The sequence below is a fragment of the Loxodonta africana genome, chromosome 12 (assembly GCF_030014295.1).
Source record: "Loxodonta africana isolate mLoxAfr1 chromosome 12, mLoxAfr1.hap2, whole genome shotgun sequence".
In the NCBI taxonomy this organism is placed as follows: domain Eukaryota; kingdom Metazoa; phylum Chordata; class Mammalia; order Proboscidea; family Elephantidae; genus Loxodonta; species Loxodonta africana.
In genome coordinates, this window is record NC_087353.1 from 106,008,006 (window position 1) to 106,068,953 (window position 60,948).

At 56.2% G+C, this 60,948-nt stretch overlaps 5 protein-coding genes and 1 non-coding gene across 9 annotated transcripts; 3 read left to right on the forward strand and 3 right to left on the reverse strand.

Annotated features, from left to right (window-relative positions):
• The first annotated feature begins 3,888 nt into the window (after window positions 1-3,888).
• On the forward strand, window positions 3,889-7,057 carry ABHD11 (abhydrolase domain containing 11). The gene is made up of 6 exons (XM_003416650.4): window positions 3,889-4,034; window positions 4,173-4,308; window positions 5,323-5,496; window positions 5,669-5,839; window positions 5,945-6,126; window positions 6,356-7,057. Exons 1-6 carry the CDS (start codon window positions 3,913-3,915, stop codon window positions 6,486-6,488), a joined length of 918 nt encoding a protein of 305 aa, XP_003416698.1. The 5' UTR covers window positions 3,889-3,912; the 3' UTR covers window positions 6,489-7,057.
• Window positions 7,058-20,238: 13,181 nt separating this feature from the next.
• On the forward strand, window positions 20,239-41,599 carry STX1A (syntaxin 1A). 4 transcript variants are annotated; one of them, XR_010323733.1, is made up of 11 exons: window positions 20,239-20,309; window positions 28,115-28,192; window positions 28,520-28,619; window positions 31,221-31,295; window positions 32,024-32,097; window positions 32,180-32,288; window positions 32,760-32,833; window positions 33,655-33,792; window positions 35,337-35,509; window positions 35,869-36,129; window positions 41,292-41,599. XR_010323733.1 is itself a non-coding variant. In XM_064296121.1 (10 exons), exons 1-10 carry the CDS (start codon window positions 20,280-20,282, stop codon window positions 35,944-35,946), a joined length of 867 nt encoding a protein of 288 aa, XP_064152191.1. In that variant the 5' UTR covers window positions 20,239-20,279; the 3' UTR covers window positions 35,947-38,008. The 4 variants fall into 4 exon arrangements, 2 of the variants coding, with proteins under 2 accessions (XP_064152191.1, XP_064152190.1); XR_010323732.1 differs by lacking the exon at window positions 41,292-41,599 and having other exon boundaries at window positions 35,869-38,008; XM_064296121.1 differs by lacking the exon at window positions 41,292-41,599 and having other exon boundaries at window positions 35,399-35,509; window positions 35,869-38,008.
• BUD23 (BUD23 rRNA methyltransferase and ribosome maturation factor) lies at window positions 38,029-49,657 on the reverse strand. The gene is made up of 12 exons (XM_003416553.4): window positions 49,561-49,657; window positions 49,432-49,469; window positions 47,503-47,598; window positions 47,334-47,416; window positions 47,140-47,236; window positions 44,346-44,442; window positions 43,476-43,526; window positions 42,783-42,868; window positions 42,553-42,598; window positions 42,174-42,232; window positions 38,450-38,539; window positions 38,029-38,307 (listed from the first exon to the last, which is right to left on the reverse strand). The coding sequence occupies exons 1-12, from the start codon at window positions 49,606-49,608 to the stop codon at window positions 38,253-38,255; spliced, it is 846 nt and encodes a 281-aa protein (XP_003416601.1). The 5' UTR covers window positions 49,609-49,657; the 3' UTR covers window positions 38,029-38,252.
• On the reverse strand, window positions 38,976-39,106 carry LOC111752457 (small Cajal body-specific RNA 20). The gene has a single exon (XR_002787386.1). It is a non-coding gene; the product is annotated as a small Cajal body-specific RNA 20 (non-coding RNA).
• Window positions 49,658-49,708: 51 nt separating the features above from the next.
• DNAJC30 (DnaJ heat shock protein family (Hsp40) member C30) lies at window positions 49,709-51,837 on the forward strand. Its single transcript, XM_003416652.4, has one exon. It carries the CDS (start codon window positions 49,807-49,809, stop codon window positions 50,473-50,475), a length of 669 nt encoding a protein of 222 aa, XP_003416700.1. The 5' UTR covers window positions 49,709-49,806; the 3' UTR covers window positions 50,476-51,837.
• Window positions 51,838-56,591: 4,754 nt separating this feature from the next.
• On the reverse strand, window positions 56,592-59,771 carry VPS37D (VPS37D subunit of ESCRT-I). Its single transcript, XM_064296122.1, has 4 exons — window positions 59,634-59,771; window positions 58,148-58,319; window positions 57,628-57,710; window positions 56,592-57,113 (listed from the first exon to the last, which is right to left on the reverse strand). Exons 1-4 carry the CDS (start codon window positions 59,769-59,771, stop codon window positions 56,751-56,753), a joined length of 756 nt encoding a protein of 251 aa, XP_064152192.1. The 3' UTR covers window positions 56,592-56,750.
• Between the last annotated feature and the right edge of the window lie 1,177 nt (window positions 59,772-60,948).

The following is a 60,948-nucleotide window of genomic DNA, read 5'->3' on the forward strand; positions in this document are numbered from 1 at the left end:
TCATTTGCTTGCTGCTGTGTTCACGGCTGTGTCTAGAAAGGTGCCTGGCACATATTAGAGACTCCAATAAAGTGTTGACTGTTGAATGAAGGGAGGAAGGAACCAATGTTCTCAAGGAGCTGGGTGAGTCATGAGGGGAGGGGACGCACCAGTTAACAGGCCCCTGGGGATTACCATTCCCACGTGGGAACAGTTGCTGTGCAGATTAAACAAGATAATGTATATTAAAGTCCTGGCACATGGAAGCAGCTTAATAAACTCAGGTTCAAAATTTACAGAACCCAGGCAAAACGGGAGGACGCTAGGCAGGAAGTCAGGTAGGGGCCTCCTAGGGACAGCCCCACGGGAAACCTTGAGGGATCTTCCAGGAGCCCCCACCCGGCCCCCTGCACAGCTGACACCCTGTCCCACCCTCCCAGAGGGCAGGAATTTGCCCCGTGACCTTCCTAGGCGCACTCCTGTCGCCATGGCGACCAGCCTTTGAACAAGCAGCCTGATTGTCCCTGCTCAGCGGGGCAGGTGAAACCTGGCCACGTGACCGATACTGGGCCAGGTGCAATTACAGGACACCCGCTGCCTCCCCGCCTTAACCCATTCAACCCTGCCGCTGCCACCAGTGCGAAGAGTCCCTGCTGCCACAGCCCTTTGGCCCTCAGTCGCCCTCTGGAAGGGCTGTGAGGAAAAACTGGAGCACTCAGCAGGAGTCTCGCCACTGGAAGGAGTCCAGGCTGGGCCATGCAAGGGCTGAGAGATAGGAGCAGGTTACTTCAGGTCCCTATTTGGTCACCCATAAAATCAGGGTAACACCTCCCACTTCACAGAAAGGTTGTGGCTGTGTGAAAAAGGTGCAGGAGTGTAGGTGACCTCCTCGTGGAGGCAGGGCCTTCCCCTGTTCTGCACTCCAGGACTCCCCCTACATCCATCTCAGCAGGTCAGGGGCTCCACAGGTCTCCCCTCCAGTGGTTTGACAACCCAGGAGGGAGCTCCTCAACTGCTAACAGCAAGTAGACTGGCCCACTCCTAGGGGAAGGGGTAGGCGGCCCCCAGCTGGCCCTCCCCCACACACTATGGCCAGGCCTCCCCACGCAACAGAACTACCCCCCACCCCTCCTCTTGAGTGCTCAAGTGGAAACCTCGAGCAGACTGGTTTTTCTGCTTGCCAGGCTCTCCCCAGCCACATGAGACAGCTGGGGTCCAAACATCTCTGGGCTGTTTCTGCCCCCAGATCCAGGGCTCTCTGGCTCCCGGGCAGATGGTCAAGGGTCTTGGGCCAGGCTCCCATTACCCAGCTAAACACTAGGCTGGTGGGAAGGGGGAGCTCTTTGAACCCACCACCAAGACTGTGTCAACCCCCTTCACCCTCCTCCACCAATGCTAGAAAAACACCCTGCTTGGTTGTCTCCTCCGAGGACCCCTCCCACATCCTGGACCATTCCCATGCAGGGCTCAGATGTTCTCCTCACTCCCCTAAGAACTATGCTGGCAGCTAACATTCACAACACCTGCTACGTTTCGAGTCCCCAGTGACCTCAAAGCCCTCCTCAGATTGGAACAAAGCACCCGGTGAGTCCCCATGCTGACTCAAGATTCAGACCATTTTCTTAGGCAATGAGATGGAGTCTTGAAGTGAGGACATACCCTACCGGTCCCCCTCACACCATCAGGCCAGCCAGAAGGAGGTGGGGGAGGGGCAGGTAGCACCCTAGCTGGACCAGGTGTCATCTCCTGGAGGGGGCATGTCTTAGTTATCAAGGGCTGCTACAATAGAAATAGATGGCTTTAACAAACAGGAATTTATTCTCACAGTCTAGTAGGCTAGAAGTCCGAATTCAGGGCACCAGCTCCAGGGGAAGGCTTTCTCTCTGTGTCAGCTCTGGGGGAAGGTCCCTGTCATCAATCTTCCCGTGGACTAGGAGCTTCTCAGTGCAGGGACCCCATGTCCAAATGATGTGCTCTGCTCCCAGCTCTACTTTCTTGGTGGTAGGAGGTCCCTTTCCTCTCTGCTGGCTTCTCCCTTTTGTATCTCAAAAGATCCCAAAAACCCACTGCCGTCGAGTCGATTCCGACTCATAGCGACCCTAGAGGACAGAACAGAACTGCCCCATAGAGTTTCCAAGTAGCGCCTGGCAGATTTAAACTGCCGACCTTTTGGTTAGCAGCCGTAGCACTTAACCACTACGCCACCAGGGTTTCCATCTCAAAAGATATTGACTCAAAATACTACCTAATTTTGAAGATTCAGTCCTGCCTCATTAACATAATTGCCTCTAATCCTGCCTCAAAACATCACAGAGATAGGATTTACAACAAAAAAAATCACACCAGCTGACAAAATGATGGGCAATCACACAATACTGGGAAACATGGCCTAGCCAAGTTGACACACATTTTTGGGGACACAATTCAATCCATAACAGGGCACCTGGCCCAGCCCCCAGATAAACCTTCACCTAAGCCTCAGCTAGTGCCCTGACCTTCTCCATGATCGTTCGATAAAATTACTATTGCCTTTTCTACCAGAATGATCCAAACCTCCAAGCCCAGGCCTCCAGGAGCCCCCAGCCTGTGGTGGGCACAGACGAGGCCAGCTCTGTAACACGACAAGCAGACTCCTATAATGCCTGGAGACCATGGAGTGGAAGAGGCTGATTTCGGTGGGGAAATCTGGGAAGGCTTGAGGAGGAGGTGGCACCTACACTGGACCTTAAAAGCTGTGTAGGACTGGGGCAACTGGATACCATCTGGAAGGCAGCGCAGCACCCCAACAGGTGGAGCGGAGATTAAGATGTCAAGGAGCCCGGGGTGCCTGGCTGGGCAGTAAAATAATGGCGATTAGGGGTGAAAAGGTAGATTGGATAAGACTGCAGAGGGGGGGCTTGGAAAGCTCAGAGGAAGTTTCAACTCTCAACTTTAGGGATGGGGCATCCTTGAAGGTTTTTGAGCAGAGAAATGCTAGAATTATGTTGGCTGTAAGAAGGGATGGACTTCAGGGGAAGCCAGCTAAGACCTGAGACAATGCCACTACGGCCACCACGACCCCAAAGCGGGGAAGGAGATGGCAGCGGGTGAGGATTCAAGGAAGGCCATTTTCGCGCAAGATGCGCTGTGTTTTGGGGGTGCAAGCTCATTTGGGGCTCACTTCTCTGCTGGTGAATCCGAGCTATTTCAGGTCAGTCCAGTAAACGCTTCCGCCCTACAAACACCTGGCCGGGGTTTCACCTGGCCTCCCACCTTGACCAGCCGGACCCGAGCTGTGGCTTCAGCTCTGCCCCTTGGGCGAGTCACTGGCCCTCCCTGCACCTCAGCTCCCCCGCCCGCAGAGGGGAACCTAGAAACGCTGCCTAGTCTCCCCTAGGTCCCTCTACAGGCAACAGCTTCAGGCCTGGAAAGGGGAGCCTGGCCCGTCTGCGGACCACGGCGCCCCCGAGCTGGCGCCCGGGCGAGAGCCGCTCCGGCACCCCGCGCCCACCCCGCGCCCCGGAGCATGGCGCCCTCCCACGGCGGCGCGTGAAGCAACCCGGCAGCGCGCCCGCGGGCCCAGCGCCGACCAAGGCAGGGCCCCGCGGCTGCCCAGAGCTCGCGCCCCGAGCCGAGGAGTCACGGCGGCGGGAAGCGGGCTCCCGGGCTCCGGCGCCGACTCCCGCCCGGGCTCTGCGCGGGGAAAGCCGGGGCCAGAAGCCGACGCGGACCCCCCACGGGGCGTGGCCAGGGGCGGTGCTCCGGGCGGTGGGCGGGACCCCGAGGGGATTACGTAATGGCGAAGACGGCGCTCGGCGAGTACGTAAAACGTGGCCGACGGCGGAACGACGCGGGGGCGGGGAGTGGGCGGACCCGCGGCTGGGCGGAGCGCCAGGGAGGCGGGGCGTAGGTAGGACGCCGGCCGGGAGCCGCAACGTGTACTGGCAGCCGGGCATGCTCCGCTGGGCCCGAGCCTGGGGGCTCCCCCTTGGGGGCCGCGGGCCCTCCCGCCCCAGCTTCTCAAGGGTCCCCGTCGCAACCAGCAGCGGCGGCGGCGGAGGCGGGGCCGAACCGAGGTCAGTGGCGGCGGCCGGTGGGAGGCCGTCTCCGGTCCGGCTCCTCCCCGTCCCACCTGCCCGGATGCCCCGGTTCCCTCCCTGGGTGCCGTTCTGCTGCCGACGCGGACCCTCCCTCCATCCCCGTCCCTCCGCCAGGCCGCTGCCGCTTTCCTACACGCTCCTGGACGGGGAGGCCGGCAGCCCCGCCCTCGTCTTTCTGCACGGGCTCTGCGGCTGCAGGAACAACTTCAGCTCCATCGCCAAGGCCGTGGCCCAGCAGACGGGCAGGAAGGTGAGCTTCCGGGCGGGGCCGGGGCGGGGCCGGCCTCTCAGCCCACAGTGCCGGGGGCGGGGCCGGGGGCGGGGCCGGCCTCAGTCCTCACTGCTGGGGCGGGGCCGGGGGCGGGGCCGGCCTCTCAGCACACGGGGCCGGGGGTGGGGCCGGCCTCAGTCCTCACTGCTGGGGCGGGGCCGAGGGCGGGGCCGGCCTCTCAGCACACAGTACCAGGGGCGGGGCCGGGGGCGGGGCCGGCCTCAGCCCTCACTGTGGGGGCGGGGCCGGCCTCAGCCGCATTGCTGGGGGTGGGGCCGGGGGCAGGGGCGGCCTCAGTCCTCACTGCCGGGGCGGGGCATGGGGCGGGGCCAGCCACAGCCCTCACTGCTGGGGGCGGGGCCGGACCCTCAGCCCTCACTGCTGGGGGTGGGGCCGGGGCCGGGGGCGGGGCCGGCCTCAACACTCAAGGAACGTAACCCGCAGTAGAGTGAAAGGAGCTGCCCTTCCAGGGATGGAGGTTAAACCCACGTTCTTTCTCGCGTCCTCCGGTCCATCCAGACCTGCATCAAACAAACTCGCCCTAGATCTGCGTCTGCGTGCGCCGCACTGAGCTAGGCTGAGCTGTCCTGTGCCTAGGCTCCGTCACCCCCTCCGCAAAGGGGGCAGACCCTGCCTGTTCACCGGGCAGGACAGGGAGCCCCTGACCTCTCACGGCAGCCCGCCTTTTGTGCTCCGAATATTGGAAATCCTTGGAGCGTCTTTCCAGCCTTCTCTGGGGTTGTCACCTAGCCAGGCCAGACCTTCAGAGATGCTGTTACACCCCTTGGGTCTTCTCTGGCAGAGTAGCCCCAGGATTCTCACCTGGACCTCCTGCATCTGGGAACTGGGTCGTCTATCACCATCCCTTCCCCCCGGTCAGGATCTGTCCCCAGGTTCCACACCATGTGACCTGCAATTCCTGCCAGGCCTTTGACGTCTAGGCCCCGGAGGTGGATGCCAGCTGTGCCCCCGCCCCCCCCCCCCACTCCTCAGGTGCTGACAGTGGATGCCCGGAACCATGGTGACAGCCCCCACAGCCCAGACATGAGCTACGAGGCCATGAGCCAGGACCTTCAGGACCTCCTGCCCCAGCTGGGCCTGGTGCCCTGTGTCCTCGTTGGCCACAGCATGGGAGGCAAGACAGCCATGCTGCTGGCACTGCAGAGGGTGAGCTGTAGCCCTGGGCTCTCCTCCCACCCGTATAGGCCCTGAGTGCCCAAGAGGCAGTCTGGGACCAAGTGAGCCTTGGATGGCTGAGGTGGAGAAGTTCCGGCCCCAGGAGCTGTGTGACGCCCTCGTGCCATCTGAGGCTGCTCCGCAGTCTGGTTTTCTCCCACAGCCAGACCTGGTGGACCGCCTGATTGCTGTGGACATCAGCCCAGCAAGGACCACGTCCATCTCAGACTTCCCGTCCTACTTGGCTGCCATGAGGTCCTTAGACATCCCAGATGAGCTACCCCGCTCCCGTGCCCGCAAACTGGCTGATGAGCAGCTCAGCCCTGTCATCCAGGTGATGCCCCCGTGTCACTAGATGGTGCGGAGGGCTGGGACCTGTCAAGAAAGGAGTGGTGACCCCAGGCCTCACAGTGACCCCTAGGCTACTGGACCTCCACAGGACATAGTCACACGGCAGTTCCTGCTCACAAACCTGGTGGAGGTGGATGGGCGCTTTGTGTGGAGGGTGAACTTGGATGCTTTGGCCCAACATATGCAGGAGATTTTGGCCTTCCCACCTCGACAGGAATCTTACCCCGGGCCAACCCTCTTCCTCCTTGGTGGCAACTCCCAATACGTGCAGTAAGCCAGGCTGCCAGGGCGGGGGACATGCCTTACTTACCCAGCCCCCAACCTGGTATCCTTCCTGGGGCAGTCCTGTAAGGGCCTGGAAACAGCCCTGGGCTCACCGGCTCATGAGGCTCCCCATCTCTTCTCACCATCCCCTCTTCCCGCTTTGCCTCCACTTCTGTTTCTCTTTCCCTGTCTTTCTACTTTCATCTCTCCTCGGTGGTCTTCTCTGTGTTGATAGCCCCAGTCACCATCCTGAGATTAGGAGACTCTTTCCTCGGGCCCAGATGCAGACGGTGCTGAACGCTGGCCACTGGGTTCACGCTGACCGCCCGCAGGACTTCATAGCTGCCATCCGAGGCTTCCTGGCCTGAGAGCTCTGCAGTGCTCGCAGGAGGAGGTGTGAACCCCCAGGCTTCAAGGCCCTACAGCCTCCCCATGTTTGTGCACAGAGGGGTTCAGGCAGGCACTGAAAGGGCACAGGTGTACAGAGGAGGTCAGGCCTGAAGTTTTAATAAAGATGCTGCTGCCAAGGCACTGGGCTGAGCTTTGTCATCACCAACGCCCCCACCGACCCAGGGGGGATCGGGCCCAGGACACCCCTGCAGTTCCAGGGTCCACGTGGCCTCCCAGAGAGCCCCTGGACTCTCTCTGCAGCTGACTCTGGACCCGTTGCCTCACCAGCTGTCGCATGTCCTCCTGTGGGTGGGAGAGCAGGTTCAGGGGCCAACCTGGGCCCTCGCCCTCCCCTCCCGGGCCTGGCCAGCAGTCCCGCTCTACCTCCCAGGCTTCCACCTCCTGCCTCAGTCGCAGCTTCTCTTCCAGGAGTTCTAGCAGCTGGGCTTCCACAGCTCGCAGCTTGGCTCGGCACGTGTCCAGCTCAGCCTCCACGGCCTGCTTCCTGTGGGGGTAGGGAGGGTGGCCTGGGCCTCAGGCCCGCAGATCTGGTGGCTTTTTTTCCAGAAATGCCCAACTGCCCCCTCCTTGCTGTAGCAGGACAGGGCCCTCAGGTGAAATACCCTTGCCCACCAGCCCCTGCAGCAGCTGCTCCTCACTTGGCAATGGCTTCATCCCGCTCCTGAAGGACTTGGTCCAGTGAGGGCTCTCTCTGGGTGCCCCCCAGTGCTCCAGCCACTTGGGATTCTGGGCTCTGTTCAGGGTTGCAGAGGAGGAAGCAGTGACCTGGACCTTGCTTGAGTGAAGTGCCCCACTCTGGGCCCTTCCACCCTGACTTGGCCCAGATGCTGGGAGGGGAGGGCTCTCCTGGTTCTGGAAGTAGAGTAGGGGCGTTGGATCATGCCAAGGGGGTGATAGGTGTGGCCCCTGCCTGGCCTAAGGGCAGGCAGACTGGATGGGGTGTTTGGATCCCAGAGGAGGAAAGGACTTGACACCTACCCCCAGGGCATGGGACGAGGTGGGTTCAGAAGAACACTTACCCCTCAAGGGTCCCAGACAGAGAGGTGGCCTGGTGACTGGGACTCTTGTCAGCTGGGTAGGGCAGCAGGACTGAGCCCTTTGCCTTCTCTTCCGGGGGAAGGCACTCCCTGTCAAGCTCCACCCCGGCAGGCCTGCCCAGGGCAAGGAGGAGGCCCGTGCCTCTGCTTCCCTCCTGGATCCTGGAGCCCTCTCCAGGCCCAGAGCTTTCTCAGCTCCTCTGTGGCTGTCACATGCAGGCCCTTACCCCAAGGGGGTACTCTGCCCACATCTGGAGGTGAGAAAGGGGAAGAACCAGGGCTTGGCCCCAAGACTGCTTTATTGCTGAGAAACCTAAGGTACCCAAGCTCACCCTGAAGGGTTGGCATCTTGGCACCTTGAATGACATCATCCACATGTATACCTAACTCAACGGCAGGTCCGTACCTCAGCTGGAAACATGAGAAAGAAAGCTTAGATATTTCTTTCAAACTTTCCCTAACATCTCAAATACTTATCCTCCCTAGTGCTATCTTTGGCTCACTGTTGTTAGGTGCTGTCGAGTAGCTTTCGATTCAGTGATCCTGTGTAAAACAACAAAACACTGCCCAGTCCTGCAGCAGCCTCACAATTGTCGTTATGTTTCACCCTTTTGTTGCCGCCATTGTGTCAATCCACTTTGTTGAAGGTCTGTTTTGCTGACCCTCTACCAAGCGTGATGTCCTTCTCAAGGGACTGGTTTCTCTTGATAACAAGTCCAAAATAAGTAAGATGAACTCTCCTCATCCTTGCTTCTAAGGAGCATTCTGGCTGCACTTTTTCCAGGATAGATTTATTTATTCTTCTGGCAGTCTGTGGTATATTCATTATTCTTCCCCAACACCATCATTCAAAGGCATCAATTCTTTGGCCCTCCTTATTCATCGTCTAGCTTTTGCGTGCATGTGAGGCAATTGAAACTACCATGGCTTGGGTCAGGCACGCCTTAGTCCTCAAAGTGACATCTTTGCTTTTTAACATACTTTAAAGAGGTCTTTTGCAGCAGATTTGCCAAATGAAATGATTCGTTTGATTTCTTGACTCCTGCTTCTCTGGGCGTTGAATGTGGATCCAAGTAAAATGAAATTCTTGACAACTTCAATCTTTTCTCCGTTTGTCATGATGTTGCTTGTTGGTCCAGTTGTGAAGATTTTTGTTTACGTTGGGGTGTAGTCATACTGAAGGCTGTGGTCTTTGATCTTTGTCAGTAAGTGCTTCAAGTCCTCTTCACTCTCAGCAAGCAAGGTTGTGTCACCTGCATATCGCAGGCTCACTAAAAAAAAAAAAAAAAAAGAAAACCAAACCCATTGCCATCAAGTCAATTCTGACTCATAGTGACCCTATAGAATAGAGTAGAACTGCCCTGTTGGGTTTGTAAGGAGGCTGGTGGATTCAAACTGCTGACCTTTTGGTTAGCAGTGGAGCGCTTAACCACTGCACCACCAGTGCTCCGCAGGCTCACTGTTCCTCCTGTTTTTCCAACTTTCTACACTGAGCAAGGGTGGGTCAGCTGTGCCTTCAGGGGTCTCAGCCGCCACATGTCTCAATGTGAGCACCACATTCCACACCACATTGAGCGTGCACGTATGTAAAACGTGTAAAAGGGAATTTTCCCTGTGCAGAGGCCTTCTCAGCAAAGTTACATCTTGGGGATTACGTCCTTAACTCAGCCCTAAACAGTAAATGCCTCCTTCAGGACCCCAGGGCGCCCCCTGCTGGGTCGTCTCAGTCAGGTGCTCCCCCACAGCTGATGCAAAAACTTCTTTAACTGAGTCCAGGTGAAAAGGTAGGCATCAGCTGTGTCATGGATTGAATTGTGTTCCCCCAAAATGTCTGTTAACTTGGCCAGGTCCTGATTCCCAGTATTGTATGGTTGGCCACCATTTTATGTGGTTTTCCTGTATGTTGTGAATCCTGTCACTATGATCCTGTCACTATGATGAAATGAGATGGATTAGTAGCAGTTACACTGATGAGGTCTACAAAATTAGGCTGTGTCTTAAGCCAATCTTTTTTGAAATATAAAAGAAAGAAATGAGCAGAGAGACGTAGGAACCTCATACCACCAAGAAGGCAGCGCCAGGAGCAGAGCGTGTCTTTTGGACCTGAGGTGCTCCCTGACTAAGGGAGGATTGATGACAAGGACCTTACTCCAGAGCCAACAGAGAGAAAGCCCTTCCCTGGAGCTGGCGCCCTGAATTCAGGCATCTAGCCTACTGGACCATGAAAGAACAAGCTTCTCTTTGTTAAAGCCATCCACGCGTGGTACTTCTGTTATAGCAGCACTAGATGACCAAGACAAGCTGTACCGCAAATACAGCCCTTTGGTCAGGGAGAGCCGTTCATCATGTTTTCAGAGCCTGCTCTGTGCCACATCCCAGACAGAACCAGGCTGTCATAGAAGGCAGCAGAGGCTCAGGGGGCAGAGAGAGCACAGAGGAGGCCCCTGTCATACCAGGCTTGTCTTTGAAACTATATCAGACATGTTACTCTTCAATCTTGCTCTTCAGTGTCCAAAAAATATCCTTTTAAAAAAAAAAACCCTATGGTATCAAATATTGTACCCAGTTGTCATAACTCTTTCATCTCTCAATTTAGGGCAATTCACAGCCTTTCCTTGAGCTTCATGACCCTGACATTTTTTAAGATTACCCAAACCCACTGCCGTCGAGTCCATTCTGACTCACAGGTTGAACTGCCCCATAAGGTTTCCAAGGCTGTCAATCTTTACAGAAGCAGACTGCCACATCTCTCCCACAGAGCAATTGGTGGGTTCGAAACACCAAGCTTTCTTTTAGCAGCCAAACGCTTTAACCGTTGTACCACCAGGGCTCTTCTTTAAGATTATGGGGAAGTTATTTCCAAGACTGCCCTTTAATATGGATGTATCCAATTCTTCCTCATGATTAAATCACCATTATGCATTGGGGGCTACAAAAATGATGCTGTGTTTTTCTCATATCCAGTGTTAATGGAACCATGCTCACTTGATTAACACGATGTTGCAAAGGCAAAGTTACTTTCTTTCCCTTTGTAATAAATATTGGGGGAGAAGAAATACTTTGAGACCATGAAAAATCCTTTTCATCTCACTTTCACTCCTGGGTTTTAGCACCTATTGATGGTTCATGCCCTAAATAATTATTACTGCAAAGGTTGTCAAATGGTGATTTTCTAGTTTCATCATTCTGTATACATTTATTATTGGCATTCTATTGAAAAAAGAATTTTCTGTTTCCTCTCCCACATTTATTTATTCATTTAGCTATTTATATCAGGTGGACTCATGGTTTCCTATTTTATTCAATGGACTGTAATCCACTACTGTCATTATTTATTTGATGTTCAGATCGTCCCAGACTTGGTCAGTGGATGCCCCTTACTGCCTTCTTGTTGTTTTGACATATCTCATCATTCTTTAAACACTTCCTTTTTTTCCAGCTCAACAAGACATACCAAGTTCATCTTACATTGCTCTGCACCAGCCTTGGAATTAGCCATTTCTCCCAAGATCCCCCATTCATTTTAGTGAGGAGTGGTATTTAGAAACCAAGATCAGGGTGTTATGTGTGCTTATTACAGTTAGAGTGATCCATCTCCCAGGCCCACTCTGTGGACACACATTTATACACAAACATATATACTTATATCTATGTTTATTTCTGTTTCTGTCTACATCTCTTGAAAACCACAAGTTTACATTTGTTGTTGTTGTGTGCTGTTGAGTCAGTTCCAACTTAGTGACCTTAAGCACAACAGAGTGAAACACTGCCTGGTCCTGCGCCATCCCTACGATTGTTGCTATGCTTGAACCCACTGTTGTAGCCACTGTGTCAATTCATCTCCTTGAGGGTCTTCCTCTTTTTCACTGACCCTCTACTTTACCAAACAAGATGTCCTTCTCCTGACTGATCCCTCCTGATAACAAGTCCAAAGTATGTGAGACACAGTTTCACTATCCTTGCTTCCAAGGAACGTTCTGGTAGTACTTCTTCCAAGACAGATTTGTTCCTTCTTTTGACAACCCATGGTATATTCAATATTCTTCACCAACACTACAATTCAAAGACATCAGTACTTCTTCGGTCTTCCTTATTCATTCTCCAGCTTTTGCATACATATGAGATGATCGAAAACACCGTGGCATGGGTCAGGCGCACCTTAGTCCTCAAGGAACATCTTTACTTTTTAACACTTAAAGGGATCTCTTGCAGCCGATTTGCCCATGCAATGCATCTTTTGATTTCTTGACTGCTGCTTCCTTGAACGTTGACTGTGGATCCAAGTAAAATGAAATCCTTGACAACTTCAATCTTTTCTCCGTTTATCACGATGTTGCTCATTGATCCAGTTGTGAGGATTTTTGTTTTCTTTATGTTGAGGAGTAATCCATACTGAAGGCTGTGGTCTTCGATCTTCATTAGTAAGTGCTTCAAGTGCTCTTCACTTTCAGCAAGCAGGGTTGTGTCATCTGCATAACACAGGTTGTTAATGAGTCTTCCTCCAGTCCTGATGCCTCATTCTTCTTCATACAGTCCAGCTTCTCAGATTATTTGCTCAGCATACAGATCGCATAAGTATGGTGAAAGGATACAACCATGATGCACATCTTTCCTGACTTTAAACCATGCAGTATCCCCTTGTTCTGTTCTAAGGACTGCCTCTTGATCCATGTACAGATTCCTCATGAGCACAATGAAGTGTTCCGGAATTCCCATTCTTCACAATGTTATCCATAATTTGTTATGGTCCACACAGTCGAATGCCTTTGCATAGTCAATAAAACAAAGGTAAACATCCTCCTGGTATTCTCTGCTTTCAGCCAGGATCCATCCAACATCAGCAATGCTGTCCCTGGTTCCACGTCCTCTTCTGAAACCGGCCTGAATTTCTGGCAGTTCCCTGTCAATATACTGCTGCAGCTGCTTTTGAATGATCTTCAGCAAAATTTTGCTTGCGTGTGATATTAATGATATTGTTCTATAATTTCCACATTCGGTTGGATCACCTTTCTTGAGAGTTGGATCACCTTTCTTAGGAATAGGCATAAATACGGATCTCTTCCAGTCGGTTGACCAGGTAGCTGTCTTCCAAATTTCTTGGCATAGACGAGTGAGCACCCCCAGCGCTGCATCCGTTTGTTGAAACATCTCAATTCCTGGAGCCTTGCTTTTTTGCCAGTGCCTTCAGTGGAGCTTGGATTTCTTCCTTCAGTACCATCGGTTCCCGATCGTATGTTACCTCCTGAAATGGCTGAATGTTGGCGAATTCTTTTTGGTATAGTGTCTTTGTGTATTCCTTCTGTCTTCTTCTCGTTCTTCCTGCATCATTTAATATTTTTCCCATACAGTCCTTCAGTATTGCAACTTGAGGCTTGAATTTCTTCTTCAGTTCTTTCAACTTGAGAAATGCTGAGTGTGTTCTTCCCTTTCAGTTTTCTATCTCCAGGTCTTTGTGCACGTCATCCTAATACTTTACTTTGTCTTCTCAAGCTACCCTTTGAAATCCTGTGTTCAGCTTTTTTCCTTCATCGATTTTTCCTTTTTCTTTAGCTACTCGACGTTCAAGAGCAAGTTTCAGAGTCTCTTCTGACATCCATTTAGGTTTTTTCTTTCTCTCCTATCTTTTTAATGACCTCTTGCTTTCTTCATGTATGATGTCCTCCCACAGTTTGTCTGCTCATTTGTATTCAACACATCAAATCTGTTCTTGAGATGGTCTCTAAATTCAGGTGGGATAAACTCAAGGTTGTACTTTGGCCCTTATCAACTTGTTCTAATTTTCTTCAGTTTACATTTAGACCTTGAATTCTAATCCAATGACACAGGTTTCATTCTAACCTTCCTTCTTTCCATATTTTTACCCATGTGGCAAATGATTAATCGCTGGGCTACTAACCAGAAGATTCAAACCCACCCAGAGGCACTTGGGAAGAAGGGCCTAGCGATCTGCTTCTAAAAGGTCAAAACCAAAACCAAACCGTCGCCTTTGAGTAGATTCTGACTCATGGCAGCCCCATGTGTTACAGAGTAAAATTACTCTACGAAGTTTTCTTGGCTGTAATCTTTATGGAAGCAGATAGGTTTAGTAGTTAGTAGTCAAGTGCAAACCCTTTGTGCCACCCACAAACCTTTCCAAAAGGTCACAGCCATGGAAAAAAACCTATGGAGCACAGTTCTACTGTGAAATACATGAGGCTGCCATGAGTCGAAATCTACTTGATGGCAACTGGTTTGGGTTATTTTTGGTTGTTACTAGTTTTCCCCAATGTGCGGGCTTGGCTCCTGTGGGGCTGCCTTCCCACCCCACTCTGATGGCCTCCTCCTTGTGCATGGCTCTGGCTGCCACTGTGCTATCAAACATATTTCCACAAATATTTACTGAGCACCTACTATGTTCCAGGCAAGTTAGCAAGGCAGACAGAATTCCATGATCTCATGGAGTGCGTATTCTAGGGGAGGAATGGACAATAGACAAACGAACAAGTAGGTAAGATGGTAAGAAGTGCTGTGGAGAAAAATTTTAAGCAGGGAAGTGGAATGAGAAAAAAAAAAAGATAGCTATTTTGTGTAATTTTGTGGTGACCCTAAGGAGATTGCATATACCATTTAGGTGGAAAACAACCATCTAATACATTCTCGTGACTTGATATAATACGGGCAGCATCATTCATGGATTCAGAAAGTGCTGTATTTCAGAGCAAAAGTGAAGATGACACAGTTCAAGAAAACTGTGTCCAGGACCTCGAAGGAGGTGCCGGGCGTGACGGTGACGCCTGGTGATGACAACGAGAGGCCGGAGTGCTAGCGAAACATCTCAATAAACCGTTTCACAAAACATGAGAGTGGGAAAACAATGTTAATAAACTGCTCCAATGAGTATGTGGTTTTAAATATGCATGTGACACCATCTAAATAAACTAGAGAGTTGATTATTTCATCTGTATCCCTAAAAGTTTAAGTTAGAATATTTGACCGATTTTTTTCTTTTAATCTTTTCATTGGGAAAAGGAAGAAATAACCTTACGTTCAGGCATATAGCAAATTTCGCCCCAAAGCCCCACCCCAGAGCTCACACACTAAGTACAGCAGTGGGACCTGGGACCTGACTGCCCACGTCTCCCCCTCCTGAGCCCCCAAGATGGCTGAGCCCTGAGCATCAGGGCTGAGCTGGAAGGATAGAAAGGGGAGGGAGAGCTGTCAGCTGGAGAGGGGCCTGGGCTTTGTGGCTAAATTATCTAGGATTTGGAGGACTGGGCAGCTTATAAACTGTCACCCAATCTTTACGACCTTGTTCATGTTCACTTCTGTGACCCACCCCCACCCCATTTCCTCATCTGTGGAGTGGAAATAACAGAGGGCCCCTCTGGGTCACTAAGGATAAAGAAGGCACCTTGCACAATGGCCTGAGCTCTGTAAGGAGCTGAGACCAGACCTCCCAGGAGAGGGAAACCAGGGAATTACCTGCCTGATCGAAGAAGGCAACAATGGGAGAAACACACGCACACACACAGGCCCTGGGGCCTGGGTCAGCTGTCCCTCTCATTGTCCACCCCCTGGCCCTACTCCCTGCAGTTTTGCTCCATGGGCAGTTTTGTTCCTGAGTCTGGCACAACCCTCCTCCTCCTCTTCCTCTTTCCCTGCAGCCCCTGCACTCCCCCATCAGTACTCTGTCTCGTCACTGTCAATGTGTCTTTCCCATCAGCCCGAGGGCTTCTGGAGTTCAGATGGTGACCATCATCACCCCAACCTGGGTACCCGGTGCTCAACCACTAGAGCGTCTGTGGGGCAATGCCAGCTTTGCCCAGTAGGTGGCAGAAGTTCCCAACATCAGGGATCCTGCAGGCAATAGGTCCCCGCCTAGCCTTCCACCCACTGTCCACCCTCTGGGATGGAAAATCCAAACGCTGCCTAGGGGCTTTGGGAGCTCCCACCTTCCCATCCTTCCCTCAGAGCTCCTTTATGGATACACTGCTCATCCAAGTACCCAAGTGTTCCACACTCCCTAACTCCACAACACACTTTCTGTGTCAGCCTTGAGGAATGGACAAGGGATGTCCTCAGTCCAGCGAGGGCACAGACGCCTGCACAGACCCTATTCACAAGGATGATAAGTACTATAAACGTAAGTCCTTGTGGAGCCACATTGAAGGAGCTCAAAGTTCATTCATCGGTGATGAGGGGCAATTTTCTGGAGGGACTAGCTGGCAGGTCAGGTACAGAGGAACCCGTTGCCGTCAAGTCGATTCTGACTTATCGCGACCCTATAGGACAGAGTAGAACTGCCCCACACAGTTTCCAAGGAGTACCTGGTGGATCTGAACTGCCAACCTTTTGGTTAGCAGCCATAGCTCTTAACCACTAGGCCACCAGGGTTTCTCAAGGGAGAAGGAAGGAAACAGGGAGGAGAGTGCTCCAGATTGGGGAAGGGTGTGTACAAAGACCCGAGAGGATGGTGTGCAGTGGCCAGGACAGGGTGGAAGGGAAGGGGGCCTCCAAGAGGTCAGGCGAGGCCAGATCTCAAAGAAGAGCTGTGGGAAGTCATATTGAGCCATCTGGATTTTCTCCCCAGGGCAACGGGACACCTGAGTGCCCTGAACGAGCATGGCAGGGAGGGGCAGGGGGCAGAATGCCTGTATTGGGCTTAGAGATGCCACTTTGCCTGGAGGGAAGATAAGGATTGCAGAGCATTTGTTCAGACTGGGGTGCATCAACTGTCCACACTGAAGAATGGGGGTGTCATAGGGACTTCTTCGTTCCCACTGGGAAGAAACCCTCCTCTCACCCATATTCCTACTTCATTCCCACTCTGCCTAGAATGCCTTTCCCTCCCTTCTCCACCTGCCCACCTCCTACTCCATCTTTTAAGCCCCAGTTGAAATATCTCACCTCTGTAAAGTAGTCCATGACGCCAGAGAGTTACCCGTTCGGGGGAGCAGGTGGTTTCTGTCTTAGCCTGCTCCGTGTCCTTAGACTCCTTCATGTCTGGCCACCCTCCTCAGGAGCATCCGGCTTCCATTTCCAGCCTTTGTTTCTGCTCCTACGTACACACATGCTCTCTGGAGTGTGGTCCATAACTTCCATCACCACCCCAACCCGGGCTATTCCTGAGTCTCCTGCCGCAACTCTGCACCACCTCTGGGCGTCTCTCCTGGATGTTGGGCAGGCCTAGAATGTTACCTGTCCCAGTCTGAACTCATCCCTGCCCCCATAACTCCTTCTCCTCCACAGCTCCAAGCCAGGAGCTCAGGCTCCCAACCCCACGAGGCCAGTCACCAGGGCCCGTTGCTTCTCATTCCTATCATCTGTCTATTGCTTCAATGTTTTACAACAAACTAGTATTCTTTCTTGAAATAAGGTATAGCAATATTGAATAAATCTCTTCAATGCCTTTGGCCCTACCGACCCTACCAGCCCTGCTTTTGTTCTCCCTTCTGGGCCACCAAATCCTTTCAGCAGTCCTCCATGCTGCCAGAGAGAGGGCCCATCACGTGCTTTAAAACCCATCTATCCTGAGGTGGCTTCCAGCCTGGACCTCTCCCTTGAATTCCAGACTCATATGGACAATGGCCGACTTGCCCCCCCGCCCCCCCACATTGGACAGCTCAAACTTAACAGGACCAAAATTCCAATACTGACTTACCTCCACCACCAATCTGCTCCTCCTCCAGTCTTCCTCCATCTTCACAAATGGCAACACCTTCTCTCCCTTTGCTCAAGCCACAAACCTCAACTCCAGCCATCTTTACTCTTCTATTTCTTTCATCAGTCCCCTGCCCCATCCATTCCATCAGCAAGTCCTGTTCTGCCTTTCAAATACATCCAGAATGTGGCCACGTCTCACCACCCCATGGCTGTCACCCGTGTCCCAGCCATCGTCTCTCACCTGGATGACTGCAACAATCTGCTAAGTGTGCTCCTGCTTCCATCCTCTGCCTCCTTCAGTCTGCTCTGAACCCAGCAACCAGAGCAATGCTGTTAAAGCCTCGGTGGACCAGGTCCCTCCTCTGCTCCAGGCCTCTCATGGCTCCCACCCCCACAGAGTAAGCCAGAGGCCATACGACTGCTCACCAGGCTTCAGGTGGTCTGCTTCCCCGGACCTCTCTGACTTCACCCCCTTCTGCTCTCCGCCACCCACTGCACTCCAGGCATCGTTATCTCCTTGCCGTTTCTCAGACATGTTGGGCCTGGGCTGTCCTTACAGGATTTGCACCTGGTGATTCTTCTGCTTGGAATATCCTCCTCCCCATACCTTCATGGCTCCACTCTGTATAGGGTTTTCAAGGCTGTGACCTTTCAGAAACAGATCACCAGGCCTGTCTTCTGAGGTTCAAACCTCCAACCTTTTGGCTAACAGTTGAGGGCTTCATGGTTTATAACACCCAGGGACTCCTAGTCAACACACACTGCTCAATAAATACCTTTGAACAAAGGAGTGGAAGTCTCACCCTCTGTTGCCTCTCACTTGTCTGCACAATGAAGCTCAACTGTCAAGACCTCCTTCCCTGGCCTCATCCCCACCTCCACTTGCTCTCAGCCCCGAGTGCAGACCACAGGCTCCAGAGAGTCTCCAGACAGCTCCGTGCTCTCTGCCAAAGTCTGTGGGCTCACACTTTCTCCGTCCAGGATGCCTGCAGCACTGCCTGTTGTAACCCCACTTCTCTAGGACCCCACTTGAATTCCACCACCTCTGGGAAGCTGCCCTCGCTCCTCACAGCTCTCATCACACTCTACTAAAGACATGTTTTTCATTCCACTACACTGGGGGCACCAGAGTGGCCCCCAAGAATTGTTTCCCAGGTAATGTTTGATCAATGAATGAATAAATTTTTGGATGAGGGTAAGACATATCAGACAAGCAGGGTTCAAGGTGAAGGGCACACATTTATTTTTTTATGCATTTTTCATGCTACCATTTACTGAGACTGGAGGAGATGGTGCAGTGGTTAAGAGCTTGGCTGCTAACCAAAAGGTTGAGAGTTCGAATTCACCAGCCACTCCTTGGAAACCCTATGGGGCGGTCCCACTCTGTCTAAATGAGTGGTGCTTGGCATGACACGGGCTCTGTGAGGGCAGGAGTGTGTCTCCCCTCCCTCCCCTCTCCCCACAGGGCCAGGAACTGTGCTCTGAGGTGGACCTATGACCTGCCCAACTGAGTTGCCCTGCACACAGGAAGGAGCACTGGATCGGGAGTCAGATAGCACCTTCCCTGCTGTTTGCTGCCTATAACCCAGGGCAAGTTCCTTCCGCAGGTGAGTCCTAGTTCCTCACATGGCAAATGGGATACCATCAACGCCTGCTCTGTGGGGCACTCAAGGTTGAGGCCTGGACAACTGGAAGGGGTGTGGCTGTCCCTCCTGCCAGGGCCCGTCTGAGCCAGGCCTTCTAGGGAAGGAGGGATGGCTGGAACGTGTCCTCTAGCCTGTGTGCCAGCCAGTTAACCTGTGCCCACAGCCTGGGGGGAGTGCCAGCTGGACTGGCCCAGCTCCAAAGCAACACCTTGGCAGCCCTAGGGAAGGGAAGGGGAGTGCTTGCCTTGGGGTCAGCAGGGCCCGGGCCAGTGCACAGAGGGGGTGGCCGGTGGGGGCAGTGTGTATGCACTGCTCTCTCAAGATGGCTGGAACAGTACCTGCTACTGACTAGTCCACACGCACCCATCCCTCGGCAAGTACAGGTACAGCTTTCCAGCCAGAGGAGGCTGGCCCCAGGCTGGAGGTTTAGCTGCCCCCAGCTTCTAGGAAGAAGATGGGACCTCAGGCCTGGGACTGAGGACAGGCTTGGAGATGCAGGGAAAGGGAAGGAGCGGGGGCTGTAACTTAGATCCCCCCTCCCCAGTGATAGAGGGGCTCCTGCAGCCTGCTAGGAGTGGAAACTAAAGGAGAAGGACAGTCACCAGCATCAGACCCGGAGCGGAGAAACCTGGGGAAAGACGGGGATTTCCGGGTGAAATGTGGGGGCGCAGGGGCTGAGGCTGGAGCTCTCTGGAGAGGTTTTTGGCTGGGGGAGAAGGGGGTACTGGAGGGCGCCAGGTAACAAAATCAAGGAAGGAGGGCCAACCTCCAAGTCCCCGGCGAAGAGAGGACCTCTGGGGGCGAAGATCCAGGGCTCGCGTCTAGGGGGAATGCTGAGAGGCGGGGTCCAGAGGGCGCTGGGACACGCGAGGGAGCAGGGGCTCCGGGGCCCGATCCCAGGCAGGGGTTACGCGTTGAGGACGCAGGAGGGCGAAGTTCCCGGGCTTCCACCCAAAGGGGCTCCGTCAGCGGGTGCGGTGGGAGCCAGAGCCCCATCCCGGGAGCCGGGCGGGCCCTGAGGAGGGAGGGGCGGGGCCTGCGGGGAGGGCGGGGCCATGGTGGGCGGTGCCTGAGGGGCTGCGGTGGGCGGGGCGTGGGGCGGGACCGGGGTCCTGGGGCCGGGCGGGGCCGGGCGGTGCTGCGCAGCCGCGGGGCGGGGTGTGAGGGCCTGCGGGGGGCGGGGCGGGGCTGCAATGGGCGGTGCCTGCGGGGTCCCGGGGCGGTGCCTGCGGGGCCGGGCGGGGCCGGGCCTTGGTGGGCGGTGCCTGCATGGGCCTGCGGCGGGCGAGGCCTGCGGTGGGCGGGGCGTGGGCCGGGCCGGGTCCCGGGGCCGGGCGGGGCCGGGCGGTGCTGCGCAGGCGCGGGGCGGCTAGCGCGCATGCGGGGCTGCCAGGCTGCAGCCGGCGCCGCCACTCCCGGGAGCATGAAGGACCGAACCCAGGAGCTCCGCACGGTGAGTCCGCCCGCCGCCCGCGCTCGGCGCGCCCCCGACTTTCTACCCAGGTCGGTGGCCAGCGGGGCGCGGGGTGCGGGGCGGAGCCGGGGACCCGACCTTCGGGGTCCCGCCCCTTGGCGCCCCTCGGGGTGCGGGCTCGCGCGGGCTCGGCCCCGTTGGCCTGCGGACTGGCGGCCCGAGCCCGGGGTCCGGGGTGAAGTTTCCGCGCCCCCTGCGGGGCCGGGGGCTCTTCTCGGGGTCCGATGGCGGAGCCGAGCCTGCTCTCTCCTCGGCCCACGGAGCGGGTCCGGTCTCTGTCTCTCGGCTGAGCCTCGCTCCTGTCCCTCCCGTTTCCTGGCGGTGGGGACGGGCGGGGGGCGGTCCCCTGTCCCGAGCCCCTTCGCGGGGCGCTGCAGAAACGGGGTTGTCGGGTGGGGGCAGGCTCCACGCCCGGAGCTTCTCGCGGGGCGCCCCGCCGCCCCCGTCACCTGTGGCTCCCGTCACCTGTGGCCCCCGTCAGTCGCCTCTGGCCCCGTCGGTCACCTGTGGCCCCCGTCAGTCGCCTCTGGCCCCGTCGGTCACCTGTGGTCCCCGTCAGTCGCCTGTGGCTCCCGTCACCTGTGGCCCCTGTCAGTCGCCTGTGGCCCCGTCGGTCACCTGTGGCCCCCGTCAGTCGCCTGTGGCCCCGTCGGTCGCCTGTGGCCCCCATCAGTCGCCTGTGGCCCCCGTCAGTCGCCTGTGGCCCCCGTCAGTCACCTGTGGCCCCCGTCACCTGTAGCTCCCGTCACCTGTGGCCCCCGTCACCTGTGGCTCCCCGACGGGTCGCGGTCCTGGTCTTCTGCCCACCCGCCCCTGCTCCACCAGCCTGGCTTCCAGGTAGCCCGAGCCACCGTTTCCTGGCCCTTTCAGTGTTCTCTGGTCTGATTCAGACCTGCATCTGTTTTTCCACCTGTGTCTCAGAGGTCCCTGGGGTGTGACCCCTGGGCGGGGCTTGAGCGGGGTAGAAGGACTCACAAAGGTTCTGAGTCAGCCCACCCTCACCCAGCACAGACAGAGACCCCTGCCTCCTGCTCCTGTCACCAGGGCTCTGCCCCCAGCTTGTGCCATTCACCGGGATGCTGTCCTTAGGAATGCCAGATCCTGGGGCTGGTGGAGGCAGTGAAGGAATTGAAGCCCTCCTGTCTCTGTGGGGCAAATGGGGGTCTGGGCCCTAGTCCAGATACCAAGTCGAGCCTCACTGAGACCCTGGCCGACCAACCACCCTGTTAACAAACCCTGCCGACAGATCTCTGGGGCCCACAGCTCAGTGACTCCCCAGAAACCCCTCCTCTGCCCAGCTTGGTCCCCTCATATGAAAAGCTCCAAGTGTCCTTTGGGCTGTTGATCCCATGGCATGTCCCCTCTGCCCAGAGGCTCCCTCAGTTTGTGCTGGGGCCTCCCCTATTTTACCAGTCTTGGGCATCTTGGAGCTGGGGCCCGCGCTCCCCTGCCTCATCTCCCACTTGCTCTGACATGGCAGCCCCCACCCTCCCCTCAGACCTGTGTTATTCCTGGCCCAGGTCCCAGCCCCTGGGGTAGACCCCCATGATGTTTCAAAGAAAGAAGATGGTCCCTCAGGTTATATACAGTCTCTAAACACTTCCCCTGCCAGTCCTTGTGGTTGCCCTGAAGTTTCCTGTGCTCTGCTGAGTCAGAAAGAATGTTATCTTGGTGATGGCTGTGTAGTGTATTTGCTGATGTTTGGGTGGCTGGTGGGTCAGGTGGGAGTATGTAGGGACCAAGTGGCTGGAAGGGGTACAGTCCCTTACACCTGATGAGGGCCTCTGGTTCACCAGCCTCTCAATCCCTCTTCTGAAGGGGGAATTGAGTCACAAAGGAGAAGTGGCTTGCTTGATATATCAAGATGGATGGTAGAAAGGGGCTTTGTCTAGTCCCTGAAGATGGTCAGACTTGGCCATGGCTGGGACTGGAGGAGCCCCAAGAGAGCTGAGGTTGTGAGGGGCTTGAAGCCAGGTCTTTTTGCTCTGGCGGGTATCTCTGGGACCCACCCAACACCCCCATGCATGTACACACACATGCACGTGTGCAAGCACATGTGAGCACACAGTGGCCTGAGTGTCCTCTCAGAAGCATTCGGAGACCCCACCTCTCATGGGCTGACAGCCATGGAGACTGTACTCACTGCTGGGTGGCCCTGCCCACTGCAGGGTGGGAGTCTCTTTCCCTCTGGGCCTTGGGTCCCCATCTCTGAAGTGGAAACAGGAAGCCCTGGAACTCAGCATCTTAGGGAGAGAGGGATGGTCACAGGTCTCCCAGCTGACTCCACACTTGAGGGAGACCTTGAACTCCAGGAGTTGTAACTTTCAGCCCAAAATCTCCATGAATCAGTCGGCTGGTGTAGGCTGGTCAGGCTGGACAGAGGGATGCTCAGAACCTTGGCTGCACCCCCATCCCTCTGGTCTTCCCTCTCTCCCTCCCTTCCTCCTCCTTCTCCTCCTCCTCCTTTCTCCTCCCCACCCAACGCCACCACATTTGGAAGGAAGGCTAAGGGAGCTTATTTATAAAAGTCACACTTGGGGAAGGAGCTGGTGCGTCTCCTCAGCACTCTGCAGGCCCAGCCCTCTAGCCTTCTCCAGCCCCCAGCTCATTGGGCTGGCTCTTCCACTTCTGCAAGTAAGAGCTCAGGGAAACGTTGGGGTCCTCAGGAGGCCAGCATGGGGGCCTCCACACTGTAGACAGGCCCTCAGAGGTCAGCAGGGCAAGCCCTTGGGGGGAAGGTGGGAAAGGCAGCCAGAGAGGGACAGGGATGGCCCAAACCACACAGCCCAGGAGAGACTTCAGGGACAGGTATCCCCAGACAGCCCTGCCCTTGCATTCAGCTGCCCCATTACCCTCTACTCAGGCCTCCCTGGTTTTCTCTCTGGGGACTTCTGGAGCTGACCCAGAGCATGTTCTGGGCCCAGAGCATGTTTATCTACGTGGTGGACCATGTGGGGCTGACCCACCTTCTCTGGGCCCAGAGCGTGTTAATCTACATTATGAACCTTGTGGGAACTGAGGAGGGTGCAGGAAGAGGAGCTGGATTTGAAGAGAAGGGAGGGTGATCCAAAAGGCGGGACTGGTGTGAATAAAGGCAGAGAGAGAGAGGCTATGTGTTGGACCTGGAGAACAATGGGAAGTCCTGACCCCACCAGGCCTCCTGGGGCCCTGAGGTCCTGAGCAGCCGCATCACTGGAGCTGCCAGGGCAGGCCTGGTGGGCCAGCCCAGTGTCCCCCTCTTTGCCTACAAGTTCCCTTGTCACTCACTGTCTGCTGGAAAGAGACTGGGGACCAGGAGGGCAACACAGTGCAGGTTTGGTCCTTAACCTCTGTGAGCCCATTTTCTCATCTGTGATGTGGAACCAGTAGTATCCACCTTGCAGGATGGCATAAATGAGGGTGTAAAAATAGCGGGCCGGGGTAGACCTCAGCACACACCTAATTGCTGCTTCCCTCCTTCCTGCCCATCACCTCCCTGGGATTTCCCAGAATAAACAATGGACTGGGGCACATTTTCATCTGGGTGCAGATGGAATGACCATCAGGGACCAGCTAGTCCAGCCTACTATCTAGCAAATGGGAATACTGAGGTCCAGGAAGGACCAGGCCTTACCTGGGTCACGAGGTGCCTCGGTGGCAGAGCCAGGCCTCTTTCACTCCCTGAGCTGCTCTGGGGCCCTGCTGAGGGGCAGCGGAGCTGAGAGCTGGGTACCTCAGGTGGAGGAGGAGGTGAGAGAGGGCAGGGACTGGGGCTGGAGGGCCCTCTTTCCTGGAGCCCCTGCTTGGCCTCACACACCCCTGACTCAGCTCTGGGCCTCTCTGCACTAGAGATATTGACTTTGATTAGTCACTAAAGAGAGGAAAGGAAAAAAAAATAGCCCTCGAGGCAGACAACACCGACTGCTGCTCAACCAGGCTTCAGTAATGAATCAACCTGCTGCCTGGCCAGCCGCCATCCTCTGGGACGGGCCTGGAGGCTGTCCAGCCTCTGAGCCTCTTGGAGGACTCAGACTCATTTCTGGGAAGGTGTCCTGGAATCCTAGAGCCTCTGCCCAGAGGCTGCCTCCCTCCCTGGCCATATCCACCCACTGAGGTTCTTGCAGGGTCTTCTTGACCTGAAGGTCAGTCAGCGCTGCTTCCTACTCCCTGACTTCTGTTCCTGGTTGAGCAGGCTGGAGGCGAGGGGGTGAGACCAGGCCATGGCTCTCTTCTGTGAATGGGCTTTTAAAAAATCCCCACCGGTCCCACCCCCATAAATTCCGATCAGTCCCTCAAGGTGGAGCCCCGGAAGCTATTTATTAAAAATTCCTCCAGGGGATTCTGGTGCTTTCCCAGGATTGAGCACCACTGAGTTAGGAACAAAGAGCAGCAGACAGATTGGATGTTGGCTGGATATGAGAGGAGGCAGATGGTGGGATGCCCCCAGGTGTCTGGCCTGGGTGGGGGCTCTGGGGAACAGGAGGGCCTTGAGGGGTTTTAGAGGAGGGAGCCCAGGAGAGAGGTACAGCCTGGTTTGGTATGGTACCACGCAGGCTGCCCCTTTGATGTCTGCGTAGGTGTGTCCAGGAGACGTTGGACCTCGAGCTGGTTGTGCCCCTCAGCTCCAGCTGCCATCTCCATGCTGAAGCTGCCCAATTGCCCAGCTCCAACCCAGCCCTCCTTCTGGAGCTGTGACTGTCACTCAGAGAGGGCACTCATCATTCAGCAGTTAACAGGGTGCCTACTCTGTTCCCAGCAGCCAGCGGGCCAGAAGGGTGTCCTCTCAAAGAGTACATGTGTACGACGGCCACCTGGCCAGCCCAGGACGCCAGCAAGGCAGCCACACCAGGCTGGCTGCATTATTGAGTTCCGTCTGGGTCAGGAGTGTGTCTTCTTTGGGGGCAGGGGAGGTGGGAGGATGACATCCTACAACCTTGTCATTTATTCGTTGTCCAGTGAGAACTGATTATGGGCCCGACTTAGTCTGGAGGCGGTCTCTAGACAGGTGCCACAGGGCTTGGATGTGGGTGGGGTGGCCTGGGTGCCAAGAGTCAGGAGCCATCCAATTCTTACAGGCTGGAACAAGCAGAATGAAAGTCCATCACTGGAGACAGCAGTAGGGAGGGGCTTGGGGCTTTCCTTGGCAGGAAGTGCTATGTAATTTTTGGCTGTATTAGTAGAGGTAGACCATGTAGAGAGAGGGAGGGGAGAGGTCAGCCCTTTGGCACTGCTCAGACCACAGTCAGCAGGTTCTGTTTATTTGGTTACCTGCAGGAGAAGACAGGTGGCACACAACAAGGCTGAGGCAGGGGCTGCAATTTAGGGCCCCTGGGAAGGCTCTGAAGGAGAGAGAATGCTCAACTTGAGAAGAGAAACCCAGTAAGGATGGGGATGCTGCCTTGAGATTTCTGGTAGAGCCGCTTCAGAAAGAGGGCACTGTTAGGTTCTTTTTGGCCTAGGGCCAAACCACAGGAAAGGAAGGACTGTCTAACATCAGGGCCTCCAGCACTAGGCAGGTCCCTTAGGGCTCCAATAGGGATGTGGTCAGTGTGCTGGGAACCAGAGGAACTTGGGGAGCAACTGGGGAAGGCTTCCAGAAGAAGGTGGCATTCGTGGATGAGGGGAATGTCTGCCTCAGGGAGTCCGTTCCAGGCAAAGGGAGTTGCTTGGGGAAGGCAGGGTGGTGGTTGTAGGTGCGGTGTGGGGATGTGAGGGTCAGGCCTCAGGCTGGGGTGGTGGGATGAAGAGGAGGGGTGGGGGTGAGAGGACTTGGTGAGGATGGGTGTGGGGCAAAGGGGGACAGTCTGTTTGGACCATCATCCCAAGGTTTTCTTAGATCTACAGCTGGTTTGTACAAGGCTGTGAGGTCAGGCCCTAAACCCTCTGATTGGCTTTGGGGCCACCCTCAAAGCCACCTCCGTGGTGGACCCCACCCTAGGTACCGGCAAACCCTGCCCCGGGTCTCCCTTCCCCTGCTCTGCACTCATAGACAGGACCTGGAGGAGGGCCTGGGTGTCCCTCCCACCCACCCTCTGCTGGAAAAAAGACCCAGTTCAGCCTTCAGCCCTGGAGGAGGCTGTGGAGGGAGCAGGTCAGAGCTAGCCGGCCACCTTGAGAAAATACATCCTCATTTTACAGATGAGCAGGCTGGTCCCAGAAAGGGACACCAGCCAGGCCTCAGGGGTCTCTGGGACAGGGGCTGGTAGTGCCTCTCCTCTCTGGGATTCAGGGGCCTTTGTCTTTGGCCTGAGTGGCCATCATTACTCTTTCTGGGGAGGGAGCTGGAAAATTCTTACTCATCTACCTCTGGGCAGCGGAAGGACAGGGCAGGAGGAGCATTAAATGGTGGGAACTCCATTTAATGGGTGGGCTTGGTAGGGGGGTGGCCACCTGGTGACAGCCACAGGCTCTTGTGTTGAGTAGGGTGTGAATTTAATTAGCTGCTGGGGGAGGAGGTGTGATGTCTTGATGGGAAGACGCCCCTCCCACACGCACCCCCGCCAGTTTGGGGGGGTCCTGGTATATGCTGAGCTGTCACCACCTGCTCAGTCTTCCCTCCCCACAGCCAGGCGTCACTGTTCCCATCTCTCATAGGAGAAATCAGCAGTGGGCGCCCCCCAGCCATACCCCGTCCCCATGGGGCACTGAGAAAGGAGGAAGCAGGACCTAACCCTAGAAAGTGGTTTGAGAAGTGGCAGCCCCTGCCCTGGGGTGGCCAAACTAGGAATCCTTGCCTTGCTGTGGAGGGCAGCCTTGGCCTTGCTGGCAGAGTGGGCCGACCCTGGCAGACCCAAGGTGTAGGGCGGACAGTAATGACCACCCCCTGTATGCTGGGAAGTCAGACCTATCATTACCCGCCCCATGCTGAGGAGTGGCTTTGGTACAGGTGCTTCTGGGGCAGGTGGGCCAGGACCACCACCTGTGTATGGGGCCTACGGCAGCCTGGAGCCAAGTGGCAACATGACTAATGTCTCGTGCCTGCCAGGCCCAGCTTTAGGCCTAGAGGAGGGAGAATCAACTTCCAGTGTCAAGACGGACAGGAAAGAGGAGAGAGTGCCTAAGGGCTGAGTGGGCAAACCTAGCACCCAGCAGGGCCCCATAGACCATATCTCTCAGGACTGTCTGAGGCACTGTGGAGAGAGCCCACAGGGTGGGGCGTTAGTAGTGCCCAGGCCTGGGACAGACAGTCATGCCTCCCCCTACATAGCCCTCCCTGGAAAAGGAGCCTGGGAACTCAGGGCTCCATCTTAATCAAATCTGAGGGGTGTGGCTGAGTCCTTGAGCATGGAGAACACTGGCTGCAGGACAGCCTGTTTCAGGCAAGGCCTGGGGGAGCAGGGGCCAGATGCAGGCTCAGCTAATGATACACACCCAGCCTTTGGGTGGCTTCAGGCTCAGGGGCTGCAGGCCACAGACACCAAGCCCTAGGGTCTGCTTGCCCAGCCAGAGGCAGGGCCTCCCCAGCTGCACCCTGGGGTGAGGGGTGTGCAGGGACCACCCTGGTTATGTGGGAAAGGGGCAGCTGGCCAGGGGAAGGAGTCCCAGGCCAGGCCATAGAGACTGGGTCCTGTCACTAACCTGATAGGCTGGGCCTATGTCCCCGGGGTCCTCCCACTGTCACTGGTGAAGGCTGGAAGCCGAGGGCACAGCTTGCAAGTGGTCCCAGGAGAGAGGGGTATGGCTGGGGCCTGGAGCTGCACCCTGTCTGCATGTGTCCGTGCACCATGTCTCTGCCCGTGTGCTGGGGTCTCGTGGGACCCAGAGGCCCTACCGCAGTCCACTCATGTGCACTCCTCCCTAAGCAGGCCAAGGACAGCGATGACGATGATGATGTCACTGTCACCGTGGACCGAGAGCGCTTCATGGACGAGTTTTTTGAACAGGTGGGAGCCAGCCCACCCCATCTCTCCCTGTACACTGGCTGACCTAGGGGGCCTCATGTCACCTGTGAGCCAGGCCTAGCACTCTGACACTGTGCTGGCTCAGCAGCCCAGGAGGAAAGCAGGGAATGAACCCATTCTGAGGGCAAGTAGACTGAGCTCAGAAGAGAGCTTGGGACTGGAACTCCCCACTGCTCCCTACTCCTGCCAAGAAGGGTTCTTGGAGACAGCCCCCCCACCTCGGGCCCGTCCACCTGAAGCCTGGCCCTGGGCCCAGGGAGCCCCTCCCCTCCCTGCTGTCACCCCTGACGGCCTCGCCGTGGTCCCCAGGTGGAGGAGATCCGTGGCTTCGTTGACAAGATCTCGGAGAGCGTGGAGGAGGTGAAGCGGAAGCACAGTGCCATTCTGGCCTCCCCCAACCCTGACGAGAGTGAGTGGGAGGTGGGGCTACCACGGGGGAGTTCTTGGCACTGCTGGAGGCTGAGGGCACCCAGGCCTGGCCAGGTGAGGGGATCCACGGACGGAAGGAGCTTCAGAAGGAAACCTCCATCCCAGGCCCACGGTGATGGAGTGAGTGGCCAAGGACCACTGGAGACTTAGTCGAGGGAGGGGCAGCCTTCTGGGGCCTGGGGTGGGGCACAGGCAGCCAGCCCCACCCTCACCAGGTGAGGTGGCTTTTCTCTAAGGCCACAGGGCCAGCTGCAGCCCTGGAATCTGGGCAGGAGGAGGGAGGACTCTGGGAGGGAGGAGTCTCAGATCACTAGGAGGCCTTTCAGCCCAGCCCCTCCCTCTCCCTCGCCTCCCCAGGGAGCAGATGGCGGCTCTGAGGTGGCAGTGCTATGGGAGGGCAGGCCGGCCAGGCAGGCAGAGCTTCCGGAAGGAGCTGGCAGCCCTGGCACCTGGCCATCTTGGTACCCTAGATCTGGGCAGTCTCCGCTCTAGCCGCCCCTCTCTCTCCACACAGGGAGCTGCTGTGTGCCTGGATTCCCCTGTCCCCACAGGTGTCCCTGACCTGGCTGTCACAGTCTCTGTTGAGGTGTTGATGACTACGCTAATAGGGCCAGGCTGACAGGGGGTGGCTCACCGTTGGTCCCAGTGAGGCAATGACTAGCCTCTGAGGCACCTGCTTCCTCCATGGGATACCCCCACGTCTCTGGCTCCTTTAGATGGTATCAGTCTGTGGGGCCCAATGGGGACAGCACAGGCCCTCAAGGGGAAGGACCTGGGACCCCGAGCCGGCCACCCAGTCCTGTTCTCCCCTGGCACTCAGGGTGGGGTTTTTATCGTCTCCAACACTGACTGCCAGTTTGTGACCCCACCCCCAGGTCACTGGCGTTCTTAAGAACCCAGAGTAAGTCTTCCCACAGCTCCAAGGTGTACTTGAATCTGAGGCTGTTGCCACACCCACCGAGCCCAGTGCCAGGCCCTCTGGAGCCAGGATGCTGCAGTGGGAGCTGGGGGACTGCCTGGGAAAGGGGGAAAGGAGAGCGGGCTGGCCAAGGTGGGGGACATCAGCGCAGACATCAGCCCCACCCTCCCCAGGGCTTTGTCTGGGGCAGCCAGCCTGTGCTGCAGTGTGTCTGCTGTACTTCATGCCCCTGTGTCCCTGTGTGGGGTCAGGAGGTGGCTGCAGGGGGAGGGAACAGAGTAAAGAGCCTGGGAATTGGTGCTCTCACTGGCAGCGTGGGCCTGGGGCTCCCATAGGCCATCTTCTGCACTGCTGTCCCTGGACCACCTGGTCAGGGGGAGTGGCTCAGAGTCGCCCTCTGTTAGCTGAGCAGTTGGAACCCCTCAGAAGGTCACTGCATGGGCTGTGACAGGTGCTCGCCGAGGGGCTCAAGGACAGAGGCAGAGCAGAGCTGGCAGGAAGGATGGTGGGGAGTGGGTGCTCTCCTGGGCCAAGGCTGATTCTGCCTTCTCTGGGGGCTGCCATCCGGGCTGGGCTATTTTGGGTCTGAGAAAGGAGGCTGAGACGTTGGAGCAGCTGGTAACCGAGTTTTCCTTTGTTCACACAAACAAGGCACCCTCCTCCACTCCTCAGAGCCCTCCAGCTGCCTCTCATGCTCCACTTGGGAGGGAGCCCTATCTCTGGCCTTCCTAATAGGCCACTGCATCCCCTCCCGTAGGAGAAACACCCACCCAGAAGCAAGCAGAGGGTGTGTTTGGAGGGGGTACAGCCAGGAGCTCAGACCTGGCTTTCCAGAGCAGGGAGTTGGAGGGCTGCCCTGAAGTTTGGGGGTTGCCAGGACCCATTGCTGTGCCCTGCGCCCCTGGGGAAGCAGCCAGCCCAGCCCACTTTGCCAGCCAGCTCCTTGCAGAGAACGGGGTGAGCCGGCTACTCCCACAGCCGCTGCCAGCTCGAGGGCAATGGTTCCATCTGGAAAAAGGACCAGAAACCCTATGCCCCACCCTCCCCCAACGTCGCCCAGCTACCTGCCACCTCCAGGGCTGGTGATCCCCAGGGGCTCACCAAGGTTAGGTGCCCCCGGCCCCTCCCACCCACTGGGCATTCAGCTCTCGGCCTCCACAGAGCTCAGCACATGGGGAGGGGCAGCTGTGGGGGTAGAACGAGGGCAGCCCTGGCCAGAGTGAGGCTGTGCCCCAGGGAATGTGGGGTCAAGGAGGCATCTCTCCACTGGCTAGATGCTCACCCAGAGCCACCAGGTAAGCTACCTAGCTGAGCCCGTATCCCCACCTTCGACTCGGGCAACTGTCAAGTAAGTGGGCCCCGGTGCCAACTCCAGCATCACCAGCTGCTTCTCAATTACTTCTGCCTGAAATTTAGACCCATCTGTTATCTGCTGGCGGGGAGCCAGAGAGGGAGGAGGGGATGCCTTGGAAGGCAGTGAGGAGTGGGCGAGGCTGCAGCTGGCATGGCCCTGACCCAGGACTGGAGGGGCAGGCAGAGCCTTAGTCAGGGAGGAAGGGGAGGTAGCCAGTGTCCCCCATCGGGCCCCTGTGTGGGGGCTGTACCTGGACATCAGGCAGTTGGGAACCCAGAGTGTCTACCCTGCTCCCTCTGCCTCCCCAGAGACAAAGGAGGAGCTGGAGGAACTCATGTCTGACATAAAGAAGACGGCGAACAAAGTTCGTTCCAAGTTAAAGAGTGAGTCTGCGCTCAGGCCTTGTTTGGGAGCCAAGGCACTACAGGTCCGCCTACTCGTTAGCCCCTGGGGGCTCGCTCCCCTGCACTGGTGGGTTGGATCTTGTGTTCCTCTATGAGGGTGCCATTGTGTGCTCATTCACTCAACAGCTCCGTGGCAAACCTGGGTGAGCCAGGCTCTGGGCTGGGCCTGCGACCCAGATGCCCAAGGCCTTGTCCAGGGCATGCCCCACTCTGGGCACCCCAGTGAGCTGCTTCAACTAAAGGGTTAATGAGGGGCTAACTGGGCAACACTGGCTGTGCCATGCAGAGGCCCCATGTGCTGTGTGGCCGTGGACATGCACACACACCCCAAAATTTACAGGCCTAGGCTGCTCTTTTGCAGGGGGGCCCCTGGTTGGGTGCACGGCTTTCTGGGGCAGATACTGGGTGGGCCTGAGCCACCAGGCCTGGCACATAGTAGGTTCTCATACACACAGCTTGATGCGTGACAGGCTTTCCAAGTGGGTGTGCATGGGAACAGGTGTACATACCCCTGAGTACACACCTGCTCAGCCCCTCCTCCATCATGCATGTTTTCCTCCCAGTGTGCCCCCTCTGCTGGCCACCTGCAGACTCCCCGAGCCCCCATTTGTTCCCGGGGCCTGAGCCAGATCCTGGGCATGTGGGATGGTACGGGTGGCGGCAGTGGTGAGTGGGGACTGTCGCTCAGCAGCCCTGTGCTCACCCAGGCATGGAGCAGAGCATCGAGCAGGAGGAGGGCCTGAACCGCTCCTCCGCCGACCTGCGGATCCGGAAGACACAGGTGCAGGCAGGGACCTCGGGCGGCGGTGCAGGTGCCTAAGACTGGCCGGGCCTGACACCGCACCCCCGTCTCCCGCACCCAGCACTCCACGCTGTCCCGGAAGTTCGTGGAGGTCATGTCCGAGTACAACGCAACACAGTCTGACTACCGTGAGCGCTGCAAGGGCCGCATCCAGAGGCAGCTCGAGATCAGTAAGCTGGGGGGTGCAGCCAGGCTGAGGGGTGGGGCCAGAGGTGGGGCGGGGCCCGGGATGAAGGGTGGGGCGGGGTGGGGCCAGAGGTGGGGCGGGGCCTGGGATGAGGAGTGGGTCAGGGGCTCTGCTGAGGGGTGGGGCCAGAGATGGGGTGGAGTCAGGCAGGGCTGAGGGGTGGGGCCAGAGATGGGGCGGGGCCCGGTGTGAGGGGCGGGGCCTGGGATGAAGGGTGGGGCCCAGGCTCAGGTGGGCGAGGTGGGGCGGGGCCCTGGATGAGGGGCCGGGCCATGGGGTGGGGGCGGGGTCCGGGATCAGGGGCGGGGCCAGAGGTGGGGCAGGGCCCGGGTGAGGGGTGGGGCCCCGGGGTGAGGGGTGGGTCAGGGGCCCTGCTGAGGGGTGGGGCCAGAGATGGGGTGGAGTCAGGCAGGGCTGAGGGGTAGGGCAGGCTCAGTGTGACCCCTGCTTTCAGCTGGTCGGACCACTACCAGTGAGGAGCTGGAGGACATGCTAGAGAGTGGGAATCCAGCCATCTTTGCCTCGGGGGTGAGTGTAGACCCCCACCATGACCCCTGGTGTGCACGGAATGTGCTGGGGCCCCGGTATTTGGTCAACAGAGCCCCCTTGTGAGGCAGGTTTGTGCCTGCAGTTTACAAAAGAGAAAGCAAAGGCCCGGAGAGGAGAAGGGACCAGATTGAGGTCACGTAAATGCTAGTGGCAAAGGTGGACTTAAGACCCGGGTCCCCTGACTCCTCCCAGTTGGCTCTGCTGCCCATTTGCCACCCACGGCGGCCTCCTCCCACCATCTTTTCCCCCCTAGAGATCACAGTGTCTCTACATTCAAGCGAAGCTCAGTTTTCTGCTGAGCAGGGTGCTTCTTGGAGGAGGTGGCACGCAGACATGGGAGGCAAAGGTCCTGGAAAAGCGGGGATGATGGCAGTCCATGCGGTGTGGGAGGAAGCAGAGGAGACAGGGTGGTAGAAAGGCAAAGCTTCCATTCAGGACCTGGGTCCATGGGGATGGAGGGGCAGCCAGCTTGAGCTCTGGTAATAAAGCCCACTGATGGTAAACAACAATTTATTGAGCAGTTGCTAGGAGTCATGCACAGGTGGGAAGCATCATTAGCTTGGATTACAGACCAGGAAACCGGTCTCAGGAACCGGATGATACAGTCAGTAAAGCAAGCAGGAGGGCAGGGGTGGGCTGTAGCTAGAGGAACCCTCAGGCCACCCTTCTGGAACTCTGCTCAGGCCACTGCCCATCCTAGCTAGCTGCCTTCCCTCTGGCCTTCTGCCTTTCTGGTCCCAGTCCCCACCCCATCCCCCTTCAGAGACCCCTGGGTCCCAGCCCACTGTCCCACCCACTAGATCATCATGGACTCCAGCATCTCGAAGCAGGCACTGAGCGAGATTGAGACACGGCACAGTGAAATCATCAAGCTGGAGAACAGCATCCGTGAGCTTCATGACATGTTCATGGACATGGCCATGCTCGTTGAGAGCCAGGTGAGCGCCCGGGCCCCGTCCCCCCAGCCCACAGCAGCACCCAGAGCTGCACTAACCCCTGCCCTTTCTGCCTGACACGCTGCTCCTGCCTGGGAGGGACCAAGTCTTCAGGTAACTAGCCTCCTGCTGTTGACGTTGCTTCCAGGGCCCTGCCTGCCACTTGGCCCTGCCCACCTGAAGGACCCCCGCCCCCCGCATGGCTCTGCCACTAGGTCCTGGCTCTGCATGTCTCTGCTTGGCCCTCCCCCAGGCTAGCCTTGTCCTGGCCACCAGCTGTTTCTCCAGTGTCCACTGAGGACCAGGCGTTTTTCTAGGAGTGGGAGGCGCAGCCACGGCCAGGACAGATGAGGGCACTGCTTCCTGGAGCGAACAGCTGTGGGGAGAAAGGGCGGCCTAGGTAAATACGTGGAACATCCTCTAGTTGTACCAGGTGCTCGGGGGACATGAGGAGGCAGTGTGACGGCAGGGGTTCTTCAGCTTGCCTGTGCCTGAGAGTCCCCTGGATGGCTGGTAGGTTTCCTGGTCTCTATTCCCAGAGATTGGTAGGTCAGGTGGGGGCCTGTGAATTTGCACTTCTGACAAGCTCAAGGGTGTTGCTGATGTTGCTGGTCCAAGGACCACGCTTGGAGCAACACTGTGATAGAGGGACAGGGCAGCCACTTTGGATGGGTTAACCAGGAAAGGTCTCTGAGGTGACATTTGAACTGATACCAAAATGGTAAAAAGAAGTTGGCCATTAAGACTTCTTGTGGGAAGAGTGAGGAGCTGGCCCCAGGCAGAGGGTCTAGTGTGCACCCAGATCCTGAGACCTGCAAGAGCATGACTTGAGGACCAGAAAGGGGCCTGTAAGGCTGCAGCACAGAGGGGTGGGAGGTGAGAGGAAGTTAGAGATGGGGGTAGACAGGGCCAGACGTGGCAGCCAATGGTGGGGCATTTGGATTCTTCTAGATTGAGGGTTTTAAGTATGGGCGTGATATGAGTTATAGAAGCAGGTTGGCCACGGGGAGGAGAAACCAGTGATGTGGACTTGGGTGGTGTGGGGGAGAGCAGCCAGTTATCAAAATGCTGTTGTTGGGGGTCTTGTCAGGGCAGCATAACAGTCAGATTGGCCCCTGGGGGCGGGGGCAGCACAGGACCAGACTCCAGGGGCTGAGAGGGCTGTGGTGTGGGGATGAACTGCCAGTCCTGGGCTGGGCAGGGGGTGGAGGGCCTAACAAGCCAGGAGTCTTCAAGGTTGAAGACCACAGATCGTCAGAGCTGAGAGGACCATCATACCTGGAGGATGGAGGGGCACTCAGCATGGTCACCCTGTGAGCTGTAGCCAGGCCACGCAGACTCCTGCCCCGCCTTTCCCTGCATGGTCCCCAACACTTTGGCTGAGACTGCATGGCCAGTCCCCCCATGACTGCCCTGCAGGGAGAGGGGGGCGCTGCCTTGGGAGTTTGCTATGTCCTCCATGCCCTGCCCAGGGGCCTGGCCTGAGGGGCACAGGTGGGAAGTTGTACCCTGTCCACCTGATGCCCCGTTTCTCTCCCAAACCTCAGGGTGCTTTCCTGAAGTCCTGCCCTGGGGGAGCCCTTGAGCTCGGATCCCCCCCGGCCTGCAGGGGGAAATGATAGATAGGATCGAGTACAACGTGGAGAACTCGGTGGACTACGTAGAGAGGGCTGTGTCTGACACCAAAAAGGCCGTCAAGTACCAGAGCAAGGCCCGCCGGGTTAGTAGCCCCAGCTTGGCCCAAGCCTGCAACCCCCTTCCCCAGTGCCCAGGAGCCCCGAGACCACTCCACAACACTCCTCCCCATTCTGCCTTTGTGATTCCTCTCCAAAGCCCTGACCAGAGCCTGTACCTCCCCATTCACTGTGACCTCCTGCCCTCAGCCCTGGTTTATCCCCTAAGGCATCCCCAAACCCCCTCGCTGCCCCCTTGTGCCCCAGCCCTCAAAGCTCTGCCCGGAGCTCAGCCCCCGACACTGAGGCCCTGTCCTGCTTCCCGCTGTCCTCTTGTGCCCCAGCCCTCAAAGCTCTGCCCAGAGCTCAGCCTCTGACACTGAGGCCCTGTCCTGCTTCCCTGCAGAAGAAAATTCTGATTGTCATCTGCTGTGTGGTCCTGGGCATCGTCATTGCCTCCACTTTCGGGGGCATCTTTGGATAGAAACCACCCTCTGCCGCCTCACTCCGGATGGTCCACCCAGGAGGCTCCCTGGCTGCTGCCGCCTAGCTGAGTAGCCCTCTGCACCCCGCCGCTGGCTCAGAGCACCCCACCCCACGTGCTCCTCTCTGCCACAGGGCCCTCCATCCCCGCCCTGCCCTCAGCCGTGTTGTCTGCATGATCTCTGTGAGTGTGTGTCTGTACAGAAGAGGCAGAGGGGAGCCAGGCTGGGCAGCGGCCCAGGGGGTGGGGACAGGTGTCAGCACGGGACAGACTCAGGCCCTGGCCACCTCACCCTCACTGGCCAGGGCTACCCCTCCCCTTGCCTTCAGTGATTCCCCTCGGGCCTGGGCTCAGCCCTCTCCTGGCACCAAGGCTCTCTCTGAACCACAGTCTTGCCTCCAACTGACCCGCCCTATCCTCTGGCCTCTCCAGCTGTCCCAAGCCCAGCCCCTGAGGGGTGGGGACCAGCTGGCCACATGGTGCTGCTTTTCAGGTTAGGGGAGGGGTGGCCCTGAGGGGGACAGCCCAGCTCTAAGCCTCTGATAGCCAATCACTGCCAGGGAGGCTGAGGGTACCATGGCCTCTGGCCACCTCAGGACCAGGCCCCCTCCCCTACCTCAGGGCAAAACCAAAAGGTCTCCCTTGGCTGAGGCCCTGCTTCATTCTCCCCTCAAACCCCTCCCCACACTCCCACAGCTCAAGAGTAACCCCTTTGGGCTAAGTCTGCCCCACATGACCCTCTGGAAGAGGCTGGCTGGTGCCCTGTCCCAGTGCCCCTGGAGCTGGGGAGACAGACCAGACCCCGTCAGCCCCTGCCTGGCTGCCGTCCACAGCCGACCCAGCCACTGACCCCAGCAGGCCTTGGGTCCCCAAGCCATTGTGTTGCATGTTTGGGACAGTGGTCCCTGCTCTCATGCTCCGGGAAGTCAGGACTGTCACTTCAGGCCTACAGTCACATCCTACCCTTGCTCTCCCCCACTGATGTGACACATGGGCATCAGATGTCTCAGATGCAGTATTCAGCAGCCAGCCAGGGAGGGCCCCGGCCACCCCAAGCCTTCTCTCTGGTCAGCAAGGCCCCGCCCGAGCCCCTCTTCCTCCTTGACAGGCAGGGAGTGGGCCCTCCCTCAGCTTTGCACCTGCTGTGACCACTGTCCGCGTTGCCTTCTTCAGTAGCCACTTGACTCCCCACCTCCACCCCTTCACCAAAGGTCTTGGTACGACCAGCTGCCCATTTTGTGGACTTTTTATGTAGAATAAACATTTGTATCTGTACCAAGCCTCTTCCCTGCAATTCTTCCTGTGGGCGTGCCACAGCCTTGGAAGGTGCAGGTGAACGTGTGTGGCCCTGAGGGGACAGGGCTCGGAGGCAAAGGATCTCAAACAGGCACAGGCCTTCTCTCAGGCCCACTCTGGCCCTGTAGGGGAAGTACCATTCAGTGGATAACCTTCAACCTTTGGGAGCTGACATCTGGGCAAGACCCCAGGATCAGGTGTGAGTTCTGGGACCCTGAGCCTCATCCATCTCGCAGGCAACCAGTCCCTCTGGCCCCGCCCTCCCACCTCCTTGGGGCCTGAGCCTGCTGTGTCTGGCACTGCCCTCCCCTAGTCCCTCTCACCACTTTCCCCAAAAGTCTCAGGCAACCATAGACCCCCCTCCTATCAGCCTGCTAGACCACCCCCCACAGCCCAGTGCAGGGCCTGCCCTTTTGGCCTCCAGTGATCTGGCCCCTTGGCCAAAGGCAACTGAGTGCCGGGCTGCTAAGCAGCCATGAAAGCCCAGCCCAGGGCAGCTGGGCCGGGAGATGCCTTCAAACCAAAGGGGGGCCAGAGACTGGGCAGAGGTCTCAGGCGACAGGCACCCCTGCTACACTTCATGCTGATCACGCCTCCAACTGATTCTCTTTAGTATAGTAAACTCTCAATTACAGAAATCCACCTGTGTTCCTCACAAATGAAAAGAATGCTTTTATAAACATTCAAGAACTAATTCCTGCAATCAAACAGTAATGCTACCAACAGAGGAACTCAGAAAATATGTTTGGGGCCACAGGGCTGGAAAATGCCAGAGAGCCAGAGAACCCCACAGAAAGTGGTTTATTGCTTTTAGAACAAAATAACATGCTCTCAGAGACTTTTTTTCAGAAAAAAATTTCTTTAAAACTTCAGAACTTTTTAAAAACATTATTCTGTCAACTGATGAAGTAGGCACTTCAGTAGAGAAAACTTCCCAGAGGCAAGTGCCTGGCTGGATGGCAAGGTCACACCTGTGTGATTCAGAGCTGTCTCAAGGACGCTGCTACCGCTTAGAAATAGGGCTTGCGCTTGCGGCCAGTGTACTGAGTGTCAGGTCTGACTTCCCTGTGCCAGAGAAAAGATGGGTGGGAAGAAGAGAACAGTCTCAGAAAAAAGAACCAAGAACCCCTGGGACTCTCTCAGGTGCAGGTGAGCCTTCAGTAGCAGAAGACACCGGCCCTCCCTCGTCCCCAGCCCAGGTACTCACTTGCCCTGACGTCTGCGACGCTCCTTCTTCTCTAGCACCCAGTCCCGGCTCTTTTTCACCATTCCCCGCCTCGCAATCCTGTGCGGGACCCTGTGCGGGAGACACAGGCTGTATGCCGATGGGCAGAGCTGCCTGGCTGCACTAGAGTAACCCAGGCAGGAAGAAATGATGCACTTTCCTGGTTTAGGTGGTCTCAGGACCTCCTCAAGTTCCTAGTCTTCCCTCCTATAAGAGAAGCTCCTATTCTGGACACGCTGCCTCGATGGTAACATCCGCTGGTGCCTAAGCAATTCTTCAGGAGGGCTAGAGGGCAGGCCCCACTCATCACAGGCAGGCATCTCCATGGGATGTGCAAACACCTCGCTGTGGGGCATGCAGAGGGCAGAGCTACTTGTGGAGAAACCCAGACCAGGACAGGCTCACAAGAGAGCCTGACAGTGTCCCAGTAAAGCCACTTCAGGCTTAAGTCTGGTCTGGGACTAGCGTGCCTGGTATAGACTGAGTGGGTGCTCCCCCCCAGCAACAGTAATGTCTGAGGCAGGAAAATGAGGCCGCCCAGCTCACAGCAGCCCCAACGATGCTCCTCCAAGGCTGATCTGGGCCCCCTGTCCTGGCTGAGGGCAAAGGAGACTCCCACAGCCCCAGGGAAGAGGGGCCAAGAGCAGGGGGCACCGGGGTCCCCCCAGACCACATCCTGCTTAGCAGCTGTAAGTCACACCATCAAGGACTGCTTGTTGCGAGTCACGGTCCCTGGTTGCTCCAGTTGACGTGAGTATCCATGACCGCAAAGAAGCACTGAAGGCCCACTTACAGCAGGCCAAGTGAGTGCAGGGTCCAGGAGCTGCTGAAGGGAGCGCTGAAGGAAGGAGAAGCCTGGGGCAGCGAAGAGAAGCTGGTATTTCAACAGGCAGAAGTGGGGGAAGACAGCATTCCAGGCAGGAGGCAATACATGAAAATGAGGCCCTGCTATTTGGACTAGACTACAAGATAGAAAATGATACTGGTGAAGAATGGGCTTCTCGGATCAAGGTAACACTGAGACTATGTGGGCAGCTCCTGTCTGGAGATGAGAGGGCAGAGGGGAACAAGCTGGCCGAATGGACACGAAGATAGTGGAGGGAAGGAATGTGCTATCTTATTAGGGAGACAGCAACTAGGAGTATATAAGTTTTTGTATGAGAGACTGACTTGATTTGTAAACTTTCACTTACAGCACAATAAAAATTTTTTTTAAAAATGAGGCCCTGCTGAGGGACTGAAGGCAAAGGTCAAGGAATTGCAAAGGATCCCGTTTGCCTGGAGTCATGGGTACAAAAAGGGGAAGGGAAGGACTACGGCCAAGACTGGTGGGCTGGGCCAATTCATGGAGGACATAAGGTCACCAAGAAGCTTGTCTCCTTCTGGGAAGCATCAGAGAGTCAGTGAACATTTTATACCTGTTACAGGTTGAATTGTGTCCCCAAAAAACGTTATCAACTTGGCTAGACCATGACTCTCAATACTGCATGGCTGTACAACATTCTGTGACCTAACGTGTTTATCCTACATGTTATAAATCTTAACCTCTATAATGAACCCTGGTGGCACAGTGGTTAAGAGCTCAGCTGTTAGCCAAAAAGGTCAGCAGTTCAAATCCACTGGGTGCTCCTTGGAAACCCCATGGGGCAGTTATACTCTGTCTATAGGGTCCCTGTGAGTTGGAATCAACTGGAAGGCAGTGGGTGGGTTTATAATGTTTGTTAACGAGGCAGGACTCAATCTCCAGGATTAGGTTGTCTCTTGAGTTAATCTCTTTTGAGATACAAAAGAGAAGCCAGTGGAGAGAGAAGGGACCTCATGTCACCAAGAAAGAAGTGCCAGGAGTGGAGCATGTCCTTTGAACTTGGTATCCCTGCACTGAGAAGCTTCTAGACCAGGGAAAGATTGATGACAAGGACCTTCCCCCAGAGCCAACAGAGAGAGAAAGCCTTCCCCTGGAGGTGGTGCCCTGAATTCAGACTTCTACCTCCTAGACTGCGGAAGAATAAACTTCTGTTTGTTAAAGCCACCCACTGGTGGAATCAGTTAGAGCAGCACCAGACAACACGGACAATGCCCAAGGAAGGACACAATGTGATCTCACGTCTAGCAGGTGTACAGAGGCAACAGCTCAGGCAAGAAACAAGAGGGTCCACAACTAGGATGCAGGAAAAAGGGGCTGGGGTGGGCAAAAAAGGAGAGAAGAGGATTGGAATACCCCAGAGGACCCTGGCGACAGTCCCAAGTAACCAGTGTGGGGACGAGCCAGCGAGTTCCCATTTGAATACTGAGTCCGATGACCAGGTACAAAGCAGGAGCTGCAAACTTAGGGCTGGTGATGCAGGAGAAGTAATCCTGAGGAATCTGGAAGGAAATGGAAACTATGGGGGCCAAGCAGTGAACGGGTGCAAGGTGTGAGCCACACAAGAAACGAGAGTCATGAGGGGAGGAAAAATGAGCAGCTGAAGAAAGGGACTACCCCAAACTGCAGGGACCAAGCCAGGAAGGGGGCCTGGAACAAGTCTTCCGACTGATGAATTAGACTCTGGACTTTGAACAGTTTAGGGGAGTGGGAGGGTGGGGGTAAGGAGTGCATGGATGAAACAAACTTGGTGCCAGTAAATGGAGAGAGCGAGCTGTAACACCCGAGACAGCACACAACACACACACCCAGTGCCATCGCAAAACAGGGGGAAATGGCGGGTGTCCCGACCTGAGGAGCAAGAGAGCTGAGCACCTTCAGGCCAAGGCTCACTGGTGTGGTAGAGTACCCCCAGGCACTTACTGGTGGAGCTAAAGATCTTTGTAACACTTGCTCCAGCAGGGCAGAAGCCAGGCCGAGAGGCCAGAGCCAGACAGAGACCCGCCTGCAGGCACAGCTACGAGGCTGTCCTGATGGAAGAGCTGTACCCTGAGTGTTCCTGATCCTGAATTGTAACCTGTTACTTCCCTAATAAACCCTGTAATTGTGAGTACAGTCTGTGATTTCTGTGTGGCCACTGCAACGAATACTCAAACCTAGCAGAGAAGTAGAGAGTGCTGTGGGGAGGGGCAGCTGGAGTCAGGGCTGGTAAAAAGTTTGGAGGGTGGAGGCACGTCTGTCCTCACCTGGTAAGGATTCTCCTCCCACCTTCTGAAGTCAGACAAGAAGGTCCAAAGCCCTCACACCATGCCATTCCTACACATGCCATAAAGGGAAACACATAAATGGGATGGTACCTAGACGCTGTGATGGGATGAAGAATGGGTCTTTTTTAAGACATGAGAAATTGTGCAGTGTGTTTGTGCTAATGGGAAGGACCCAGGAGAGCAAAGACAAGGGTGCAGGAGGGGGAAGGGACGGCCACAGGTGCCAAGAGGGGGCAGGTCCAGGGCACAGGTGAAGAAGGGCAGCCTCAGGGAAGGACAGGGACAGCCTGTCACACATAGCAGGAAGAAGGGGACCTGTGCAGACTCGAGAAGGAAATCAAGGCCTAGCAGTCATCCACACACATCCAGAAGGGTCCCAGGCCCTGAGGCCAGAGCAGCACAGCCCACAGGGGTCTCTAGTCCTAGTACCACCCGGTGTCCCTGCTGCATCTAAACCTGAGGCTGGGGCTGAAGCAGAGACAGGTGGGGTAGCGCTGCTGCTGCCACCTTCCTATCACGTCCAACAGACGTGGCGCCTGAACCCCTGGTCCTGAGACTGGCTGAGCAAGGCCTTTACCTCTCATTAGTGAACGCAGACTTTCTGTCTTCGTCTCCATCTTTCTGGTCACTCAGCCCCTGAAGGAACCAAAGTGCTCTCATATCACCCTGGACATCTCTCAGCCCACTTGCCCCACCCCAGAAGGGTTGGGCTCCCAAGTCTGAGCCCTCCTGATAGGTACTAGAGCCCAGTCCCATAGCAGAAACCACCACCCCACTCTGGGAACTGGAAAGCCAAAGTCACTGCCTCCAGATACCAGAGGTTTCAGGCATACCAGGCTCTGTGCTCCAGGTTTGGGACGTGCTTTACCTCTGGTATTCTCTTAGCATGCTCCTCAGGCTAAAACCCTTAGTCTGGAATATAAAAGACACAGGCCTGCAAACCCAAGGCCCCTCACCTTTGGCAGAAAGCTTGAAGGCCCAGTAAACAAACAGAGGTAGAACCTGAAACAAGAAAGGGCAAAGTAAGGTTCTCCTCACCACCCTCCCATGAAGGGGAACAGGAAATGTGGTCCCTCTGCCTGACTCCACCCAGATCACCCAACCCAGCACTGCTCTGGTCCACTCGGCAGTGACCTAAGAGCTCCAACGTGGCCCTCCCGATGCAAATCGCTGGCCCAGCACTCACTTCTTTGCTTTGGCACTGTTGGGGTAGTCCACCACCACACCCCCAGTGAAACCAGCCTTCGTGGCCTGGGTCGTGATCAGCTCCAACTGAGGAGAGAAAGACAGAGTCAGACAGGGGAGGCTGGAGGAGCTTCACCTCTCCAGCTAAGCCAGTCTGGTCCTAGGATAGACCTTCCCTGGGAGAAGTGAAGGCCTTCTTCACAGGCCATTCCCAGTTCTGACCCCCCAAAAGCCATGCTAAGGACAGCACAGGCTAGAGCCAGTCTCCCCTGAATACAACTTTTCTAGTCCAGGGAGGGACCCATCCTCCCCACTCAAATTTCAAAAAATGGCCATCAACCAGGAGCCAGATGTTTCCATATTACTAATCAGGATATTTCACCACTTGTCTCTCAAAACCTGTACTTCCTAGTTGGTCACACTTCACAGAACGGACAACTGCCGAGGTCCTCACACCCCAGCTCCTTTTTCTGCCTGGTCGTGGGTATCGTTGTACCATCTGTAACACCATCTCAGGATATGAGTCATGAAATATACCACTGGGACCACTCTCAGGTGTGCATGTCCCCTCCCACCAGCATAAGGGCCCCTGCCCATCACTCCCCAACCACAGAAGGGCAGGTGAGTGAGGAACAGGACCCCTTACTTGCTCTGGGTCCCCCTTCCCTGCACCTCCAGCAGCCAAGAGACTCACCTGCTCCGAGTTCTCTGGATACAGCTGCAAGACGGCACGGGCACCACGGGCCTGCCAGAGAATAAGCACTGCCTTACCCGTGCCCAGCAGGGCCAGGACCAGGAGCCTCTCCTCCTCCTGCATTTCTGTCCTCAGGGTTGGGGGTGCAGGCGTGAAGAGGGTGCCAGAGCACTAGCCCCTAAGCTTTGGGAGCCCACGTTCTTGGGAGGGAGGCGGCTATTTCTAGTAGCGATAAGTGCCAAACAGGGTCAAAGGGATGAACAGTGACAGAGACACAGGCTGTTTCATGACTTCAGCTCAAGGAAGGTCCTTCTCTGAGGGACTCCTGGGCAGAGACCTGAGTGTGGCGGGGAGCTCACAATGGAAATGCATGACAACAGCATTTCGGCAGAGATAGGCAAACACAGGGCCCCCAGAACTCCAGGACGAACCCCAGTGTGTGTGGGAGAGATGCCACGTCACGTGCAAGACCAGCCACCTGTAGAGGTAACCCATCCTCAGGGAGTTAGTGAGTGGGGAGAACTAGGGAGACCACGAAACATGTGCTTCACAGGTGGGCACTCTGGAGGGGTCCTCGCCCTGCTGACGCCATGTCCCTAAACCAACTTCTGATCAACAGAAGTAGGCCCTGTTCGAAGCCAGTCAACTGGTCTCAGACTTTGACATCAGTGTCTTCTGGGCTTGACTGGGGAGAGGCAGCCCATTGAACTTGAACTTCTGTTCAGGCCAAGGACCTGGACAGAAGCGACCACAGTAAAGTCCGTATGAGCCCATCTGAATGGCCTTCCCATGGGACACCTCTACTTCATCACTCTACCTGCAAGGCGAAGGAGGGACAGGCAGCCAGCCCAGGTGGGAGAACTCACTCACCAAAACAGAATAAAGAGTGGAAAAAAAGCAGTACAGGCGCTTGGCTGGGTTGTCGGACTTCTTGTTAGCATTACAGAGCCACTGCACAGCAGAAATGCTGAAAAGGAAGGGATCTAGTCAAGGAAGGGATCAACACACACACTGTTCCCCCTGCCCCTTGGAGACCTGAACACCACATATCCCTGACCTCCAGGTGAAACCCTCCTGCCCACAGCTCCTTTCTTGGAATGTCCACTCCAGGTCACCCTTCGACAATACTGCACCAAACAGGGTCTACAGAAGGTCACGCAAACTTCCTCGTAGCCAGCCCAAGCAAACATTTTCTCGAGCTGTTTCTACACGCCTCTGAAGTTACACTTAAAATGGCTCAGTGTGTCAAGGCTGTCCCACCCACCTACTTCCTCACTGTCTTCCTCCCATCAAGAGAAGCATGCTTTCCAGTACAGTCATCCACTCACCGTCCTCCTAAGCTGTCTCCTTCAACTCTACCTGTCAAGTGTCTCCACAACCCCCAGACATAAAACTTCAGGCGTTTGCTAGCACGCCCTCCTCGCTGCTGTGCACACACCCACGGACCCCAAATGGCTGCCTCTCCAGCTTTCACTTCCCTACACTTCTCTCCTATGAAGCTCTGGCAGGTCCGTGGTAGAATTCTCGCCTTCTGTGAGGGAGAACCAGCTTTGATTCCCGGTCAATGTGCCTCACGCGCAGCCACCACCAGTTCGTCAGTGGAGGCCTGTGTGTTGCTATGATGCTGAACGGGTTTCAGTGTACTTTCCACACTAAGACAGACTATGAAGAAAGGCCTGACTGACAACCTACTTCCAAAAATCTGCCAAGGGAAACCCTACGGACCACAACAGTCTAATCCACAACAGATCATGAGGATGGCACAGGACTGGGCAGCGTTCTGTTCCATTGTACGTGGGGGTGCCATGAGTCAGGGGCCAAGCCATCCTGGCAGCCAACAACAGCTGCTCTCCTAGGTCAACACACATTACCACTTTGATTGGATCATTTTTAGAATGGCGTGAAAACATCCTAGGAGCCTATCCCACACACCCTCATCCATGCGCTCTCATCCCTGTGGTCTGACCAGGCCCCTCTCCCCCCGCACTCCTCTGTCTTTCCTCCCACTATTCCTCCTCTGAACCCTCTCCTTGACTATCCCCATTCCTCCCAGCCTCCAAGGCCTGCTCACCCGCTCAGGGCTTTCCCGTGCTCTCACTTCTCTTCAGAACCCTGGTAGCCCTGTGCCTCCTTACTGCACACCCCACTCAAGGCCTTATGCTTAGATGTGTGACCCATGTCTTATGCTAATAACTACGGAAATTCTTAAAGGCAGGAGCTATGTTTTATTTTCATACACTCCATAGTACCTTAGACAACGTCTTACATATGTTGTTGCTAGGTGCTGTCGAGTCAGTTTTGACTCACAGTGACCCTACACAACCCTGATCACACTTCTGATTTTATCAGTATCCCCTGCCTCTTGATCTATGTACGGGTTCCTCATGAGCACAATTAAGTGTTCTGGAATTGCCATTCTTCCCAATGTTAACCAAAATTTGTTATAATCCACACAGTCGAATGTCTGTGCACAGTCAATAAAACACAAACATCTTTCTGATATTCTCTGCTTTCAGCCATGATTCATTCCGAATCTGGCCTGCATTCCGGACAGTTCCCTGTCTAGGTACTGCTGTAGGTGCTTCGGAATGATCTTCTGCAAAGTTTTACTCGGGTGTGATATTAACGACATTGTTCGGTAATTTCCGTCTTACATAGAGCAGATGCTACAAAAGGAAAGAAAGCTTGCTATACCATCTCTCCTCTTAAAAATAAACAGCAAGCAAAGAGAAACGGGCAATTTATACCTGAAACAAACAAACCATCCAACTGGGTGTCTCCCTTAATCACCTAATCGTTATGAAAACCCACGTGCTGCCCTTGAAATGGTCTCTTCCTCTCAGTCTTGTTTCCAGATGGAAACTAATCCCTTACCTCAAAGACAATCTCCAAATCCAAGTTCTTCCTCCACACCTCGATGCCTCTATGTCCCTGTCTCAACCCAGGGTCCCAGGATGAGGTCGGCACCCAGGTCATGATTAAGCCAGGGCTTCCTCTCCTATTCCCCACCTTCCCACCAAACACCAAACAGACTTCACCACAGAAGACAAAGAAAAGCTTCACATTTCTAATGGTTCATTTCCATTTTCTACGGGGGAGCCCTGGTGGCACAGCGGTTAAGAGCTATGGCTGCTAACCAAAAGGCTGGCAGTTCGAATCCACCAGCTGCAGCAGTTCTGCTCTGTTCTACAGGGTCGCAATAAGTCGACATCTACACGATAGCAACAGTTTGCTTTTTTTTGTTTGTTTGGTTATCAAGGTACTATGTACATGCTCCAGACAAAAGTTCCTTGACCCTCACCACCTAGGAAGAACTCCTAAGCTACTGAAGTGACCGGAGCAGCCTGGGCTACTGCTCACCAGAGTTCTCAAAAAAGAAGGTGACAATATGGTCAACAAGATGGTTCCTAAAAGCTCAGAGACTGCCTCCCCCCGCCATACAAAGCAGAGAATCTATACCAGTTGGCACCTATACCTGGAAATGCAAGATAATCACAGGAGTAGACAGTTTCGAAATGCAAAAAATACATGCTTCTGGGCCTTACTCTGACCTTTCAGCTCCAAAAACCCTGGGGATGTACGTTTTAAGCATTCCATGTGACTCTGCTGCGCAGGTTTGGGAAGCACTGGCCTGAAGAATTAGAATTAGTAAGTGAAGACTCACCTGATACAACCATCAAAAGCACCTGGCTTGAAGGGGATGCCTTGACCCATGTCCCCGAGAAGCACGTCTCCCTCCGTGTCTCGGTCCAAGGCCGCATCTACGTTGCAGAAGAGGGCGTCAGGGAAACACGACTCGCACAGCTGCTCCATAATCATAAAGGTAGCCCACCCCAGTGCCAAACGGGACCCACTTACCCAGCATGGCAGGGCTGATGTCAATGCCTACCCAGTAGTGTCCTTCATCTGAGAGATAATCCCCACTCAGCCCAGAGCCACAGCTGGAAGAGACACAATCAATCAGGGACTTGACAGTGCATAGGAGACACTCCGCCTGGACAACCTGAGCCAGCTCCCAGGACCTCACCCAACATCCAGCAGATAACAGGGCTGACCCTCAGGCAGACAAAGGAGCTCCAGTGCCCGCCCAGCCATCTTGGTCTGGACGTCAATCATCCGCGAGCTGGGAAGGTAGAAGCACAAGTGACTGGTGAGGAAATTTCTGGGCTGATACTGCCCCCAGACCCAAAAAAAAAAAAGCCAAGAGAAGAAAAAAAGGAACAACCATACCAAGGGACCCTCTCCTGACCCCTTTACTTATAAATTTAACTTGGGGTCAACAAATTCAATGACAACTATTCAAACATGAAACCAAAAGTCCACGTCACACAGCAACATGTTATTTTGTTGTGACAAGTGAGAGCTGATATGTAGGAAGCCTATCACTTAATAACCAACCACTGGGTATGTGCAACTCTATCAGGCTTTGATGCACCTATTACTTGTCACAGAGGACCACCACTGTCGTTGTTGTGTGCCACCGAGCTGATTCTGACTCTTAGTGACCCTGAATGACAGAGCAGAACCGCCCCATAGGGTTTCCTAGACTGTAATCTTTACAGGAACAGATGGCCAAGTCTTTCACCCAAGGAGCGGCTGAGTGGGTTTGAACCTTTCAGTGAGCAGCCCAGGACTTAACTACTGCACCGTCAGGGCTCGTTTCTCCATCAGTTGCCCTCATATATAAGGGTTAACATTACTTTTGCACCAAAACAGTGCTGTCCATCAGAAACACAATGCAAGCCACATACGACTCTCTAGTACCCATGGTTTGAAAGAAATTAAAAAACAGACTAAAAAAAAAAAACGAACACCTTAAGAGTTTACCTATCCAATATATTTAATATTATATTTTACTTAACCCAATATGCTCAAAATATTACTCCAGCACATAGTCAACAACAATAAATTATCAATAAAATACTTTACATTTTCTCCATCCCAGATAATTCACACTAGCCACCTTTCAAGAGATGCCAATTGGCTACCTTACTGGACAGAATACATCTATAGTATGATACACCTGGCCTGAAAATCAAGGGAAAGAATCCCACATGATAGTTCTCAAAATGCCTAACAATCAACACAGGTCTCTGTAGCTAGGGAAAAAAAGTTTGTATTCGATACACGATGACAACTGGGCCTGAGAATTTTGCTGACATGACTTGGTGCAGTGGTTAGGAGCTCAGCTGCTAACCAAAAGGTCCGCAGTTGGAATCCACCAGCAGCTCCTTGGAAACCCTATGGAGTAGTTCTATTCCGTCCTATAGGGTCGGTATGAGTCGGAATCGACTTGATGGCAACGGGTTACTCTGAAGAGAAAAGAGAAAGGGTATCTGTACCGGAAAGGAAAGGCTTGGAAAGCCCCAGCTCTAGACCTCGCACGCTAAATGACTCTCTAGTTAATTACCTTCTAGGAAAGTCAGATAATACCGCTAGGTTGTCGTGAGGATTAACTGAAATTTCGTAATAAACCCCACTGCTGTGGAGTCGATTCCAACTCATAAAGACCCTACAGGACAGAGGAGAACTGCCCCATAGAGTCTCCAAGGAGCGGCTGATGGATTCGAACTTGCCGACCTTTTGCTTAGCAGCCGAGCCCTTAACCACTGCGCCACCAGGGCTGTTAACATTCTAACAACATGATTTCCCTCCCGCAGTAGTGCCGACCCCTGACCCCTTACACGCATCGGCCGCCTAGTTCACCACAAGCTTAAAGACAAGTCACTGCGTCAAACGTCTAGGGAAGCAGGTTTGACAACCCCGGTACAGCGCGCGGTTACCGAGGCCCAGAGTCGGTGATGGACCTAAAGGGGCCTCTCCCAGCGAAGACCCGGTACCGACCCAGAGCCCTCGCTGCTCCCACCACGCAGCAGGGCCCCTCACGCCGCGCGACGCACCCCCCCCCGGCTCCGCGCGACACCCCGGCTCCGCGCGACACCCCGGCTCCCCTCACTTGCGAACGTATTTCCGGGCTTCATTCTCGTCGTAAAACTGCGGGAAAGAGAAAGGGGCGGTCAGGGGAGGACTGCAGGCGCTGTGACCCCGCGAGAGGACGGACAGGGGTCGCTGGCCGCTGCCTCACCAGCTCCGGGGGGCCGACGTGCTCCGGCCTCCGCCCGCGAGACGCCATCCCAGCCGCTCAGCCGCACGCCACACCCGCCGCGCCCGCCCGGCTTTTATACCGCCTCCAGGGCGCCCGCAGTAATACGCATGCTCCAGCCCCTTCGCCCCGCCTCCCCTTTACCTGATTGGCTGCAGGGCGGCCGCGTGGCAAACTCGGGCCTCCCATTGGCCAGTTCACCTGGCACCGCCCCGTGACCCATCCAAGATGGCAGCCCGGTGTGCTTGGAGGGGCCCGCGGTTGCTGCTGTGGAGGCCGTCGGGGGCTCGCGGGGCTCCCCAGGGTCCGGAGTGGGGCCTGGGCCTCGGAGTGAGGACTCGCGCCCGCAGCGACGGCCCGTACTCGCGCACGGCCCTCTACGAGCTGCTCGGCGTCCCGTCCACAGCCACGCAGGCTCAAATCAAGGCGGCCTACTACCGGCAGAGCTTCCTCTACCACCCCGACCGCAACGCGGGGAGCGCCGAGGCCGCCGAGCGCTTCACCCGCATCGCCCAGGCCTACGTGGTGCTGGGCAGCGCCGCCCTCCGCCGTAAGTACGACCGCGGCCTGCTCAGCGACGAGGACCTGCGCGGGCCCGGCCCGCGGCCCTCCGGGACCCCCGCCGCGCCCCGCGCCCCGCCGGCCGCCCCTCGGGCCCCCAGCGGAGGCCGGGCCAAGCCGGGCGGCGGGCGCGCCGTGTTCGACTTCGACGCCTTCTACCGGGCGCACTACGGGGAGCAGCTGGAGCGCGAGCGGCGCCAGAGGGCCCGGCGGGAGGCCCTGCGCAGGCAGCGGGAGGAGCGGGCCAGGCGGGGCATCAGGTGGGACGAGGCCCGGGACACGGCCTTCCTCCTCCTCCTCCTCGCCGGCTTCGTCCTCGTCGGCTTTCGCATCTGACCGGGAGGGGCAGGGGGCGCGGGACCCCCGGCAACGGCCCTCCTGGCCTCGGAGCCCCGAGGACCTGCTGTCCCTCCTCCGCTCCCTCGGCGCCCAGCTCGGCCGCGGACCTGCACGTCCCTTCCCGACCCCCGGACGAGGAGACTGCCTGAGGCGTCAGGAAGAGGCCCCAAGGTGGAGAGGCTCCGAGCCCGGGGCTGCAGGGCCAGTCAGGGGTTTTCCGGAGCCCCCCGGGTGCCTGCTTCCAGAGGTTGCCTTCCTGGCGTTGTCACTTCTGGAGCGCTTGCTCTGGTTTCATGCAAAGCCCTGAGCGAGAACTGTCACCACCCGTCCGTGTTTGTACTGTGGGGCTGCCCTGTAACCTTGAAACGTGCAATATGACCAATTGTTGGCTGCCAAAAGAAAAGTTCTGGGGTTCTGCGGCGCTTGTCTTTCTGTGAGGTCCCCAAGCCACAGGTGAGACTTGACCCAGAGTAAGACTGTGGGGTGTGAAGGCTTGGCCATTCCTCTGTGGTTGGCCCCAGGCCCCACTCCCCCTTCTGTTGGTGGCATGTGGAAGTGGATAGCAAGGTCCTCAAGCATAAGGAATGAGTGCTCCCGTGCCCTTGTTTGTCTGTGTATGACCTTTGAGAAGTTAACTCTGGGTGTGATAGCAGGAGTAAATCCCCCACTCTCCTGAGGGCTGACTGGCATTATCACCTAGGATTCTAATGGGCTCAGTGGTTATAACATGATACTAGAGCCAGGTTCATCTGTGGAACAGCATGCTAGTCACCTGGTCACCCCTCTACCAGCCAGCCTCATTGCTAACTGTGCAGCCCATCCCCCAGCAGAAATAGAGCAACAAATTCAGAGCTTGAGTTCCCTGAGTGTGGCCTATCCTCCTGTTTACATGCAGTGTTCAGCACAAGCCCTACAAGCCAAGCCTGTAAAGCAGAGCTGCTTGAGGCTATGGGAAATGTTGGAGGTATGGAGTAAACAGGCCTTGTAGGGGTAGGAGGCTTGCTGCTGGTCAAGGTGGAAACTTGGTTCCTTGTTCAGAGCTGGCTGAGGTTTCTTTTCTCTATTTCTGGTTAGCTAAGCAGTTGGTCATCATCTGGTTAGAGGTGTAGCGGGAAGGCTCTCTTAACTCTGAATCACCACACACGGGGAGTGTGCTGTCTGGGATTGTAGGTTCTCAAGTGTTTATGCACTGGGCTAAGTGTAAAGCTGTGAGGTGGGGAAACTTTCAAGAGGTCTGTGCAAGGGCGAGGCCCTAAGTCTAGGGTCTAGACAGGTGCGATGGTACAGCAACACTGATCCTTTCACTCAGCCTTGTGTAAAGTCATTGTCTACATGTCGATAAACCTGCAGCTAGTCCAACTTGTCCTTTGGAAGCTATTCAGTTCTCTAGCCTTGAAGGTCGGCGCAGGCTTTTAGCCACAAGTTTACAGCAGCCACACAATCCAGTGGAAATATTTGGGCCTGCTCGGCTCTGTGGGCTTTGATTTGGGAGGAGAAGAGATATGGACTTTAAAAAAGCTGGTTTAATGTTATATTTCATATTTGGAAAACAAGAGGGAAAGTCTTTTTGAAATGCAAACCACAGAAAGTGATCCTCAACCAAGGAGGTGGGCCTAACAGAACTCCTTTGGAGCTTTCTGTTCTGTCAAAAGGGGTTGGGGCTTTTTTTTTTTTTGGCTTGTAAAAGCACTGGTGGTCTGTAATAACCGGGACCTTTTTCATAGGCCCCTTGATATAAATCACTCGTTTATTTTCTCTCAGTGAAGATCACAGGCAAGAAAGTTCCAGAAGGTTTCAGACAGGTAGTAGGACACAGACGTCCTGAAACCTTCCAGAACATTCCATGTACCTTCAGTCAGGGTGGTTAATGAAGCTTGTTAACCATCCAGTCCTAAGCCTCTCCCATGGCCCAGAACTAGGCCCACTCCCCTCTGGTGGCGTTCATCCCCACCCACCTCAGGTCTTTTCAGGCTGGAGTGAGTGACCCCACTTTCTACCCTTCCTAAAACTGAGCCCGGACTTTTCATGCAAGGTGAGGTGTGGGGGAGGCCTTTCGAAGGACCTCATCTGGTTCCAACATTTCTCCCCTCTCAGTCCTGTCCCCTGTGGGGTCGTCCTGCTCTTTCTCTGCTTCTTGCCTGCCTGGGGAGGGGAGGCTGAACCAGGCCCTGAACATTAACTCCTCCCTTCTAGGAGCTGCTCCCTAGTTCCTGATAGTGCAGCAAGACGTGGCTATCCCCAAGCCCCCTTTCTCCTTTTGGTAACAAATTAAAACAAAATTCTGGAAGCTTGGGCTTGGAATGGGAGGTCTGAGCAAGAGGGAGCCATCCCGCACCAGGCTCAGAGTGGCAGGGATGGGAATGCGAGTACTAGACTGAGTGAACAGCCAGCACGGGTCCTAACGGGAGATGGGCACCAGGGCAGGAATCGGCTGCACATGTCTAGGCAACTGTTGCTGTTGTCTGTGGATTTTTGGGGGACTTTATTTTATCCCCACTGAGCCAGACTGCTTTATCCCTCTGTTGCCCTTCACCTTTTGCTTGGTGAAATGACCCTTTACAGACCCCAGTGCTGAGGGAATAGGGTTTCTTGCTCCCTTCGTTCACTGAGTGCACCTTCTGTAGTAGTCCCGCTATGTGCCGTGATTAACATCAATGGCCTCACTGAGGCCGGAGTTGCCATGATCTGATGGACTCTGGAGGTCCCTCTACAGGGATCTCAACCTGAGGCTGAGGCACCAAGGTGAAGCCCAAGTGAACAGCCACCAACACTGCCTCTTTGGAAAGTGGGAAGAGCTTATGTCTTAGACTTTCGGGCTTCCTAGAGGTTCACCAGACCCCATGAAGAGAGGCTGAGGAAAGGCACAGATGGTAAGTAGTGGCGCTACTTCAAATCACTCTTCCCTGAATCTCAGTGCGCTAGGAAAGTGGGCTCTTGACTGCCCTTGGCCTCACCTCAGTTCCTCAGCCTGTGATGAGGTGACTCATGCCACCTGCCCGTGGGTAAGATTACAGGGGGTGGGGGGAGAAGACCCGCCTCGCCTGCCCTAAGCATCTTGACTCTTAGGCCTGGCTTGCAACCCTGGTGACCATACGGTTTATGCAAAGCAGCCGAGTGTCCCTTTGTTAAGATGTATTAAGAGGACAGTGAGATCTGATTGTGGACTTTGTGACCTCGCATATGCCAAGAGCACTCAAGCTTCAATCCCCAGAAGTCAGTGCAGAGAGTTCCTCTCGCCATCTGTCTTAGGGTCACAGTCTCACTGTGCATCAAGCCATGTCACCAGTGTCTCTCAAGGCTGCCCCAATCTTGGGGGTCAATTGGTAGTCTTGAGGTGGGTTGGCCTACTCATCTTGCTTTTGCCCCTTCAGTGTTCACACCTTCAGCCCTGGAAAGTGACTGCCCCTAGAGGAAAGAAGGCCTGTTTCAGGAGGACCAAAAGCACAGAGATTCGTGGTTGACAGGTCACAGCCAAGCAGCAGACACTTGACTGGCAGAGTGTCTTGAAATAAATTTAACCAACATTGAAAAGTTGGGAGACTTCTCATAAAAATCTACATTTCTAATTTCTGTCAAAAAGTAAGAACATATGCCGCCATTGAGTCACATCCTGTATGGCCACTGTGGGAGAAGCCAAGTGACATCTGCCCTTTGAGGTAGAACGTTGCTCCTAGTTTGCTTTACTTTGCACCAACAGAGGAAAGTGTAAAAGGCCGTTCATCTACACACTTAGACCATTTTTCCCACGGTAGAGAAATATCTCTTTGTACCCTGTGTTTATCAAGAAGGAAAACAAAAAAGGATCGTGCATTTCTAGAAAAAATGGAGGCGAGTGTATTTCTTTGTGGAAATGGTCTGCTTTACTACTCTGTGTCCTCTTCCTGGCCCCAAAGGTATTTGAGTTTGCAAACTCCTAGTCTGCAGCATACGTTGCTGCAAGACCCCTCACTTCATGCAGGAAGGCTGAGTGTGAATCTTATTTTCATGGTGGGACAAGAAAAGTCTTTTGAGAGGTCTGCAGCAATGGCAGAGGCCTTTGGGATGGTAACACCAGTTTCTCCACTCAGTCTTTTCTGTAAAAGCCTTGTCTGAATTAGGATAAACCCTCAGCTAGCCCAACTTAGTCTCTTGGAAACCATCTGATTCTTTCTAACCTTGGAGCTCGGGATCGAGCTCTTAGCCATGGCTTTGCAGTGACCACACGATTCGGTGGTAAAGATCTGAGCCCACTCTGATTAAGACCTTAGCTCAGTGAGCCTTGACTGGCAAAAAAGCACATTTGATGTTACCATGTTTCGTGTCTGAAAATAAGGGGGAGCTTAAGAAAACGTGCAGAAGCTAGTGATTCCCAGAGGATATGTATGTAAGACTTTGTTGAGGGGCAGAAACTCTTTGTTTTTACCCCCCCAAAAAAAAAGTGGGAGCGGCGAGGGATTTTTTATTTGGGGTTTGTAAGAGCACTAGTGGTCAGTGATAGGTGGGACTTCTCTCATGGTAGGTCCCATGAGAAATCTCTGCTTGATGTAGACCCTCCAGCTCTCTCTCACAGGGGATCGTGGCCAGAAACATTCCCAAGAACCTAGAGGCAGACAGGAAGTTCTAGGGTTCACTCAGGGTGGTCAGTAAAGCTTGTTAACTATCCAGTTGTAAGCCTCTCCCATGGTCCAGAACTAGGCCCGCTCCCCTCTGGTGGTGTTCATCCCCACCCACCTCAGGTCTTTTTAGGCTGGAGCTGAACTCTAAGTGGCCCCACTCCCTACCCTCCCTAAAACTGAGCCTGGACTCTTCATGCAAGGTGAGGTGTGGGGGAGGCCTTTTGAAGGACCCCACCTGGTTCCCATGGCAACACTTCATCCCTCCCAGTCCCTTCCCTGCCTGGATCTTTCTCTGCTTCTTGCCTGCCCTAAGGAGGGGAGGCTGAACGAGGTTTCAGACATGCACAATTTTAGCCCCTTTTCTCCTTTTGGTCACAAAGTAAAACAAAACTCCCTGAAAGCTCGGACCAGGAACAGGAGGCCAGGGCAAGAGGGGCCCAGCCTGCCCCAGACTGCTCAGAAGGGGGGATGGTCTAGACTCCACCTAACCTGACTCAGGACACATTCCTGCTCTCCCATCTTGTCCGACACTCATTGGCCAAGCTGGCCACCTGGTGTGGACCCGAGCAGAGGACGGATACCTTCAGCCCAGTAGAACCCCACCATCACTCAGTGGGGTGGGCGTTTAGCAGACCAAGAAGGAGCAGGTACCATCCTGGTGGGCTTACAGGTGACCAGGAAGAGGTGTGCACAGGTGAGGCAACTGGAGAACAGCAGTGGAGCAGAGTGTGCTTCCGGCCAGACGTGTGGGAAGCTGAGACTCAGGAAAGACTCCTGGGCTGGTAATCAGAGCAGGCTTCATGGAAGAAACAGGAACCGTGCTGGACCTGAAGGACAGTGGGGCTGTGGATGGGCACAGAGGAAGGGGGGGCATTGCAGGAGCTGAGATGTGGAGGCTGCAACGGCAGAGTGGCTGGGCAGGGGAGCAGAGAGGAGTCGGGCAACGTCACCCTCATCATCACATTTATTGACGGCCCCGGGAGACGGGGCTGGGGACAGAACATACAAAGACAAGGACCTGCCCTCAAAAAGGTTCCATTCTACGGAGACAGGGACAGAAAAATACGGAATGGTCTTTCCTGGGGATGGTCCACTCTCACCTGTGCAGGTCAGAAGCCCCTGGCCTACCTTGTCCCAGAGTCTGGAGCATGAGTGGGACCCATAGTGGCCCCAGGGCCGTGGTGTGTCTGGCTCCAAAGCAGGGGCCTGACTACCTGGCTCCCAGGAGGTGGGCCCCAGAGTTGGGGGAAAGGTAGGCTCAGGACTTGATGGACAACACTCCCATCGGCCTTGGTATTGTGCGAGCCTGGTGGAGTGGTGGGGTGCAGTAGCCCCTAGGCAGGGCCCTTTGGGGAAGCAGGCATCTTCCCAGGCCCTCATAGGAGAGTCAAGTTCTTTTCACTGGAGCTGGCCCATCACCCCGGAGGCCCCAGCCCAGGAGACAGAAAAGGCAGAGTTTCCTCAGTGCCAGAGGCTAACACCCTGCCCCCCACCCACCCCCGGCCCTCTTTGGGCATCTTCCAGGTGACCCTCCTCCCCAGCTCAGCCTCCAGGGCCAGGGCCTACCTGAGGCCGGGGGAGGGGCCCGCCCCTTCCCCCACCCAGGCAGTGGGGGAGGAGGAGGAGCCACGCATCAAGTTTGTCTGGGCCCACCACTGGAGGGCCGCCCCCTGGATCCTACCGGTGGGGGGGCTCTGGCTGCGAGGGCCGAGGGCTCAGCAGGGGTGCCGGGCCAAGGGGGCACCCGGGGGAGCCCTTCAGTGGGAGCACTGGGCGGGAGTCCAAGGGAGGCAGGCTCCGGGGCACTGCTGGTGGCCCCCGGGCAGCCCCGGTGGGCAGGACAGCTGCAGGGGCGAGGGGTTTGGGGGCGTCAGTAGCAGCAGTGGGGGCTGGCTGGGCAGACCGTTCCCGGCGCTGCAGCAGCTCCTGCAGCTTCTCTGCCTGGGTCCGCCGCAGGTGGGCCAGGGCGCGGCCACGCTGGAAGGCGGGCAGGAAAGCCTCCAGGCTCTGCTCCCCCAGCAGCAGCTGCTCCATCTGCTCCTGGGACCGGAGAAGGGTTTGTGAGAAGCAAGACCAGAGACTGAGGGCTGGCCCTCTCCCTCCCACCCTGAGTCCGTTCCCATGGTGACCACCATGGCCTGGCCTGACAGCCCTGCTGAACTACTGTGGACAGATGTCCTCCTCGCTCAAGCCTTGATTTCCCCCACTTAGAACATGAAGACAGCACCACCAGACCTGCTGGACTGGAGGTGGGGACTCATCAAGGCCAGGGCTTGGGTCTCCTCTTCCCCTGCTCCCACCAGCTCACACACGCCACCCGAGCCAGCAGCACTGAGCCGTCTGTGCCAGCTCTGCAGACCCAGGCCTATGCTGCCCTCAGCTGTTCACAGGGAAGCCAGGGGAAAAGTCATGGGTAGGCAGAGGGAGTTCCTGCTGCCAGTGTCTGCCAGGGAAGGCTCCACTGTGGGCCAGGCACTCCGGAGGCTTCCTGGAGGAGAGGTGGGATAGGCTGGGTGTCCCTCCCTGTCCTTAGGCCCAGCCACCTTCCCCTCACCTCAGCCTCCTGCTCAGCCTCTTCCAGCTCCGCCTGCAGCCAGCCCAGCGCGCAGTGGGGACTCCAGCGATGCATGCTGTCCTCTGAGGGCCACAGAGGGACGGAATGAACAGCCCCTATCCTCAGGGCCCGTCTCCCAGGACAGACAGGCCAGAGCCCCAGGGTCCAATCCTGACTCTTAATGCCTATGTAATCATTTTATGCACACACCCCCAGAGTCCCTGCCCCCAGGTTCTGCCTTCAGCCCTAATGCAAAAGAGAAGCAGGTATACAGGCCCTGGGGTACTGGACCCCTTTTCTCCCACTGCCCAGAGCCCCCTCAGGCCTCTCCAACCCAGCTCTACTCACCTTCTGCTCACTTGCCCAACTCTCTTTCCCAGGGGGCCAGGAGTAACATCCCCCTCAAATTTGCTTGGGAAGAGGACTGCCCAAGTTCCACCCTTCAGATCATGGCACTTTCGCAGGGCCACCCAGCCAGATGGCCAAGCCCTCCCCCAGGCAGTTCTAGCTGTCCCCTCACCCAGTCGCTGCAGCTTGTCTGCACAGCTCTCGGCCACCTCACGGAGCTCCTGGTACTTGATGGCCAGGGCAGCCCGGCCCATCTCCAGGCGGGGCCGCAGGGCCAGGTTCTCCTTGGCCAGCGCGTAGTTGGAGGCCAGGCATGCCTCACGCTCCAGCTGCAGGCCCTGGAACTGCCAGCAGAGAGGAGCTCAGAGGCCCACTCCAGAAGTCTGCCCACAGCCACCTTGCTGCCACAGCGGGCGTCAGTGCCTACGAGCCAAGCAAGCTGAAGGCACCTGGAAGGCCCCAACTTTCTGGGTGGTGAGCCCAACAGGTGGCTAGACTTTGCCTAGAGCTGCCTCCCTGTGTAGCCCTGGGCAGGACACCTGACCACTGTGGGCCTCAGTTTCCTCCTCTGCAAAGCAGAGTAAAAACACCTACCTGGCAGGGTTGTTGTGAGACCTAAGTGAGGGAAACTATGAAGGCCTCTACAAACGTTAGTTAATTTTTAATTTTTTCAATTAATATGTCTGCTCAGGTCCCTGAGGAGACCCCTCCCTCCCCTGTCCCATTTTCCATGCTTGGGCAGCTTCCCTCTCATTCCAGGCCTCTTTGTCTGCTTCCTCCTCAGGTGTCTGTGCGGAAAGCACTCCGCCTCCTGCCCTTACTCTCCAGAGTGACGTCCACGCCCCGTCCCTTCACCCCCTCAGGTCAGCCTCTCTTCCCTTCACGCCCCCTCCTCTGCCCTCCAGCGGAATCCCCACACCCTAGGAATACACACTCCCTTTCCCTCCCTGACCCCCTAGCACCTGCTCCCTGCTTCCCTTCTCTCCCAGAAAGCAGGCCCCCCGTCTTTGCTGGTCCTGGAGAACGCTCTTCCTTGTTTCCCTCCACGCCCCTGGGGAATGCACTACCCTCCATCTGTCCCCTGTAGGATGCACGTGCCCCTCCCTGTCTGCTTCCCTCCAACACACTTTCCCTGCTGCCCCCACTGCCCGCCCGCCCAGGCCTATCTCCCGTGGAACAGACAACTTTCTCTATGGTGGCCTATGGAATACACACCTCGGCTTTCAGGACCCCTCCCCAACGCAAGACACAAAGCCCCCTCCTGCGCCCCCAGAACGCTTACGCCCCTCCAGCGGCCCCCCAGGTGTCAAACAGGCCCCTAGTTGTCCCTATGGGAGGCGCCTCCCCTTTCTGGCCCTACAGAGTGTGGGTGTGCGAGCCAGGGCCCCCCCCACACAGCCACCCCCGGCCCCTGGAACACACCTTCCCAGAGCATCCGCTGTAGGACACGCCTCGCGGCCGTCCCGGGGGTGCGCTGGCGCCTCCCCGGGTCCTCGGCGCCCCACCCGCCCTAGGCCGGCTCCGGGCGCCCCCTCCCCGGGCCGCCGTGCGTGCCCCGCTCCCGCGCCCCCGGCGCGGCCCGCGCGGCCCTCCTGTCGCCCGGCAGGTCCCGCAGGCCGCGGCCCGGCCCCGCGCCCCCCGCCCGCGCCCCGCGCTACCTTCCTGCTGAGCCGCACGATCCGGTCCAGCTTGGGCTCGTCCTGGAGCAGGTCCCGGAGCTGCCCGGTGCTGAGGATCCCAAAGCGCCCCGGGCTGCCAGGCTCCGGCCCCGCCCGCGCCGCCCGGGCCCGGTACATGCCGCCCGCCCGCGCCCCCAGCTCGGCTGCTGGCTCGGCCCGCTCGGCCCGCTCCGCTCGGCTCCGCTCCGCTCGGCTCCGGCTCCGGCTCCGGGACACGGCTCCGGCCGCGCGCCGCTCGACCGCCAGGGGGCGCCCCGCTCGTTCTTAAAGGGGCCGCGGCCCGGGGCTGGGGGGCTGGGGGGCGGCCGCGCCCCTTCCCGGCAGGCTGATTCGGGGCGCGGGGCCTGGGGCACCCCGGGCCGCGGCGCGAGTCGGCCCCCCTGCCGCCACCCCGAAATCTGAGGGCGCCCCCGTCCGGACCACGCCCCCAGACGCAGACGCTCCCACCCCAGGCGTTTACAGTTTGCAGGGCTATTTCACATTTCCTCCTCGGATTCGCACAATTTTCTGAGTTTGACTGGGTGCCATGATCCTGCCCTGCTGCTAACTTCGACAAGTCGCTCACCCTCCCCAAGCCTCAGTTTTCTCTTCTGTGAAATGGGGTGAGAATAGTGAATGTGGAGTACCTAAGGAGTAGCAGGTGAATACCTAATACAGGTTATTAGAATATAGGTACTAGGTAATATAGGTTAATAATATAGATTATTGATATTTTAGAGAAGGGAAAACAGAAGTTCACAGCAATATCACTTCCCCAGTCACATCACCGGTGAATGGTAGCTGATCCCAGTTCTTTCCGTTTGTGCGGTCCCTGCAGAGCACATGACCCTCCCTCTGCTGGGCCCTGGATTCGGCCCTGGGGGAGCATCGTCTGTGTCCTCAGGGAGCTCATGGATTAAGGCAGGGTCACATACCCACCCTGCTAACTCTAGTACAAGACAGGATGACAGAACCACCACACGGCAGCTTCCTTTGCGATGCCAAACGTGCTCTTCTTCACCACACTTGGCCAGTGCCCTTGTCCCCATCTCAGGAAACAGGCACTTAGAGATTAAGTAAAAAATAAGCTTGCCTAAAATCAAACAGCAACAGGTGAGTTTGTTCCACTGCACCAAAAAAAACCAAACCAAACCCATTGCTGTCAAGTCCATTCCAACTCATAGCGACCCTATAGGACAGAGTAGAACTGCCCTGTAGAGTTTCTAAGGAGCACCTGGTGGATTCGAACTTAGCCACTACACCACCAGTGTTTCCTCCACTGCACGCACCAGCTACCCCAAAGCACAGAGGCGGG

Coding starts and splice junctions, on each gene's coding strand:
- STX1A (XM_064296121.1), top strand. CDS start 20,280: ATGAAGGACCGAACCCAGGAGCTCCGCACG. Junction 32,098..32,179: donor TGCGGATCCGGAAGACACAG/GTGCAGGCAGGG, acceptor TCCCGCACCCAG/CACTCCACGCTGTCCCGGAA. Junction 33,793..35,398: donor CCATGCTCGTTGAGAGCCAG/GTGAGCGCCCGG, acceptor CCCGGCCTGCAG/GGGGAAATGATAGATAGGAT.
- ABHD11 (XM_003416650.4), top strand. CDS start 3,913: ATGCTCCGCTGGGCCCGAGCCTGGGGGCTCCCCCTTGGGGGCCGCGGG. Junction 4,309..5,322: donor CCCAGCAGACGGGCAGGAAG/GTGAGCTTCCGG, acceptor CCCACTCCTCAG/GTGCTGACAGTGGATGCCCG. Junction 6,127..6,355: donor GGCAACTCCCAATACGTGCA/GTAAGCCAGGCT, acceptor CTGTGTTGATAG/CCCCAGTCACCATCCTGAGA.
- DNAJC30 (XM_003416652.4), top strand. CDS start 49,807: ATGGCAGCCCGGTGTGCTTGGAGGGGCCCGCGGTTGCTGCTGTGGAGG.
- VPS37D (XM_064296122.1), bottom strand. CDS start 59,771: ATGTACCGGGCCCGGGCGGCGCGGGCGGGGCCGGAGCCTGGCAGCCCG. Junction 58,320..59,633: donor TCGTGCGGCTCAGCAGGAAG/GTAGCGCGGGGC, acceptor CTCTGCTGGCAG/TTCCAGGGCCTGCAGCTGGA. Junction 57,711..58,147: donor AGACAAGCTGCAGCGACTGG/GTGAGGGGACAG, acceptor TGTGGCCCTCAG/AGGACAGCATGCATCGCTGG.
- BUD23 (XM_003416553.4), bottom strand. CDS start 49,608: ATGGCGTCTCGCGGGCGGAGGCCGGAGCACGTCGGCCCCCCGGAGCTG. Junction 49,470..49,560: donor ACGTCGGCCCCCCGGAGCTG/GTGAGGCAGCGG, acceptor TCTTTCCCGCAG/TTTTACGACGAGAATGAAGC. Junction 47,237..47,333: donor CATCAGCCCTGCCATGCTGG/GTAAGTGGGTCC, acceptor TCTGCAACGTAG/ATGCGGCCTTGGACCGAGAC.